The 72,089-nt window shown below is 38.8% G+C and overlaps 2 protein-coding genes across 3 annotated transcripts in view; both read left to right on the top strand.

Moving 5' to 3' along the window:
• The window catches only part of gabra4 (gamma-aminobutyric acid type A receptor subunit alpha4), a 19,975-nt gene extending 16,988 nt beyond the window's left edge, over nucleotides 1-2,987 (top strand). The window contains exon 9 of one of the 2 annotated variants that reach the window (XM_056769558.1): nucleotides 338-2,987. In XM_056769558.1, coding sequence (XP_056625536.1) covers nucleotides 338-865 — 528 coding nt within the window. In that variant the 3' untranslated portion in view covers nucleotides 866-2,987. Of the gene's footprint in view, nucleotides 1-334 lie in introns of both variants that reach the window. The other variant, XM_056769557.1, reaches the window with a different exon arrangement.
• Nucleotides 2,988-23,339: 20,352 nt separating this feature from the next.
• On the top strand, nucleotides 23,340-55,971 carry LOC130438310 (gamma-aminobutyric acid receptor subunit alpha-2). Its single transcript, XM_056770174.1, has 10 exons — nucleotides 23,340-23,627; nucleotides 24,060-24,133; nucleotides 26,594-26,709; nucleotides 32,464-32,531; nucleotides 40,847-41,067; nucleotides 41,594-41,676; nucleotides 41,780-41,923; nucleotides 47,047-47,199; nucleotides 50,835-51,037; nucleotides 52,956-55,971. The coding sequence occupies exons 2-10, from the start codon at nucleotides 24,075-24,077 to the stop codon at nucleotides 53,262-53,264; spliced, it is 1,356 nt and encodes a 451-aa protein (XP_056626152.1). The 5' UTR covers nucleotides 23,340-23,627; nucleotides 24,060-24,074; the 3' UTR covers nucleotides 53,265-55,971.
• Nucleotides 55,972-72,089: the final 16,118 nt, after the last annotated feature.

The following is a 72,089-nucleotide window of genomic DNA, read 5'->3' as shown; positions in this document are numbered from 1 at the left end:
TTCTTACTGGCCTGAGCGTTACTGTACGACTGACATCTGTTCCCAGCAACACACACCATTATTTCCAAAATGATCATTCTGTTGTGCCCGTGAGGACCTAAATTTAGGTCCCACAGTGACACGAGTCCCCATGTGCTGGTGTGTATTCAGGTTTAGGTCCCCACTAACATATAAACACCAAGTCCAAACACACGCACACACATTAACAAAGATGCACACACACACACACAAACAAACACATGCACACGCACACACACTGCAGTACACTGAAATTGGTTTTGATTAATCAATATGAATAAATGTTCATACATAATACATTTTCTTTTCTACCCAGCAGTCGAACTCGGACACCAACGGTAACCTGCGCAAGCGTGTGAACTCCAGCCTTCAGTCCCAGCCCGAGGGCAAGAAAGTCCAAAGAACGGAAGCGTCCGCCAAGAGCGGAACGGCCTCGTCCAAACCCACTCTGACCAGCCAATCATCTTCCACCTCAGAGGGTACCAGCAGCTTCTCCAGCCAATCACGTCTCAGCCCCAGTTCCGCCTGCCAATCCAATGCAGCCGCTTCCTCCTCGGCCTCCAAGACCACGCCCCCGGCCCCGCCCTCTACACCGACGGTTCCCGAAAAGTCTTCCCCCGGCACGGCTCCCGGCACTCTTCATCTCCTCGGGCCTAAATTAGAAAACATTAAAAAGAAGGAACCCAAATCCTCGCCGACCGCCCAACCCGCACCTCCCGCCACCGGAGGAGCCAGCAAGATCGACGAATACGCCCGGATTTTGTTCCCGGTGTCCTTTGGGGTGTTTAACATGGTTTATTGGGTGGTTTACTTGTCCAAAGACACCATGGAGGCCAAGAGAGGCTAACACGCTTGTTTCCATTCCTTTTTCTACAACGTTTTGCTGAAGAAATGAAAGATCCCTTCAAGGATTAAAGCAGCCCAGAAATCAAACTGTAATGTGGCGTAAAAGTGGACAGACGTCGAGTAAGCGCCTCAAGAGATTATCCGGGTGAAATTAAAGCCAAACCTTTTCTTCTTGATTGTCGAAAAAGGGCCGTGCGTGAGATTAAGCATGTGGATGTATGAAAATAAGTCATTCAAAACAAGCAATCTCACAGGAATGAATCGTAGATTTATCTGTTGTCCGTTGGAATTGCCAGATTTCTGCTCGCTCCTATTTCCCGCCGGACACGCTGAAGCAGGGACGATGCTGTTGAGTACAGAAGATCAAACCAGGGCCATTTAGTCTATTTTTCTATAGAGACACGACACCTTCTTCATTCACGAAGGATATGACGCCATCGGAAAAATGCTCTCTTTAGGTGACGATGTGGAGAGATTCCACACATATGCATGTCTTTCATTTTTTCAAGAAACTTATAAGTCGTAAAAGCACAAGTTATGATTTTCTCTCGTTGTTTTCTAAGTTGAATGGCTTTTACGGTCGTTTCATTTTGCTTTCGTTCATTTTCGTCTTATAGCTTATGCATTCTCTGCTGTTAAGAGGAAAGTGTGACATAGGGGAGGTTGTTTAAGTGCGTGTGGTCCCCGGAGACGGGCGCCGTGGCAACCGCGCAGATGCTCCAAGAGTCAATGTGAACAGCAGGCGGGTTAAGGAGACATCTGGGGTTGTCTTGCGATGATAAACTCCTCCAATCCTCACAGGGCTGTAAATTGGATCTTCCCATTGATCGGTTGAGGTGTTCAGTGTCCACCGAACATAAGTAATCTCACAAAAAGAATAGTTCACCCAAAAATAGATATTCGGGTCATCGTTTATAGAAAGTTCACAGCATAAATGTGAATGGTCTTCCAGGCATTAATGGTGATGAATAGAGACAGACACTGTTAAGATTGCGTCTGTGAATGGTGTGTGAGAAGCAGAGCGATTGAGAGTAAGGCTGTGTTCACGTTTGACTTGACAATGGCGCTTTTTTAGGAAAAATAAACTTGCAGCATTGTGGTGACAAATAGCAGCCAGAAATGTTCAGAGATAGCATTTGTGCACGAAGGCAGCTTAGAGAGACAGGCTTCATAGGCCGTGTAACGGAATTCTATTTGAATTATAAACAGACAGCGTCTTTGCCATAACCAATAAAAAAATAAAATACTAATTTCTCGCTAGAAATGAAATCAAAAGTTGTCGAAAGTGAAAATTAAACTTACATATCCACAAAACTATGCTCCAACGGGAGTTTCGGCTGCCATTTTATGTTTTTGAGCATAAGCCTTCTTGACCAATCACGTTCCTCACATGTTGATGAGGGCTGTGAAAAAGGTGCTTTTTTCAGAAAGGTGGAACTTTTTTAAACCTCAGAAGACGCTCTGAGCTGCAGGAAAGATGCCGGCGCTAGCATTTTGAACAGCGCTTCCGGTTTACTCCATAGGATTATAATGTAAATCGTACGCTAGCAGCTTCAAAAAAGAAGTCAAGAGTGAAAACGGCCTTAGTCATCTTCAAGACTTGTCATAACTTCTTAAAATCAGTCACATAAAAAGGTTGATGGAGTTAATTGAAACATGAAAAGTAATACTGACCTAACTAATAGCTAGTCAGTGAGACAAATTGTTAGCGGCTAAGTTAATGCTACTGGACTTTTTCGAAAACACGGTTTCCTCCATAGGATTCAAATGTAAAACAGACGCGAGCAGCTTCAAGTCAAATCTGAATATAGCCTTAGAGAGTGAGAGATTTAATGATGATGGAATGTTTTTTTAGGTGAACTGTCTCTTTAAGTTTGATGAATCTCACCGTCAGCTCTTCTGCTGTGTGGAAGACACAAAAAAACTGCTCTGATTTAGAGAAATGAGGTCACACCCTTCTGATTTCTCATACTGATGGCATTCATTTCACTACTCTGTTCAAATGTAACAAAAGCAGATATATATACATACGCATAGCATTTATATCACACATTTGGTTTGTTAATCAGAACTATACAATGAATTAAAGGATATCTTGATTCATTAGAAATGTGTATGTGTGTATTTTTAGACATGTTTCAACATGCGTGTATGCGTGCGAGTGTGTCTCAGGAGTGATTCAGACTCTTAATGATGGCTGATAATGAGGCAGAACAATTTATATATGAACCATTAACTTTGCTTTTCTTGCACCAGTTTGTTTCTAACATGAAGAAGACATAAATAATACCACATAAGAGAGTTCTTCAGCTATATGATTTTAGACATATCAAGCAAAAATGCAAACATCCACGATTTCAGTTTGAGATGTAAAATTGCATGTTATTTTACATGCTTACCTTAAAGTGAAGTCAAATTTTACTTTATTTTATAAAAAAGTAAGGAAGAGATGATTCTTTAAAGTAGCTTTGACTGAATGGTTCTTTGTGGAACCAAATGTGTTTTTTCTACGGTATCGCTGTGAACAACCTTAAGCACCTTAAAGGAGAAGTTCACTTTCAAAATAAATGATAGAAGATAAAAGATGGTTATGTGTTTGTTTCTTTAGTAGAAATGAAATGAAGGTTTTTGATGAAAACATATAGTGGACTTCAATGGACTATAGGAACAAACATATAAACATCTTGGATGACATGAGGGTGAGTAAATGATACTGAATATTTATTTGGAAAGTGAACTAAGAGGAAAGTGTTGTGGACACTATGTTGCCAGGACTCGATGTTCCTGTCTTTTTATGCAATGCAAAGTTTTTCAAAAGGCACACTAAATAATCAAACTTTTTTGCCTTTTAATTATTTTGTTGTTCTTTGCCAAAAAGTGCAGTGTAGAGAGACAGAAATGATACGGTCCGGGAGAGAGGGGTACAGGAGCCGGGATTTGAACTTGGGTTGTGGTGCACAGTCCACTGGACCACCAGTGCCAATGTATTATACATTTTTACCACAGTTTTTTTACACATTGTGAGTCATTTTGGGTTGATTTTGTGTTTAATAAATAAAAGGGCAGGGTGGAGTTAAAAAAACTTAGTTGATGTGGTTATTAAGAGTACAGTGCAGTACATGAGTAGATGCAGTTATTGAAGTTATAGTGCATTACATGAGTATATGCAGTTATACATTTACAGTGCAGTAGATGAGTTAGTGCAGTTATACAGTGCAGTAGATGAGTTATTGCAGTTATTGAAGTTACAGTGCAGTAGATGAGTTAGTGCAGTTATACATTTACAGTGCAGTAGATGAGTTAATGCAGATATTGAAGTTACAGTGCAGTAGATGAGTTAGTGCAGTTATTGAAGTTACAGTGCAGTAGATGAGTTAGTGCAGTTATTGAAGTTACATTGCAGTAGATGAGTTAGCGCAGTTATTGAAGTTACAGTGCAGTAGATGAGTTAATGCAGTTATTGAAGTTACAGTGCAGTAGATGAGTTAGTGCAGTTATTGAAGTTACAGTGCAGTAGATGAGTTAGTGCAGTTATTGAAGTTACAGTGCAGTAGATGAGTTAGTGCAGTTATACATTTACAGTGCAGTAGATGAGTTAGTGCAGTTATTGAAGTTACAGTGCAGTAGATGAGTTAGTGCAGTTATTGAAGTTACAGTGCAGTAGATGAGTTAGTGCAGTTATTGAAGTTACAGTGCAGTAGATGAGTTAGTGCAGTTATTGAAGTTACAGTGCAGTAGATGTGTTAGTGCAGTTATTAAAGTTACAGTGCAGTAGATGAGTTAATGCAGTTATTGAAGTTACAGTGCAGTAGATGAGTTAGTGCAGTTATACATTTACAGTGCAGTAGATGAGTTAGTGCAGTTATTGAAGTTACAGTGCAGTAGATGCGTTAATGTGGTTATTAAGGTCACAGTGCAGTAGATGAGTTAGTGCAGTTATTGAAGTTACATTGCAGTAGATGAGTTAGCGCAGTTATTGAAGTTACAGTGCAGTAGATGAGTTAATGCAGTTATTGAAGATACAGTGCAGTAGATGAGTTAGTGCAGTTATTGAAGTTACAGTGCAGTAGATGAGTTAATGCAGTTATTGAAGTTACAGTGCAGTAGATGAGTTAGTGCAGTTATACATTTACAGTGCAGTAGATGAGTTAGTGCAGTTATACAGTTACAGTGCAGTAGATGAGATAGTGCAGTTATTGAAGTTACAGTGCAGTAGATGTGTTAGTGCAGTTATTGAAGTTACAGTGCAGTAGATGAGTTAGTGCAGTTATTGAAGTTACAGTGCAGTAGATGTGTTAGTGCAGTTATTAAAGTTACAGTGCAGTAGATGTGTTAGTGCAGTTATACATTTACAGTGCAGTAGATGAGTTAGTGCAGTTATTGAAGTTACAGTGCAGTAGATGAGTTAGTGCAGTTATTGAAGTTACAGTGCAGTAGATGTGTTAGTGCAGTTATACATTTACAGTGCAGTAGATGAGTTAGTGCAGTTATTGAAGTTACAGTGCAGTAGATGTGTTAGTGCAGTTATTAAAGTTACAGTGCAGTAGATGAGTTAATGCAGTTATTGAAGTTACAGTGCAGTAGATGAGTTAGTGCAGATATTGAAGTTACAGTGCAGTAGATGAGTTAGTGCAGTTATTGAAGTTACAGTGCAGTAGATGCGTTAATGTGGTTATTAAGGTCACAGTGCAGTAGATGAGTAGATGGAGTTATTGAAGTTATAGTGCAATAGATGAGTAGATGCAGTTATTGAATGGGGGATGGGGATATTTCGCCCACCAAAGGGCCCTTCGAAGTGACAATCATGGCGGCCGTACTGAAGGGTCTTTCCAAACCCAAGTGCTCATAACTGGCCACTTCAAAGGGCCCTTCAGAATGAAGGATTTCGAAGGGTACAACTGATGTTCACTTCGGGCCCCCATGATTCCTTGCGCAGATTACTTTCGTGGTGACACCGCCTCCTTATGGGTGTGGGATGATGAAAAACAAGGGCACTTCAAGAAACTGTTGTTTGGTCCCCTACACCCTTTAACCCTTCAAAGCTCTCACTCCGGAGGGTAAACCATTGGAAGGGCTTAGGGCATTATGCCTATCGACTGTCCCCACAGAGATGGTAAACCAGATGTGTGTGTGTGAGCGTGCGTGCGTGCGTGTGTGTGTGTAATCACAATGTCTGGTTTCCATGGGAAACTCATTCTAGTGTGAAATAGATTTTGTACCTTCGTCCTCTGTCAAACACACAGACACACTTCTTGTTAACCTGTCACTTAATGTGTTTGTGCTGTATGTTGTTCTCTCTCACTGATGCTTTGACAGGCCAATTTGTAGACACATATGCAACACAGTGTTCTTACTTCTCTAGTTGAGTCTGTGCCAGCTCTAGTTCAGGTAGAAACTTCTGCCGGAGGTCATTATGTTTGTTTTTGTAGGTTTGTATCTTGGATGGAAGATGTCGTTCATGACTTTAACATATTCTTCCTGCCGGCCGTTTGACTGAACTCATCTCTTGTGGCCCAAAGCAGCTTATCATACAAACACAGATGACTAGAATCCACCAGTGAGCCATACTTCAGCATTAAACACTCGGTCAGAGCCCAGAAACAAACCGATATACTCCTGAGAACAGCAAAAAAAAAATAAGATTTGTTTTATTATTTCAGGGCAAATAACTTTTTTGCTCTCAAAGGTTGAGTTAGCTGTGTGGATTGCATTTGTTCTTGAGTCACTGCAAATGTGCTTCACAACGTTCTTCGATGCCATAGAAGAACCTTTCGCTTCCATTAAGAACCTTATAATCTGGAGAACCTTTCTGTTTCACAAAATGTTCTTTTGGGCGAAAAAACGTTCTTCAGATGACAACATTATTTTTGGAAGAACCTTTGACTGAATGGTTCTTTTTGGAACCAAAAATGCTTCTTCTATGGCATCGCTGTGAAAAACATTTTTAAGAATATATAACAAATAAATGATAAAAATCTTTTGCGATTTAACCACATGTTCAAAATTTAAAAAATACGGAGCCCCTTTAGGGACATGTTGGTGGAAAAATATGAGGGGAAGATAATTTTTTTAAAGCTTTTTTTTAAAGTATTTCTCAAACATATTTGCGTTATCTTGCATAACGTTCTGCAAATTCGGACAAACACTTGATGTTTAATGTCCCGCTGGCAGACCAATAACTCATGATTTATACGTTCTTATAACACAATGATGACACCAATCTTATGACACCTCGTTCCCATGTAACGTAAACAATGAGCTACAACTTAATTTTCCACCAACCGAGTCTTGTATTGATCTAAAGAAATAAAAAAACTTCACCCGTAATGTTTGTTATTTTTGTTGCACTAATATTCCGCATACCCAGCTTTACAAGTTTTCATTAGACATGAGATTTCACTATTGATTATTTGTTTAAGCTGCAACATATTGTATAAATACTATAAAGTATTAAACTTAATATCACATTCTCTGCATAACATTCGTGAAAATTCTGGAAATGTTATTCATTTTCTTGAAATATAAAATACATAATTCTTTCTTTTTGATTTTGGTTTGAAATATTTTCAGGTTTTATGCTGACAGTTATATGTTCTTTTCTGACCGCTTAAACACTTGTTTTACTGCAGTTCCTCTCAGATGTTTTAGTTTTAGGAGTGAATGCAGAACATGCATGTGTGTGGCATCTGAATATAAAAACGAATGTTCAGGCTTCAAACTTTTCAATTTCATTTAGTTTCTTTGTCTTTCAACAATTTGTAAATCATATCATGAAATCAATAATTTTCAAACGGTTTCTTAACATCAGATGAATAATTTCTTCTCTAATCTTTCTTGAACGTGGACTGGTGAGAAATGATTTGTATTGGTTAAAGCAGAGCGGATGAGAGTGTCCCGGGGCCGGTAGCTGTCTTCACTGATAAACTACTGCGTGAGATGGTGTTTATCATACCCCACAGACTATATCATGTTGGCGGTGATTAGAACAAATATCCATAATATGCCTTGGATTGAATTACAAAAAAAGAAAGAAGAAATGTAAATGAATTACACATTACGGTCCCGGAGAAGAAAACAAACACCGACAAACTGCTCTCCAGAGGAAAAGGATTTCCTTTGGATTTATTTGTACAACAATATACTTACATCAGTCTCTGAATGCCTTTGCTTTTTAAAACGAAGGTAAAATTCAATCAGTATTGTGTATATTTAACTCTTCCTTCACTGCCCTATAAAGAAAAGTGTTTCTGAACAGGTGCCTGAGGTCTCGATGATGTCAGCAGCGTTCATGATCCAATGAGGAAAAAATATCATTTACATTTCAACCAAAGTCTGTGTCTTCAAACAGCCTCGTCTTTTTCTCTCCTCTCAGTTTCCAAAGTTGATGCTTTAATGATACGTAACTCCATTAGGTCTCCTAAAATCTAAAAGAGCAATAACTCTTTTCCTCTAGGGGTAACGATAGGAAGAGAAGATATAAATTTGACAGATCGGAGGTGATGTTTAGAGGTCAAGCAGATAGATGACAGCAAAAGACAAAATGGAAAGCCCTCTTCACCTCCGCAGGCATCACTCAAACGATCAGCATCCATCATCATTCCTGAAGAACATTTATCACATGTTCTCAAGCAAATCTGCCCTCTTTATTACAGTCAGCCTCTCTCCCAAAATAACCACTGCTGCCATGGCAACAGCTGCTTCAAAGTAATCACAGAAGATAGCTTTTATTGTGACTGTTTTCAATGGCCAGTTTGCGGGAGGCAGTTTTAAGCCAAGCAATTATATTCTGATAATAAGATTTGGGCTCGGCCAACTGAAGAGTGGGGTTGGACACACACACACCGCGGGCTGTTGTCGATGTTGTCGCTTCTTGTTCTTTCTGAGACTCATGGGTAATTTCTTAAATAATGAAGAGTCAAACTGTGAGTGTAACAACAGCTCAGCGCTGGGGTGAAGTGATGAGATGAGCAGCTCTACGCATTTTGAGTGACTTTAAATCTGCTTCTTTTGTAGGTACAAACATCTGTTTTGCCGGTAGTTTAACCCAGCTGGGAAAAAATCATCAAATAAATTCTACTCTACAGGATTAAATGGGATTTGAATTGGCTCTAATGGAAACTATTACTGGAAATAGGTCGACCGGTGGGATGTCGTGCAGATGAGAACCAACAAACACCATTCAATCCCAGTGGAATAATAGCCACACCACATTACATAGTTGTTTAAATGGTAGTTGTAACCATTCGGATTTAGATTGTTTTTCCAGCAGGGAATCCAACATCTGCTTCAATTCTTCTGTTTTAACATGAGTTTGATGTTGCATTGACATGGCATTCCTCGTGCATGAGAGTGAGGCCTCTGCTGGTGAAAGTAGACACAACAACTACTTTAATTCTGTCAAGAAGATGAATATTCACATACTGTCGAAACAACTGTTATTCAGTGTAAACAGACACAAACCTGATGTATAAAGTGATTGGTCATATTCTGAGTACTCCATTAAACAAATGATGTTAATGGATAATTATAGATTAACAAAGTTCGGGAGAAGCCAGAGCATATAATTAAGACCGGCTGGTTCGCAATCAGCAATCATAGACTCTACCCTATCAGCTCAAGCGAACCAGCACTTAAGTAGACCAAGATTCTTACCTGAAGCCATCTCAAAGGATTACACATTCCACCACCTCCCCGGCTCCTCTACTTGAGCTCATGTCGATAGCAGAACTCCGGGGGGTGAGTTCTGGGTTCGGCCGTTTCCTAGCTCGGCGCACTCGCCCCTATTGGGGGGCGGGAGCATTCCGGGATCGGATGGAATCGGCGAGCTCGGAACCTGCCCCCCGGACAGCACGCCAAACACGCATACTTTTACTACCCCTGCTATCTTCATTATCTGCTCAGGTGAACTCGTGAACTGATATCATTAGAAACATCAACAAAATTAATAACTGAGAAAAATAAGGTTTGCAATGAAATTGATTTAAAAACTAACTATGGAGATAATTAAGTAAGCGATAATGTACATGCAGCCGGTTTCTATCAGAGATTTAATCCTTATCACACTGAAGGGGTTTATTTCACGATAACAGTCGGCTGCTTGTTCATTATCCCGCTTATTACACGGCTACTTTGCACATGAGAAAAAACTGGACACGAAATGTGAATTTGATATATTTTATTAGCGCATTTCACCGATTGCAGACCTTCCGTGAGGAGGCGTTTACTTTCGGCTTTAAGGTAAGAAACGGCATTCAAATTTCATGAACAGGCTATTTGGTTTAATCATTTTTAAAATAATCAATATAATGTCATATGTGTTATTGAAAGAAACATTTATATTTAATTTGTCCAAAAAAAACTGTCTAAATTGATTTGCTGAATCCGGGTTACCGTGTGTTATTCGCTTTGAGAGGTCGTTACCTGCAAATGTTGCGACCGGCCAATCAGAATCAAGCATTCCAACGAGGCGTGTAATAATTAATATTGTTAAAATTTTGGAAGGAATATTATTCGGATTCCGAGTTTAACTGGGCGCGACGTCAAATAGGTCTACCTGAGGTGTTACTTCCGAGTAGGTACTATTAGAGAGAGGTGGGAAAGTCGAACATTCCGAGTTGTATCCAACGCAGTAGCCCCACGCAGACAGATTGGCGTAAACATAAACGTAACGCGCGAGCATTTCTGACATACGCTGGTGATGGGCGCTTTCAACACACGATCCACAAAGCATCGGAACCTAACGATCCTCTGATTTCGAATCAACCGTGATGTCATACGCCGATAGTTTTCTGCGAACTCGAGGTGGATTGTGGGATTGATGGCGGCGCTGCTGTGGAAACGGGTAGTTCACAAATCACATGCGTGGTAGCCTCCAGTGACAGAGATATGAATCTGCACACTCACACTTCATAACTATCTATAGGCCAATTGATTGGCTGATTTCATTTGACCACCTCACATACTTTATTTCTAAACGCGAGAACAGTAAACCTGAAAGTTCCCAGTGAACGCTACTTAATGATCATATTTTTTATTTTTTTATAGTAAATATAGCGGATGGTTCGTAATGATAATTGTATCGTTTTCTTTCAACAAAGTAAAGTACCAAAATGTAAAAGTTAAATTAACTAACTTTAGTTTTTGGTTCCCAGAACGTTCCCCTAACTTTAGTTTTTGGTTCCCAGAACGTTCCCCTAACTTTAGTTTTTGGTTCCCAGAACTTTATTTTCTATGGTTTGGTTCTTCAGGAAAGTCTTCTTTACGGAAATAGGACGTTAGTTTCTGGTTCCCATGACGTCCTGAGAACGTTCTGTGTTTGCTGGGATTACACACATCTACCGAGACCTTAGAATGTGAGAAATGACTGTGTGTCCTGTGTTTCTAGATGCTAATGTGTTTGTGGGATACAGCTGTGAAAGTTATTTTTGTGCCTGAACAGCTCTTGGTTCATCTGAAGGTGGGCGTCTGCCTCTGTTAGATCATATGTTGAGCTGTCACGAGTGGGCGCAGGTTGGCTGCACTTCACATTGCGCATGAATCTCAACTCACTTACGGTAATTATGTTCTGTGCTGGAAACGTTCTCGCAAAAGTGCACGAGTTCTCATATTTTCACTCAATCTGCCCCCACATGCACACATAACCCCCCTCACCTACACAACAGACAGCTCGTGTGTTTTCCTTCATACTCATTAGATGAATTGCATTTGTTTGCTCTTTCTGAGACACAATAACGCAGATTTACCTGTTTCACTAGACAACTGAAGCGCCGTGAAAATACTAGATTCCCGATTTACGAAACATTTAGTTTTTCTGTCTGTATTTTGTGATGCAACATGTAGAAAGTCTCTCGCAACGCGGACAGTCACAGCGAGTCCATAGTAACCGTTTCCCTGGTAACCACTTTAAAGTGAATTAGCCATTAAAAGCGTTGCTAAGCCTCGATTAGCAGAGGCGTTGAGGAGCGAGAAACACGTGACTTTATTAACAAACTAAAGACGTTTATCTTTGTTTATTTCTCACTCGTAAGCGTTCATTATTAAAGGAGCAACACTTAATATATGGAACAAATTGCGTCTGTTGTATTGTAAGAAAAATAAAATTATTTTGATATGCTGTACGTTAAATGGCCAAAACAAAAGATATGATAATAACGTTCATGAATAATGCAGGTTAATGAAGCTTTACTTTCATTTTTCTTTGTTTGGATCTTTGCTTGTTATGAATCATTACCACAGTTTTAAAAAATAAATCCTGCCCATGACGGTACTAAATAATATCTCATTCACCACAAGGGGGCGCTGTTCACGTGTGAACTAAACACTAGACCACATTTACATTAATGCATTTGGCAGATGCTTTTATCCAAAGTGACTTGCATTGAATTATCCTATACATTTATACTTAGGCATATGCAACCCCCTGGGATCAAACCCACAACCTTGCGTTGTTAACATTTACATTTAGTCATTTGGCAGACACTTTTATCCAAAGCGACTTACAGTGCACTTATTACAGGGACAATCCCCCTGGAGCAACATGGAGTAAAGTGTCTTGCTCAAGGACACACTGGTGGTGGCTGCTGGGATCGAACCAGCAACCTTTTGATTTACCAGTTCAGTGGTTTGACCCACTAGACCACCATCTCCACGTGTTAACACAATGCTCTTACCCCTGAGCTACAACAAAGCTAGACCACATTGCTCTATTAATGACTGACTGGGTAGAATTTCATGTGATAATAACTATAGATTTCATAAATGAAAGTTGCATTTATTTTTTAAACCTAATTTCAGTTTCAATGTAAAAAATGCAGCATGAACTCTGTTGGACTTGTTTGTTGTGCATGTCTCCACAGATATAAACTTCAGAAATCTTTTGTGTCAATTTTGTGCTTTTATGTCTCTAAAAGTTCTCTCCCCGGGTTTAATTTTCCCATTTCTTTCTTAATTTTAATTCTAAATTTAATTCACTCAGTTAATTTGTTTAGATTCTTCAGTCACAGATGAACTATTCAGTTTTCATTAGTCTACAGAAGGTTCAAGGAAACACTGAATGTTGTCAGGTCTGTACAAACCAATGTTATTAAAAATCGTTTATGTTTTGAAAATTGTGTTATTAGAAATTCAGTTCTTTACATTTTGTTGTAAATATTATGACACTATAGTAAATATTAACCCAGTATCGTGTATGTATTGAATGATTTTATCACTACACCCCTGGTTGTTTCCCACGGTCAGAGGGATGGATCTAGTTTATTGTTTCCCATCAAAAGAACATCAAACACACAGTTTGCTTTTATGACTTCAGAATTTTGACTCAGTTAGGTTTTTCTTTTGCTCTTAATGGGGAAATTAACTTTAATCTCATGACATTTTAACAGAGTTTCTTGTTTCTCTTGAGAACGGTGTGACGTCAGGGTTCACAGGTGACTTGTGAAGTGTAATGGGAGTCACAGTTTTTATTTACATACATTTACATTCATGCATTCGGCAGACAACGCTTTTTACCAAAGCAACTAACACAGCATTATATTATACATTTGTTTTTGAGTATGTGCAATCCCTGGGATCGAACCCAAGGGCTTGGTGTAGCTAGCACAAATCCAGCTGTAGAAAGACTAAACTTTTTTATGTCCATGTTGTAAATTGTGCTTCTGTTTTTATGTCCTGTACACTTTTTGTGCTTAAATCGGGTATTTAAATGACAGCTCACATGTAACTTGAATGAACATAGTCCATTATTTCCAGTGATGATTTATAGCTTTAACTAAGTCCTTGTGCCTTTTCAAAAGTACCTTTATGACTATAGTATAGGTTGTCTAATGGAGTGATTATGGATGAGTAATTCTCTCTTTCTGGTCCTTTCCCACATTACTTTCTGAAGGATGCCGTTACTGGGGCAACAGAGCTGGAAACAGCAGCATCAGTACCCGAGATCAGCGGATTGCCATGCTGTTCATATGAGCGTGTGATGAGAGGACACACTCCAGCTTTCACAACATGATGACACCTTATGATGAAAACCTTACAACGGTACACATTTTTTTATCATCTAAAACCCTTGTTTATCATATTTAATACATCGGGAAGCGTCATTTACTTACTGTATGTAGTCCATCAATTATCTGGGAATAAAATTAACTCATGAGTATTCTGAAATGTCTCTGTGTTGTGTTTGCAGGTGGTCAGTAGGGTTGTTGTTTACTGGCTCAAGTTAAACAAACCGGCCTTGAGTCTTTATGATATTCTAGTTCTTTATACGGCTCAGGTCCGCCATTGTTAAATGTTGATATACATTAGACGTCTGCTGTGGGAAGACTTACATGCTGATCTTCTGTATTTAATGCTTATTTTAATTCTTCAGAATTTGGCCCATCTGCAGCGTGCACTTTAAAATCTGACCACTAGAGGTCGCTGCTGTCTAACCATAAATATCTGAATCTGCTGAGGCTTTGCAGCTATTGACATGAAACCTGATGAGAAATCTGTGCTGTTATTTCAGAGGTGACCCTCATACGGCCACCGTAAACGTTTCCAAAGTGTTTTGGCATGAACAGGTGTGTCACGTGGAGCAGATGGTGATGTAGTGTGCAGTAATGTAAAAAGCTGAAGGGTTGTGAGTTTATATTCAGGTGGTGTTGCAGGGGCTCAGCGGGGGCCCGGTGGGCTCTCAGAAGATGGCAGTAAACTACAGTTGTGTCAAACAGCTTGTCTCACTGTCAATGAATGTAATTGGATAAATCTGAGTCTTTCATAGCTAATTGATCATTTCATGTTCAGTGTTTGTGTATTAACATACATGCAGCGAAGCGGGAGAGGTGCTTTTCACACAGTCTTTAAGTTTTTTTTTTAAAAATAAATAAGATTCTGAGTCATCTTTCAGACCGCAAATCGAAGGCAGAATACGGGGAAGTATATTTGGCTAAATAATTTGAAAGACAAATAGCGTTTTTAAACAATGTCATATCAACACAAGTATCCTCGTGGCTGTCATACCTTATTATTCCAATAAATATATTGAAAAAACCGGAATGTACACACAGTTATCAAATAAAGAACTTGGGAGGTAGTGAACAATGTCTACATTTAAAGAGTCACCCACATGAAAATACTGTACTATACTTTAGTATTTACCAGAGATGGGAACAAGTCACATATGGTCAAGTCCAAGCAAGTCTCAAGTCTTAACCATCAAGTCTCGAGTCAAGTCTCGAGTCACAGTTTAGACAAATCAAGCAAGTCAAGTCAAGTCAAGGGTTCACCCTAAGCAAGTCAAGTCGAGTCCTGATAAGTATAAAGTCAAGTCAAGTTAAGTCGCAGTACTAAAATAAACAGAGGTTAATTTTTTAGATACATGTTTATTTTTGCACAGAAAAGATGAACTTATATACATACATTATGTATCTTATTCACATTGCTATATATGAATTATATGCATATCTGTGCAACATTAATATCTGAAAATAAAAGTGCTGCTTACACAAAAGAAATCCAGTCTGAAATGTATAATAAAATCTAATTCAATTTAATTGAAACGTCTACACAGAAATGGAAATACTTGTATCTGAGAGAATGCATTTATACAGGCTATGAAGCTTATAAACTAAGAATTGTGATTGAAAACTTGACTATTGTATGTTTTAAGTATATGATGCTGTAATACTTGTGCTGTCCATTAAAGTGCAGAGTAGGCCTATAGGGATTTGCATCTAGTTATGGGAATCCCGGATCATTTTATTGACTTCGATATTGAATCTTGTTTATCAAAATGAACGAATCTTTTTCATTTCGGTAGAATATAAATTAAATGTATGTTAATATAGCCCAGTGATGAAGTTATGATGCTTAATCGTCATCTCTGCGGTGGACGCGCAATATTGCACGTTTCATACGTAATATATAATCTGAGAATATTTGTTTTCTATTTGAACTGGTTTCATTATTTTACAGCACAAAACGTTTTGCTGTTATTGTGAGTATAAAATTTTTTTAGACATTTAACAGATTCGAACTATGAAATTATTCTCGTCAGTATGACCGAAAAGTTTTTAAAGAGGTTTTTTTAAGTTCAAGTGATCTCACCGGCGCGTCCATGTTAGCCAGTCATGCAGTATATAAGAGAGCTGCTATTCAGTTTCCACACGCAGTCAACACAAACACTTGAACATACGCACATTTAATATAGACATTCGCCTACATGTAATACAGAGAAGCCCTTCTTGATTTTAAGATGATTTTAATATTTCAAGAACATAAAAATCCGGGCTACGCCGTTATAGCCAGATTCCCCAAAGCATCTATTTATGAGATGAGATCATGTAGGCCTATCAGTGATGATCGATGATCACATTTATAATAATAAAAAAACAACCAAAGCAAAATTATGACAAACAGAAACAATTCATTCATAAAATTAGTAATCGTTTTATTACACTGACAATAAAGAAATTACTTTGTAACCTTTCCTTGTGGTTCTAGTAATGTCGGATGAAATTCGCCGTTGTGGTTGTCGTGTCAGAAATCCTCGCGTTGAATACTCTGCATATGGAAAATCTTTTTTTATTTTCACGGTCCAGTTCAAAGTCCTTATAGCCAAACGTGACTATCTGTGGAGCTCGACTGTTGTCCGCCACTGTAACGGCCACAACTGTTTCAAGCCGCCAGGCGCATGCGCAGTTTCCTCTCTATCGTAACTGCTCTACAGTAATTGGCTGTTTCACCTTGTTTGGCGCGGTTTGAGTTGAGCAGCGTTAAAGGCACAGGCGCTGTAGTGCTGCTGAGTCACAATAATTATTTTAGCTAATTTCATTATTTTACAAAGTTCAAGTCATTGTCGAGTCTTCCATTTAAAGTCAAGTCAAGTCTCAAGTCACCTGCTCTCAAGTCAAAGTCAAGTCAAGTCATTTTCTTACTTCAATCAAGCAAGTCGCAAGTCATGAAAATTGTGACTCGAGTCAGACTCGAGTCAAGTCATGTGACTCGAGTCCCCCACCTCTGGTATTTACTGTAGTAACAACATCAGTGTTTAAAAGTGTTTATAACCTTACTATAGTTCACTACAATTTAATTCAGTTGATGGGTTTACTCTTGTACAGATACTGTCACTTACTATAGTAAATACAATAGTGTGCTGAATGTGTCTCTGGTCTGTTTTTGACAGGTTCAGTCAGAATAAGAGGATGGACAGTGGTTGCTCTCTGCCGTGTGTTGATGTTTTATTTATTTGCTTGTGTTTGTTTTGTTGAACGTGTGTGTGTTCTGATGAAAGTTGGTGTAATTGTTTGTTGTAGTGGACAGACTGAACTCACACATGAAGAAGTGAAGCAGATAAACTGATTGGATGATGAATGACAGAATTTAAAATGAAGGGGTCATTGTGGCCTGTCCTGAGGATACACACACACACACACACACACACACACACACACACATTGTATGTATAAGCCATATATCCCCATTATGGAAATTGGTCATTAATCAAACTTAATTATGCACATTGGAATTGTGAGAGTTTGTGTGAGGTTTACACAAAATAATTAATATTATTCACCATTGATAATAATTAACAATGACTATAATTAAGACAGTACAAGACAGCACACGTCTATGGCAAGTCATGACAAGTGTGTGTGTGTGTGTGTGTGTTTGCGTCTGTGTCTGTTGTAATGTGTCCGTATCATTCTGTGTAGTAATTTGTCAGTATGTGTGTGTGTGTGTGTGTGTGTGTGTGTGTGTCTGTTGTAATGTGTCCGTAACATTCTGTGTAGTAATTTGTCAGTATGTGTGTGTGTGTGTGTGTGTGTCTGTTGTAATGTGTCTGTATCATTCTGTGTAGTAATTCGTCAGTATGTGTGTGTGTGTGTCTGTTGTAATGTGTCCGTATATTTCTGTGTTGTAATTAGTCAGTGTGTGTGTGTTTGTGTGTGTGTGTGTGTGTCTGTTGTAATGTGTCCGTATCATTCTGTGTAGTAATTTGTCAGTATGTGTGTGTGTGTGTGTGTGTGTGTCTGTTGTAATGTGTCCGTATCATTGTGTGTAGTAATTTGTCAGTATGTGTGTGTGTGTGTGTGTGTGTGTCTGTTGTAATGTGTCCGTAACATTCTGTGTAGTAATTTGTCAGTATGTGTGTGTGTGTGTGTGTGTCTGTTGTAATGTGTCTGTATCATTCTGTGTAGTAATTCGTCAGTATGTGTGTGTGTGTCTGTTGTAATGTGTCCGTATATTTCTGTGTTGTAATTAGTCAGTGTGTGTGTGTTTGTGTGTGTGTGTGTCTGTTGTAATGTGTCCGTATCATTCTGTGTAGTAATTTGTCAGTATGTGTGTGTGTGTGTGTGTGTGTCTGTTGTAATGTGTCCGTATCATTCTGTGTAGTAATTTGTCAGTATGTGTGTGTGTGTGTGTGTGTGTCTGTTGTAATGTGTCCGTATCATTCTGTGTAGTAATTTGTCAGTGTGTGTGTGTGTGTGCACGTGTGTGTGTGTCTGTTGATATGTGTCCTATGATTCTGTGTTGTAATTAGTCAGTGTGTGTGTGTTTGTGTGTGTGTGTGTGTGTCTGTTGTAATGTGTCCGTATCATTTTGTGTTGTAATTTGTCAGTGTGTGTGTGTGTGTGTGTGTGTTTGTGTATTGATTGAAGTGAAAGAGTTGTGGTTAATCTCAGTCTCTCTATAAGACTCTTACTCTTTCTTTTCTCTTGTTTCGATCTCTTTTTTCCCTCCAGACCTCAGATTTAATATTGTTGATATGTTTTATTGATTGTGTCCTCGCATATGCCAAACTTTTTATATTTTTCAAGGACACCTCACATCCGCTTCAGTCTTTGATTTTGTTGTGTACTGTTTGAAACAATGGCTCAGTTTAAAAACAATCTGACACAGAATTATTAAAACAACTGCATTCTGCTTTGTAAAGAGACGTTATGAGTCTGTTGTTGTGTTTGTTCCTGCTGTGCTGTTGCTAAGGTGTTCTGGTTGGTTACTAGGGTGTTGCTACAGTATTGATTCTGGTTATATGATGCCATAATGGGTTTATATAAACATGTGACCATGAGCAATAGTAATAGTGTAATATCTACAGTTATAAAGATTTCGCTTCTATATTCATGCAAACTTTCCTTCCTCACAGCAAGAACCTTTTGGCCTGAGAAATGTTTGTATGCATGCATTGATAATCTGCATTTGGAAGCATTAGATGAGGCAGAAAGCAATAAAAGAGTTCTTCCATTAGCCCTGCGATTCTGCTGATAAGAGGCACAGCGCTCACAGAGAAACCACACAATGTCATTTGGGAGAATATTACCACCGAGCTCACAGAAGCGTAAAAAAAATCGTATTTATAGGCTGTAAAGATTGTGTTTGGACGCCCACATGTTCCTCGCGGGGAGCTGAAGCACATGTGTGTTATGATTCTTTGTATGTTCTCATCAGAACATCTCCCACGGGATTGAGCTGAAATACATGTACGAAAAAAAGCCCAACACTTCTTTGTGTTCCACAGAACAACATCAAATGGATTTATAAATACATATTGCTGAGTAAATGACGAAAAATGAAATGATATTTTAGCTTGAAGTGTTTCTAAAAATAACATTTTCAATGCATGACTTAGCATGAAAACCTTGTGACTCATTTCAGACGTAATGGAAGGCGTCGAGAGGTGTTTCAGAGGTACAAATCTAAATAAAGTCTGTTCTTAAACAGCAGTGTAACTCCTAACAACCTCATTAATTCCCATTAAAACTTCTCGGCTGTGTTCCGGGTGTCATTATCTCAATAAGAGTGTCTGCGAGTGTGCGTCCGGTCTCTGCTGGAGTCCGTCTGTCTCGGCGTGCCGGCCCTCGATGCCAACGGTGACATGTGTGGAACCGTGTGACGCTGAACACCTGAGAGCACCTGCCAGATCTGACCAAACGGCCTCTTTCTAAAGAAACAGTTTGTGTTTATTTCCACACGCTCGAGAGAGCAGAAACGTGTGCTTGAGTTTCACAGAACCGTGTGATCAGGCCATTGCACATCCAGACCGTTAAAAAATAAAAACCACCTCATTAAACAATTCGGACTGGGTGTGATTTTCTGCGTTTTTTGCATCCGTAGCAAGCATTTTGAGTGACGTTTTAACAATTCAGAGACAAACCAGCGCCAAATAGGAAAGACCCACACCAAAATTTGGAACCGCATGTTCTAAGACGATTGAAGCAAAATCTCATCTGAGAAACGTCCTAGAAGCTAACCACACATCTCCAACAGTTCTTTGGGAAGGGACGTCACAGTCATGTTTTGTTTTCTGTTGTTCATTTTGAAATGTTTTTGAGGTCAGATTAATTCCGTCCCACTAACAGCCTCAGTTATGCGCCATCATCGCCCCATGGCCTTATGGGACACGTTATGAATGGAACTGACCGCGGGCGTCATGACAAAATATTGGTGTGATTATGTGAGCTGGACAAACCCTGACACTCGACAACCCCAAAGACGGTAATAACAGTATTACACTAGTCGTTACAGTTAAGTGAGACATTTTCTCAACATTGTGGTGGAGCTGAGATGACATTTCCTGGTGTTGTCTCTTGGCTTTTCTTCTGGAGAGCTGCTGTTGAATTGAGACGGGTCATCCACAGACAAGCAATTCTAGATGCTTCTTGAACCTTGCGTTTTTTACATTGCTGATGTTCAAAATTGTAAACGACACCTGGTTTACACACTAGAACACACAATGCCCCCTGTGCCTTTATGGTGTATCCCACAATGCACTGTGCTTCTCTAATGCCTGTTCTTTTATATCCATCTACATTCCAAATAACTTGTACGTAATAAAATCCTCGTAACAATTTGTAAGTAGAGTGTTCTGCTATAATTCAAGTAAAATAAATTCTACTATTGAAATACATTTAGTATTTGTTAAAATGTTAAGTAAATATTAATAAAAGTAAACAAATAAAACATGATTATATGTGTCCAACTCAAACTTCACGGTTCACTTACTTTCATATTGAAATATACGAGATGGTCAAGTGAGAAGAGACTGGTGGTCTCTGTACAGGCATTAGCACGGTTACTTCATGACTAATATTGTGCCTTCTTCAGCCAACCCACAAGCCCCACTTAAAAATAATACCAAAACTTAAGATTTCGCTTTAAAAATTGCTGGATGGAAGCGCCAAGATTAATTCTAAAATCACACATAAAACATTATGCATTCAGTTGGGTGCATCTTTTTTCATTGGATAAGAAGATATGTTCATAAACTAGGACATAAAGTGAATATTCTACACCTTCATTCTCAAATGTCAAATTCATTGGGGGGAAACGGCTATTCAATAATGCATACATTTTTACTTGAGACTGTATAGATAGCATTTCTTTCTGAACACACATGCAAACACGATGAGTACTCTATATTTGCAGAACTATGCTAGCAGACTGTTCACTGCTGTTGTCTTCACAATTAAAATTGCTGTTTTGCGTTTTTGATCCAACTTGTATGAAGTGGCGATCAAAACAAGAAACTGAAATGTCCAGTTTATCCTTCACCATACTGTAAAATTCAGATAAAGCTCATTGTATTGTAAGAAATAATATGATTCGCCTTTCCAAACAAAATCCATTGTTATTCAAGATGGTCCAAACAATCCAGTGACGGCAGAGAAGAAAGTATATTTCCATTGGTGACCATGCACTGACATTTAGCTTCACGTCGTCATTTGTCTGTTTGTGACCGCAGGCCAACACGGTTGCGTTTCTCCTTTAAATATTCATGCAGATTCTGGAGAGCTTTTACAGATTCATCATCTGGACTCAACCAATGATGAATATGGACTTCTAAATAAATTGCTTTTAAGGAAAGTTGCATATTTGCTGGCCTAGTGTGGGCAGACACGCTCGATTTGTCCCCGAGGGTCATTGAATACCACTGTTTTGCAATTCAATTACAGAACATCTGAAGTGGCGCACACAGTGAGATTCAGTTTTCAAGGGACAGTTCATTGTCTGTCTTCTGTTTTTGATTTAAGATGAAGGATCTCATTGTGTCTGACGCATTACACGAGTGCCGCCCAATCATCAATGAATATTCTGAGGAAGAGAGCGGCCATGAGACATTATTATAATGTTTATCATAGATTTCTTAGATCAAGATGAAGGTTTGTATCCACTTAATGGTGGTGTGATTCAGTGTGGGCGCACACAAACATATGCCCCCCGTTTTTGGGTGAAACCCCCTGCTATTCATATCACAGATGGACATCAAATATTCCCTGGAGAGCTTTGATAAAAAATGTTTCATGTTGAAATCTGAGCCATTAATAATGCAGGACTAAAAGACCTGATCTTGGACCAGAAAGGCGGCGTTCATTACGACCACAATTCCAAATCTTCGCTGTAAAAAAAAATATTTTGCAGAAAATTATGTTAGTTTTACAGGTTTTACAGGAAAAATGTAAAAAAAAAAATACAGATTTTTATGTATTTTTTAAAATATGGCCCAAAACTACAAAATTGCAGAAAATACAATAAATATACAAGAAAAACAAGGGAAATATAATTTTACAGTGAAAACCTGTTATTTTACTGTCTATTTCTGGCGCTCCAGCTGTTTTTTAAACAAGATTTTTTAAGTTTGTTTTTTAAATCAAAACCTATAAAATTACAGAACAAGACAGCACATTTACAAGAAAATGGTGAAAACGATTGCATGTTTATCCTCATATCCTGTGATTATACAGGAAAAAAAAAAACATATCTGTTTTCCAGTTTACAGAAAATTTTACAGAATGTTTTTCACAGATTTTTTTAAGTTGTAACAATGGAATAACCAAATCCTGTGTTGTTCACTGTTTCACATTGTTCATAGGTGATCATGCTCTTGTATTTTTTCTGAACTGCTTAGAGATTTCACACTGTGGGTTTGTGAACAACCTTAATTAGCATATTTCACGAGATGGATTTCATTGATGGGGTAAGCACAGCGCGTATCTTGTTTAAATAACTGTTTGTCTTCTTGATGTGGAAACGTCTCTCATCTCCACTGAACACATCTGGTGTCACTGTATGACATGTTTGTGTTACACAGAGAATGAAATGCAGCTTCGGAACGACATGATGGCGAGTTTCATATTTACATTTACTGATTTAGCAGATTTTATCCTCAGCGACTTTATATTATTTCTTTTGACCTCAGGTTTAAAAAGACATTAACCCGGGGTTAACCTTACCTGACCCTAGTGGCAAAGCTCAATAGTGTCAATATTTCACTGTTATGCATACACTGCCATCATCTGTGTCCATACGGCACAATAAATAATATAGAACACACTATTATACAGTATTTGTGTTTTTGTGGATGTTACAGGCAAGGCAACCCTAATATAACAGCCTTTAGGACCCAGTTCTGTGCGCGCGATCTTTTTCTTTGTAGTTATCCCCCCTTTTCTTTCTTTCAGGAGAAAAAAATATCTAGTGAGCAGTATGAGGTTGAGTAAGCAGGATTGAAGATCACAGCGGATCAGGTGCGGTAGTTAAAGAGAGGGAGAAGGGGGCGCGCACTGGAGAGGATCTGGGGACCCCCGCAAACTGATGCGCATCTCATATTATAATACATTATCATCTCTCCACGATGGGAATTTATTAACGCTCGTTCACGATCCACGTGCGCGCTATTCAGTCACGTTCGTGATCGCGTCCAGCGTCTGGGAATAAACTTTCACGTTCCGGTTTTATTTGAGCCGCTTTCGTTAATTCACAGTGAACATAGCTCTGGTGTATCACAGGTGGGTTCTCTCTTTTGAGCACAGCATCGTTGTGTGTTTATGTAAATGCTCGTGTGTGTAAATGTTCACTGATGCGCATCGTATGTGCCATATTTGTGTGTTGAAGATTTCATCAGGACGCGTTTATCCAGAGGACACTTGGTCATGTTTTTCTCTTATTTTGTGGTTTTTATTAGAGCTCGAGCGCATCGTATTGATATTCATATCATGACTGTATCGTGTCGGTGTATATTATAGGATGTATCTTCGTATACTCTTGACATCCAGTCTGAGATCCAGCAGGTGGGTCCCAAGGACCGGCGGCGTGCGCGTTTGGACTGATGACCAACTTAACCCTCCGATTGTGATCTTCGTGGTTTTGCATGAACTAATCACCGATCATTCACCTGGTTTGTATATTTAAGTCTTTTGTTTTTTTTGTTTTATCCACAGGTTCGACTTGCAGAAATGAGGGAAAGGCTGTTTCATCTTCTCTTATTCTCTCTAACGCTGTTTTGGCACACAAGGTAACTGCTTGCATTCTATATTTGTGTTATTTAACACTCTTGAGAACGTGCATTCATTTTAATACACGAAATGAATGTCTATGCTGATACATGTCGTAAAGGTAAATCCTCTTGTGTCCGTGCGTAACTGGAGACTTTTACGCGTACGACTCTCCACAAGAAATCGCTCTAATGGGCAAGACTGACAGAGACTGGGTTCATGTTTATTTAATGAGGAATACTTAATGCAAGATGTATTCATGCATAACACTCCTAGTTTGAGGAGGTTTTCTGAAAGTATTGATTATCGGACACGGTCAGGGTTGAGTCCTCTAGATGGTGCCCAACAACGTCTTGAGGAGCGCGTCCTGTTAAGGAGACAAGTTGACATTTCTGCCATCAAAACGAAAACCTTTCTGCTCAGTATCTATCAGATATAACTTTATACACTGAAAATGCTGGGTGTTTTAAAACCTGTTTGGGTAAAATATGGACAACCCTCGTGATTGTGTAGTTGGAATTGAGCAGAAATGAAGTGGCTTAACCTTCCAGCATGATTTTGTGTCTTTGCAGTAATTAAACAGTGACCACTAAAAATGTTAATTATTCTGACCGCTTCCCACATGCTCAGCTCACGTTCATTTTCAATTCAATGTGGACTTAAGGCGATTGACTGTGTGCCTTTTATTCGTCTGAAGTCATGGACTTAGACCTTCACTCTCCTGAGACAGAACATGTCACACCTTGCCAAACCAATCGATAATCCAATATAATATAAATCTATGTGATGAGCAATCCAATCCTCAGCGTGTGCCGTGATATGTGCTTTGCTGCTTTTCATGAGCAATGAATTACTCCAGACAGGTTCAGATTCTAATCTGGGTCACACTTGAATGAGTCCAGAGAATGAAACACGGGGGGAGAGGTTTGTCCTTCAACCAAAAAGAAAGAGAATGAACAGAAGAATTTGTCTGCACAAATGGGTCATTATGATTAGCAAAACTAGAAAAAAGTGGAAATTCTTTTCTTTCTTCTTGTGTTTTACATTCACTAAAAGCAGGTTTATTTGGTTTTAAAACAGACTTCAGTTTTACATGATTAAATACTTTTGATGTAAGTGTGTTTTTTGTGGAAATGAAAGCACATTTGTCCTGTAATGAGGAGTTTCCTCTTGGCGCTGCGCAGGATGATACATATGGTGCTCTGCCAGCTGAACTACTTTAGAGTGTTTCAGAACTCACACAATCACGTCCTTCCACAATCTGTGCTTCTGTTGCAGAATGAAGTCAGCTTGTGATTCTCTTAAAAGCATATGAATACATTCAGATTGGATCTTATGGAAAATTTGCATCTTAAAGGGACAGATCAGCCACAAATGAGAATCATTTATTCCTTCTCACATCATGTCAACCCGTACGAGTTTCTTTCTCCTGCGGAACACTAAACGAAGATATTTTGAAGAATGTTGATAATCAAACAACATTGATCTCCAATGACTTCCACTTACAATTCTCAAAATATCTTCTATTGTGTTTCACTGAAGAACATGTGTTGACAGTATTTTCATCCCATTCATTTATTCTTAAAACATTCTTTTGAATTCTAATTGAATTGAATTAGATAATTGATTCTTTTTTTGGTGAAGTGGTTCGTTTTAGTTAGATTGCCTGTTTCATATTAAAACAAATATCTATGAATGTCTATTAATATCACTTCACATTTTCATTTGTGCATTTGGCCGATGCTTATATCCAAAGTGACTTACATTGCACTACACTATTCATTTGTTTCTAAGTATGTACAATTGCTGGGATGGAACCCATGAACGTTGTTCATTTGGGATCTTGACTGTATTTTTCTGCTAAGCTTTTCACAATGTGTTCTGGGATTGCCTGTGAGGCATGTGATTGTGCCTTTGAATCTGTGTGTATTTGTTAAGCATAATTCCTCTCGTGTAATCTTTCTGAATAATATTTGCTCAGATAAACACGATGATGCTTCACAATTCAGTTTATGGAGTGAGCTCAGTAGATATTGGAACGGAGCTCAGTGCTTCCACATTAGAGAGGTTTAACAGTCAGCTGGCAAACCCATCAGGTCGACTCTTATAATGTATGCGTGATTGCTCATGATAATTCACACAGTGATGCTTAAGTATGTTAATTATGTTCTTTAGCAGCGTGACACATGGACTTAACCGTTACTAGAACACGAGGAACCCAACAACAGAACGTTCTAATCTCGCCAAGATGCTTACAGATAAATGAGTCTCAAATCTGTATACCAGTTATCATTGAAGTCAATCCGGTGTCCTGATTCTTTGAAAGTGTGAGATGAGTGTTTCCTTTGTGAAACTTCTTTCATCAGAGACCCATAATTCCAGTCACACTGAGCTCCCAGAAGTCTTCTTTTACTGTATGTCTTTTCCTCATGTTTGGTCTCTCAGATGAGTTATGAGACTGTGTGCTTGATGTTTTGCAGATTCGTGTGCGCAGATTCCACAACAGACGCCTTTAAAAACAACATCACGCTGTTCACACGGATCCTGGACCGTCTGCTGGACGGCTACGATAATCGCCTGAGACCCGGACTGGGAGGTGAGGAACACATTCACCTGCTGATGAAAAAAACACAAGTGCACAAATTTGACTGATAGCGTTATTAACTTGTCAATAGTGCGATGATTTTGTAATTATTTATTTATTTTATTTTATTTTGCCCTTGATAATCATACAATTAATATAAAATACTCAAATCTGATCAAAATAAACTAATACAAAAAATCTATTTGATGTAGTTTAACCTAATACTATGTGTGATGTTGTGCATTTTTAATGCGTTTTTATAGATGTTTCAATTCAGTCACCCATAAGGTGCCAGACGTCTCACATGCATCCAGCATAACCTCTGATACGAAATGACATCACCTCTTTTGTGCAGTTTTATTGCTGTATTTTATGATGTAATGAGGATAAAGTGAGAAACACATATCCTACGGCACTGAACTGTATGAAAACAGCAACTGGTTGTTATTGATTCGTATGGTCTCATTGTGTACGACACACAACTAATGTAAAAGGCGCTCTCTGTTGACTCTCATTTCTCAAACGTGATGTTGTGACTTAAGCATCACTGACGTTTTTCCATTAGGGGATTGGTTTGGCTAACAAAGCCCTTAACAAGACCCGACTGAATGAACTGCGCATGTCACGCTCGTGTGAGATTTCACCTACGAACTTTGACCTCAGGTATGACCGGAGGCTCATTAATGCTGGGGTCGTGGACCGGGTCTGTTTGGTCTTGGTAATGAAATCACATCATTACTGAGATGCGAGAGGTCATGAGCGGGCTGACAATGTTTCATCATAATGTCAATAATCAAATCAATCATCTCAGCGTATCAATGTAATCCGTCACAAAGGAACATTGCGATTACTATGGTTTTACTACAAATGAAACTGAACAGATGCTATACTGCAGTTCAGGGCTTGTCAACTGGACCCGCCAATCATCTTGAATCTGGCCGCCTGCGCTCACCTGAAGATGCAATACTAGCGTTGGGTTTCTTGCACAGATCAATTGATTTGCATTATAAGATGCCAGTTTAACGTCACAAAGGGATTACTTTTGCATTAGCGTTTTAGATTTTTATTGATTTGACTTTAATTAATTCAACCAACCATCTTCTTGAAGAAGCAATGGCACCCACATCTTGGATGTACTGGGGGACTGGGAGTAAATTAACAGCGATTTAATTTTGAGTAAACCAACGCATTAACGAATACAAAAGACAATATCCCTTTTAATTAAGTCATGAAAAGACAAAAATACTGGATGCAATATTTGTGCATGTATTCAAATATGACCTGTAAGTTACTCTGAAAACGTAATGAATTACTAGTTACTTATGACATATTCGCTAGAGTAATTAGATTACTGTACAACTGATGCGCTCCAAAAATAATTGAATTACTGATTACTTTCTATGTCATATATCAACCTTGATGAGTTCAGTAATTCAAGGATAGACACAAAAGTCTCTTAATTCATTCAAATCAATAATATAAAACTACACGAAGTACTCATATTAACTGACTTGTATTACAAATGTGAGAAGGATACATTAACGCATGCATTTTAAAGTTAGACTTCTAATGTTAGTTCCACTGTTGTGTACATTACACAGTATTTAGTTCAATTACATCTGAAGTAACTGTAATTAAACTACAGAAAAAAGAATCCCTTACTTTACTTTTTTAAAGAAAAGTTATTCAATTACTGTAACTAATTACAAAGTAATTAGATACCCCAACACTGGACGTAATGCCAACAAACAAACAAAAAACTGCATAAAACTAGCAAACGCAGTGCAGTTGGATTATGGCCCTCAAAGAAAAGTAGTTGAAGACGCAAAGACATTAATATGAACAAGATGCGTCACTGCCATTGAAATGAAAAGGGAGGAACGCATTGATCAATATGGCCGCCCTAGAGAAGCATTGCGCATGCATAGTATCTACAGCAACATGAAAAATAATGTTTTTAAATGCAATTTGATCATAGTTAACAAACGTTATGGCAGAGTTTACGTCATTTTTAAAGGTTATTTTTTAAAAATGTTGTTTAATTGGGATTTTAGAAATACAAGATTCCCATTCACGTCTTGTTTGAGTGATGTAATAACTGGTTGGAGAAGTTGGCCGCCGAGTGTCACGACTTCCCTAAACGGACTTTGGCTGTAGTTAAACCGTGTTTATGTTTAAGGGGAACCACACAGACCACGTAAAGAGAGATGTTGTGGCTTTGTGTAGGTTCAGTGTTGTTTGGTTATATTCTTTAGTTTTCTTTTCTTTTTTGGGTCTCTTTAAAAGTATATATATATATACAGTTTTCAAGAATAGAGAAAATGATCAGGAAATATTGTACAGAGAACATAACAGTCTCAGTCAGATCTAAATGAGAGAACATGATAAGCAAACATTTAGAGAGACTGTGTCAGTCCAGAGACGATGTCCATCATTAAACACATAGAAATATGAAGATGAATTTAAATACAAGCGTGTTGTTGTGATGTCCGTCAGCCTTTATTACACACAAGTGGCTTCACCTCGGTCTGCACACAACAGCGTGAATCCATCCGATCGTTTCTCCATGTAAATGCTTTATCTGTCGTCCTGCGCTCCACCTCTCCGTTCAGACGGGCAGACTCACGGGAGAGCGATCCGAGACCAGACGCCCTCGACACAATCCAGCAGTGTGTTGGTCTCAGGACGGGTTACTGTCATCCGCTCGTGTTCATGCCTGATTGACTTCTGCGGCGTCTCTCGTCCTTCATGAATGAGTTGAATGCTGGCGGAATGGAGATATAATGACCTCATAAATGGGACATTAAGAAACATAAAGCACATTGAAAAGCATTCTGCCCTCGAGAGGCCGTTTATTTCCTTCAAGGTGAAATCACAGCTGCCTTTGGGAATGTTTTCATTTGCTAGTTTCGGAATGTAGTGTTTGATCACGTCGCTTCTTCAACACACACACATTATCACGAGAAACTGTTTGTGTGTTGTTCTTAGTCACTGCACGTTTCAGTGCGTTTCAGTTAGGATGCTGTCTGGGAGGGATTTAAAGGGACAGTTCACCTGGAAAGTAAAACGTGCTTCAAAACCTGTGTGCGAGACTTTCTTCAGAGGATCTCAAAAGAAGATATTTCGAGAAATGTATGCAATGAAAGTCAATGGCGTTCGGTATTGTTTGATTATCGTCTATTATGCTTCAAAATATCTTCTTTCGTGTTCTGCAGAAAAAATAAAGTTGTGTTGATTTAAAATGACATGAGGATGAATAAACGCTGATCATTTTTATATATATTCTCTTTAAACAGAGGGCATTCCCTCAGTCCCATCCCTCTACATCACGTGTGAATAATCTAATGTCCATTAGAGTGTTTCTTTATAAAGCACCTCCGTCTGATTGTGAGCCCTGCCCCCCGCCGCCCCCTGAGACCCCACAGAGCCACTTTATATTCACTCAGACACACACACGGCTAACAAAACACCCTCCTCACCTGCAGAATAATAACACCTGATGGACACACATGGCAGCAGATGCTCTTTAAAAGCCTTTTACACTCAAACCACTGTGGTTTTTGACAGGTTTTGTATTTTAGTAACCTTTCCAGACGTCTATTGATTCTGCTAGAATGCCACATACAATCTATATCAATAATGTCTTCAATTTTCATTTTTTCGTATGTCATTCTCATTGATACACAGGTGCACAGACCAGTCGCTTGATGTCTCAGTAAATTCCTCGGGAGAAATAAAAAGAGACTCAAAGAGAGAGTCTGGAGGTGTAAATGAATTCAGAATGTAGATGTCAAATAATGTGGATTTGAGTAATTGTGTTGAGAAATGTTTGAGTTCATATTTTCGATATTCAATAATAATAACTTTTGATCGCAGACGAGACTGTTTGACACATTCATCTTTTGTCTAAAGACAGACACTTTTTCTCAAGAGAAATATCTGAGACAATAATGAGACTTGAGCAAAGCTTTCTATTCCTTTAAAAAAAAAAATATTTAATCTCATCTAGAAGAAGCAATTGAGATATTTAAAGAGATGTCATCTGTGAATTTCCTTTCTTAGGGTATTTCTAGGGGTCAGTTTCTCAAATTTTGTTTTATTTGTGTTGTTATTTTTTGTGTCGTCTCAGCAGTGTGTGTAATTTCCAGTCAGTGAATATTATTACAGTGAAATCTCTTTAATCCTCATTGGGACGGCAGCCAGATGAGCGTTTGGCCTTGTGTAATTAGAGTAATTCTGTAAAGAGAAAGAGAGAAAGAAATGGAGTTATTGTTTTAATAGCTGTCCTTATTTCTTCTTGTTAGGGACATTGTGGTTGTCGTTGTGTGAGTACGCTTGTATTTTTATCAACGTGTGTTTGTTAAACAGAAGAAAGAGAGAATGAAAAATCCTTCAAAGCGTCTGAACATCTCTCCTCCGGCTCTGAGCCCAATGAAGCAGCTCAATATTAGAGATCTATTAATATAATGTGCTGTGTCTCGAAACTGAAACATCCCCCCTCCCCATCAGTTTTAAACACCCGAGACCACCGGCGGGCTTCTGCTTTCTCTGTCTACTGATGAGTGTATTAACAGCCCTGGAAAAAATGAAGAGACCGTTTCAGAGACCATCTTCCTGATTTTAAAATGTACAATTTACTGTATATGTATATATATACTGTATATAGATTTTTGTTTCCTTCAGTGAACTACTATCAATATTTCCACCAAATTTCCAACCAAAATTTTGTTTCTTTTTGCATTTATTTGCAGAAAATGAAACCTGTAGAAACAGGTGAAAATAAAAGATGTGTGTGTTTTTCCAGACCTCAAATATGGCAAAGAAAACAAGTTCAGATTGACTTTTAAGCAACGCAACAGTCATATTTCTATACGTGTTTTAGGAAAAGTAAAAAAACTATACTTTTTAATGTGATAATCTAGCATTTGATGACAGTTTTCATGTGTCTTGTCATGCTGTCAGTCTTTCACACTGTTGTTGGATGACGTTATGTCATTCCTGTGGTTTGATTTAGTTGAAGTTCAACACACACTGAACTGGAATGATCACAATACAAATCTAGAAATAATGATTTGAAATGAACATTTGGAACGGTCTCTTCATTTTTTTCTGTGGTATGAGAATCTCATCTTTTGTAGATCCACGCAGCATGTATTTGCTATTGATTTTTTTTTCAGATTTAAAATGGATTTTTTAAGGCTCTTGTTTTGCTTTTAGCAAAGTTCTCGTGGTGGTTTTGTTATCATGATGGTGTAAGCAGTACTTTATATGTGTTTTTTTGTGTGTAACGGTACGTTTAAGTGTGTGTGTGTGTGCGTTTGTAGATGTGTGTTGAATACACATCTATCTGAATTCACTTCTGCAGGTTTGTGTTTTGAAGTAAATGGCAGAAACATCAGGAGCTCTTTTCAAGGCCGTGAAGAGATAATATGCTTCAGAAAGGAAGAATATATTGAGAATAAATTGAAAGAGGAACAGAAAATTGGAAATGTTGAAGGAGTAGGTCGATTCAAAATAAGCCCCATTGACTTTCCATGGTCAGTTATATTCCCACTATGGAAAGTCGGTGGGAGTTAATTTTAATCAGTGGAACACACAGACAGTGAATGGTTACACGTGTACATGGCGAGCTCAGGAGAGAAACATGCTCTTCTGAATAGAGTTCATTCCTCTAAACATGGTTTTAATGCACATATCAGGTTCATGTTACTTGCTGTAAAAACAACATCTGTCAAGTCTCACAATTTTTTTTTTGTGTGTCCACAGATCGAGTGACCACAGTAAAGACGGACATCTATGTCACCAGCTTCGGCCCTGTTTCAGACACAGATATGGTGAGTGGAGATTCAATGTAAACACACAGGAGAAGGATATTGCTCACAGGTTTTCTCAGTTCTCACTTGTGTTTCTTTAAAGTCTCAACTTCGATGTTTCTCCCAAAATTGCTCAGGAGAAATAAAAATAATCAAGTAAGATGTTAGGCTGTGTTCACATTTGACTTCTTTTTTGACAAGAAAAAGTTGAAAACGGTGCGTCCTACGCGCGACTATAACTTACACTTAAGGCAGCTCAGAGAGACAGGTTTCATTGCCCGCGAAACGGAATTGGTCACATATTTAATCACATATTTAAAAACTACAATACTAATTTCATGCTAGAAAAGCGATAAAATGTTAATGAAACTGGAAATTAAACATTTATACAAAACCATGCTCCAACGGGCGTTTCGCCACCATTTTTTTTAGCTTGAGCCTTGTTGACCAATCACGTTCCTCGCATGTTTTTATGGAAACGACAGGTCTCTGTCTTTGTTTAGCTGTAAAAAAGGTGCTTGACATTTAAAAAGTGTTTTTTGAAAACCCAGTTTACCCCATAGGATTTTAACGTAAAACCGACGCTAGCAGCTTCAAAAAAGAAGTCAAGTGTGAACACGGCCTAATTGTGTAAACACATGAAGAGTCTGGAGTAGTAAATAAATGTAGATTGTAGATGTCAAACAATCTGGCTTTGAGTCAATTTGATGAGAAATGTTTGAGTTTACATTGAGATCTTCATTAATATTGACTTTTGATTGCAGACGAGACAAATCTGAGCTCAGTTTGACACATTGTTGACGTCTTTTTACATTTACATTTAGTCATTTAGCAGACGCTTTTATCCAAAGCGACTTACAAGTGGGGTAGGTAATGGGGACAGCACAAGTACAACAAAAGCATAAGTGCAATCAAAAGAAGACTGGTCTCATATAGCCTAACACAGTATACCGAATCATTCATACTTTTTTTTGTGAGATTCGTGCCTGTTTCTGAGGAGAAATATCTGAGACTCTTCGTTGCTCTCCGTTAAATCTCATTTCTGCGTAGGAGAAAAGAGATCTGTGTTTTTTCTTTCTGATAGGAAGTGACCGAGAAGCGTTTGCTTGTCTTGTGAGTGGGTACATGTCACACTGACACAAAGTAGAAAATAATTTTCAGACAGTGTTCAGTAAAATAACCCTGAAGAGGTTTGTTTTGATCACGTCTGGCTGACTGTATGTTATCACTCGCTCTACTTTGCACATAAACAAATAAATAGACATCATGTGTTGAAATCAAAACATCACAGCTATGTAGAAAATCTGTTGCTTTGGACAAGAACACAATTGCAGTTTAACGCAGTCATTCTACAGAATTCCAGGTTTTGTGGTTTTTGTATGTGACGGACATGAAGTGGTCTATGATGAAGGTTGAATCACTGTGTTGATAGGATGTATTCATGTCCTCTTATCATGAATCTCTGACAGGATTTGTGTGTGACCGGTGGTCCGCTTTGCTCCGGATGAGTTTCATATCCGTCAGAAGCCGAGACGGGAAATGAAAGACGTTTTCCTCCTGACTGCGTCCGCGGCACTTTGAATTAACGCTGTTGTCTCTGATGACTCACACATTTATTTCTGCTCTTCTTGTGTTCTGAGGAGATAAATACTCAGCTTGTGTAAGCTGAATAAAACATGAGGCACATTAGCTGTGCGCTAACAATCCTGTTATCACATGATATATGTTACACGCATGTTAAACAAGCCACCCTGCTGTGAACTTAAACTAAAAACAACCTCCACTGAAGACAAAACCAATGAAGAAAAAGATGTTTGTTTGACCGTTTGTTGTAGTCTCAGTGTCTGCTGATCGTTGTGTATCCAGACTGATTGACACATTTGACGGATGCTTTAATCCAAAGCTACTTATATTGCATTCTACTGTACCTGTGTTTCTAGTTACACATGTATGAAAGCATGGCATTATTTCCGTCTCTTATGAAAATAAATAATGGTTTTACTACAGTAATAATTTATGGGAACTGTAGTGATATTTTTTGTAAACTGTGGTTACCATGACACTGGATTCTGTGTGTTGTGTGGGAATGTGTGTGCGCGTGTGTATGTGCATATATGCGTGTGTGTGTTGTGTTTGTGCGCAAATGTGTGTATGTTTGCGTGTATGTGTATATACTGTATAGGGGTGATGAGTTGTCTGTATGTGCGCGGGTGTAAATGCATATATGTGTGAGTGTATGTTCGCATGTATGTTGTGTATGTTCTATATGTGCCCGTACATGTGTATGTGTGTTTTGTGGGAATGTGCACGTGCCTGTGTGCACATATATGCGTGTGTGTGCGTGCGTGTATGTGCATAAATGCTTGAGTGTGTCTGTGCATGTATGTTGTGTGGGAATTTGTGCATATGTGTGTCTCTGTGTGTGTGTGTGTGCACGTATGTATGTTTGTGAGCACGTGAACGCGTGTTTTCTGTGTGTGCGCGCGTGTGTTTGCATAGTTCCGTGTGTGTGTTGTGTGGGAATGTGTGCATGTGCGCACGTGTTTGTGTGTGTGTGTGTGTGTGTGTATGTGTGTGCTTGTGTGTGTGTGCGTCAGTCCACTCATCAGTGTCTCAGCGTGAGCGTCTTGACCATGATCTCCTGTGTCTTTGAGATGATGTCCAGATGCTCCGCCTTCTGCTCCAAGATAAGCTCTGTTTCTTCCTCTTCTGCCCGTCCACTCCTCATTCTTTTTTCTCAACTTTCAGAGTCAGAGTCACTAAACAGCTTTTCTGTTTAAACTCTTTTCTCATCAGTGATTCCTCTCATGCATCATATTTTTCATTGTGCAGCTGCAGGTATTTGTCAGCGTGTGCAGGAGTGAGAACAGTTCTCAGAAGCACATCTGGGTCTTTGATTTGCTTTTCATTTTCAAAAACAACTTGTTCCATTTCTCTGCCTCTCCACGTCCCCTGGAGCCCGTCACTCTCCTCTCTCAGCCCTCTCTGGTCTCTTTTGACGCTCTATTTTTTTTCTTTTGAAATAGATTCTCTCTCAGTGGTGCAGCAGAAAGGACTTTCGTGATACACATGTACCATTCTTTACTATTAATAATTCAAAAGAATCCATTTCGTCTCAGTGAATCATTCTAGCTGACGTCCATTATGACTCGTACACACGACTTACTATCAGCGCTCTGTCTTTCTAGACAACATTTGATAAGCATCATCGTCCTGTTTCTTACAGTAGTCTTACAGTACTATGGTTGATCTATAGGAAGCGTGGTGTTTGATTTATTTGTCATCTTCCAAAGCTTTGATTGAGAAAGAATTAGTTGTATAGCCAAACTTTCTATTCTTTACATTCGCACAATGAATCGTTTCCATTAGGAAATAATCAAAAAATGTTGCGTTGCAGTCTGAAAGATGATAAATGTTGTTTAGCTTGGTAAACATGGTCCGCTGTGAGCCGTCACTGTTTGTGTGGTCTGTTTCAGTCCATGAGGTCATGTTGTTATGGCCTGAAGCTCTGAGCTGTTAGAGAAGCCTGTGGATTGTGTTTTCTTCACGGTGTGAATGTTTTAAATGAAGGTTTGTGTGTAACTGCCCTGTGGACATGATAGCAGTCATCATTAGAGCCGATCCTGTCATAAACACTGTGATGCTCAAGTAAACAGACGAGTGAAAGGACTCATGGGTAATGAGCGGACGACCACGTGTGTCTGCTGTCAGCAGTCTGAGGCTTTAACAGACATGATGTGATGGTGACACAAATAGCATAGACGTGTGTAGATGTTATATTGAGATTCTTACAAACATATTGTGTTGGTTTAATTCAAAGCAAAAGTCTCTATTTAAAAGGATAGTTAAGTCGAAAATGAAGATTCTTTCATCATTTACTCGTTCTCATGTTAAACCTATATGACTTCCACGGAGACATTTCTCAAAATATCTTCGGTTGTGTTCCACTGACGAAAGACACACACACAGGTTTACAAACACATGAGGGAGAACAGGCGATGACAGAATGTTTATATGATGCTGTCTATCTCTTCAATGTCATGGGTTTGTGGGAGAACGTCTCAGGAGACTAAATCTCAAATATAAAGCGCTCGTCTCTCTCTCAGAGCATCTCTTTCTTCCTCTTATATGATCTCTCTCTCTTTCTAACCGGCAGTATAGCTGCAGTGAAAGATATGAGTACCACAGGGAACCTTAAACCAGCGTCATCCTCGTGTGAGACGTCCAGACGGGACCCCGGCCGTGATGGATGAGGGTTAACCCGCTCCGCTCTGAGCCTCAGGCGCTACACAAAGCCCAGACGCACACACACACACACCAGCACATAGAAGGTCATCATGCTTATTAACGCTGACTGCCTCTGAGCCATGGAGCGCATGTAAAGAAATGGAAAACATTGTGAGAGAGAGACATAACAAGTAAAATGTAGAGAGAGGTATGGGGTCGAGCTGTATTTGTGCTGACCTGTGACCGCGGGGTCTCCAAGATTCAACCACTGTCAAATAAACCACTTTTACTCCAGTTAACAGTGTGAATCGAATAGAAATTGACAAATTTGAGTACCTCAGAATAATATAGGTACAGTTGTGGAAAATAAATAAGAGACCATTTTAAAATTATTTTCAAACTTAAAATATGACACGGTTAAATCGAATATAATTTTTTTTTGTGATGTGATGTAACGTGTATTCAGGATTTAAGGTTGAAAAACGCTGTATTTTCCACATACCATACATGTTTGTATCTCATCTTTGCCCCGCCTCTCTGAAGCTCATGACTCTGAAAAGCGAGGTGTGCTCTGATAGGCCAGTTAACCAGTTTATAGTGATTTGTCGAAATGTGACGCCTCTTACCACATTTGGAACATCAGGTTCCTCTTCAATACTGACAGGTACTCCACCTTACTTGAGTATACGTTTGGGTGGTCTTAGTCAAATCACACCACCAACTGATGTTGATTTGTGGGGGTGTGGTTACATGAGGCGTTTCATTCTCTTTAACATAGAATGCATCTTATGTTCCCACACTTTCATTTCTGCTATTTCACTTATATCACACAGAAAAGCACCTACCCGCGCTATATGGCTCTTTCATTTACGGTTTCTAAGTACTGTATGTCTTGAGGTAAAATTGTCACTTTTGTTTCGTTCTGTGAACTACTCACAACATTTCCACCAAATTCCAAATAAAAATATGGTTTCTATTTGCACTTATTCACAGAAAATGAAAACTGGGGAAACAGGTGTAAATAACAGAACAGATGCTCTGGATCTTTTCAGACCTCAAATACGGCAAAGAAAACAAGTTCAGATTCACTTTCAAGCACCACAACGGTCATATCTATACATGTGTTTAGGAAATATAATATTACAATCGTGTGTTAATCTGGATTTGGATGACAGTTTTCATGTGTCTTGTCATGCTGTCGGTCTTTCACATTGCTGTTGGATGAGAACGGTCACATTTAGAACGGTCTCGTCATTTTTTTGCTTGTACTTTATATATCTAGTCAGGACAACACAACAGATATCAGTACATCGCTGTCATTCAGCGTGATGAAACTCATGAATAATTAATTCATTACGACAGGCAGGCGATGATCATAAATGATGTGTCTATAAATAATCGATGTGAATGCACACTTAACACTTGTGAAGCAATCTCATCAACGCTTAATGACCTCACCGCCCTGATGTGTGTGTTTGTGTGTTTGTGTGTGAGGCAATGAGGGGGGTTCTCTGTTCATTAATATATATTCCGTCCTCATCCGGGATCATAAGATCCATCATGTGCTGTAGTGCTGACGGGACACAATCCAGTCTAAAGATGTGCCAGAGACATCAAGATCAAAACAAGATCACATGCTTTCAGTTCATCTCACTCTAGATTTATTTTATTATTGAAGAGCTTGTGTTTCACACCTGATCCCTGTCCAGAACTGCTTGAACACTTAGGCCACATCCACACGAAGCCAGAGCTTTCGCTATCCAATCTTTTTTTTCTCCTTTTCACAGCGTCGTCTCAAGAAATATCTGCGTAGACACCAAACCGCTTTCCGACCCAATAAACCTGCATAAACTTGCATGCTGGGGTGATGATGTCATTGTTGTAGAAAATATACAGATAGGCTGTACTCATGAAAACGCAAGGGTGGGGTTTTCAGATTTGTCCACTCTGGTACCCGGTTTCAAAAAATAGTGGTTTAAGGTTCCAAAAAATCAGGATTCGATACAAAATCTTTAGCTAACCTCTTCTCCATGTGGATGACCTCTTACAAATAAACGGTCCTATAACATACTTTGTCGAGTTGTTTGGCTCCATTAATAACCTTCAACAACTATAGAAGCTTACTGTTGAACATAAGACTCTCTGTCTATAGTTCCTACAGACAATAAAAAGATAATTAAGAAGTTTATATTTGAGAAACTTTTGACTGAAAGATTCTTTAGGAAACCAAAAATGGTCCCGTGGCACCATGCATAGAACATTTAGACCACATATTTTTAAAAAGTGTATTCAAGAAGAATTTGATTCTGAATCTGCTTTCACATTAGAACTGTCTTTACTCTCGAAGTGCCTTGGGTTGAGATCTGTGTGTGTTTTCACTCCCATTTCAGCAGGAGTTGATGGTTTTTCAGAACCGTTTACACGCCTAAAAATAAAGGTGCCTACGGTTGTTCACAGCGATGCCATAGAAGAACCATTTTTGGTTCCACAAAGAATCGTTTAGCCAATGGCTCTTTAAATGGCTCTTTTTTATCATCTGACGAACCTTTTCCGCCACTATGGACCTTCGTGTTTCTACAGATGTTAAAAGTTCTTCATGGAACCAAAAGGTTCTTCTAAGGTAACAAAGAAACATTTGAAGCACCTTTTTTTGTAACAGCGTTCCAGACATGAAAATTCTCCTCAATTCAGTCATTTTACTCCAACTCTTGCTTTGATTGAATTCCTTCAATAATCTTTTAGGCAGAACTGTTCTGGGTCTAGATCTTGTTGTCATCTAATCCTTGTGCACGTCTTGATGTTGAGTCGCAACCGCATCGGCAAATCAAATTAAACTTTGTTTATGTTTTACGACAGATGAATAAATAATCAAATCAAATGAGATGAGGAGTGAGGATTAACCTGAACTTGGAACACAAAGCCTCTTTCTCAGATGTAGTAAACTTTTATAAGGTCATTCGCTTGGTGGGATTCATTCAGATGGGAACATGGCTGCAAATCTACTGCCAGCCAATCACTGTGAGAGGATCTAGATGTTTCTCATGAAGAAAAACGTTCTGACGTCTCCACACAGAGGAACATGTTATTCCACAGAGGTTTCTCTTACACGGCTCTCTTGTTTCCTTTAAAGGAGTAGATCACTTTCAAAATAAATGTTGATGATCATTTATTCAGCCTCATGTCATCAAGATGTTTATGTGTTTGTATCTTTAGTGGAAAATAAATGAAGGTTTTTGATGAAAACATTGCAGAATTTTTCTCCATACAGCGGACTTCAATGAATAAAGGTCTTATCTAGAGAAACCATCGCTCATTTAAAAAAAAAAAATAGAAATGTATATGCTTTATAAACACAAATGCTCACCTTGCTCTGTTCTGCGATGCGTTACCTTTTCAACGTAATTACGTCTTTTGTGATGTCATGAACGCTCATCACAGAACAGAGCAAGTTGAGCATTTGTGTTATAAAGCATATACGTATTTTCTTTTTAAATGAGAGTAGTCTCTAGATAAGACATTTATTCATGGTCTGGTGGTTTAAAGTCCTTTGAAGCTGCACTGAAACTGTCATCTTGACCTTCAAGCGTTTGGAGTCCATTGAAGTCACTATAAGTCTTCATCAAAAACGTTCATTTCTTTTCTATTTAAGAAACAAACACATAAACATCTTGGATGACAACAGGGTGAGTAAATGATCATCAACATTTATTTTGAGAGTGAACTACTCCTTTAAATCTCTAATTCGTCTCAGATGTTTCTCAGGAGAAATAAAAGACAATTAAGAGTGTTTTTGTTGAAGCACATTAAGGAGGTGTACATGAATGTAGATAGTAGATGTCAAATGATCTGGATTTGTGTGCAATTGATGAGAAATGTTTGAGTTGATGTTGAGATCGTCAATAATATTGACTTGTGATCGCAGACAAGACAAAACTGAGCTTAGTTTGAAATGTTGTTGACGTCTCTTCTCAAACTCTAATGACAGACACATCTGTGACATTTCTCAGGAGAATCATGACGAGAAGATTTCATTTGTTCTCCTTGCAATCCCATTAAAGTCACGAAGAGATCATTGAGATATTAAAGAGATGTGATGTGTGATCTTTCAGGAGTACACCATCGATGTGTTCTTCAGGCAGAGCTGGAAGGATGAGAGGCTGAGGTTTGAGGGACCGATGAACATTCTCCGTCTGAACAACCTGATGGCCAGTAAGATCTGGACTCCAGACACATTCTTCCACAACGGCAAGAAATCCGTCGCACACAACATGACAATGCCCAACAAACTGCTGCGGATCCAAGACGACGGCACTCTTCTTTACACCATGAGGTAACCGCATACACAACTTCACTGCCTCGATATAACACATACTGCATGACAATCTCTCTTATAGTCCTCATCGTCAGAAAATATCAAGTGAATCCATCCTCTCAGGCTCTCACCGCGTGACAGTCATTGTGCCCGCAGGCTTATTGACTCAACAGTTAATTAAAATCATCTCATTTAAGATAATTGACAATCGCTGTAGTAAAATCTCACTTCATTTCGATCAGACTGCAGGATTCCTCTTTAAGTTCAGCCGTCTGCGTGATAACCCAGAAGACAAATCACACATGACATCCATCCTAGACATCAATGTGATTAAACGGAGAGCAAATGAAAATGTCTCATATGCGTCTCAGAGATTTCTCCTGAGAAGATGAGTCCGAGAATGTCGACAATGTGTCAAACTGAGCTCAGATATGTCTCGTCTGCGATCACAGATCAATATTATTGATGATCTGGACATCAACTCAAATCCTGATGATTTCACCTCTGGTTTGTATTTCGGTGTGTGTTCGTGTGTGAATGTCAGGTTGACCGTTCATGCCGAGTGTCCGATGCATCTTGAAGATTTTCCCATGGATTTCCACTCGTGTCCGCTGAAGTTTGGCAGCTGTGAGTCCGCAGACATATTTTGTCTCTAGTTCACGATGTTCTTGCTAATAAACTGCTTGAAACGCTTGGCGGGTTTTTAACGTCTCTGGCCTCGTCTCCGCAGACGCTTACACCACTTCAGAAGTCACGTATACGTGGACGAAGAACGCATCTAATTCGGTGGTGGTGGAGGAGGAGAGTTCCAGACTCAACCAGTATGATCTACTGGGACAAACTGTGGGAAATGAAACCATCAGATCCAGCACTGGTGAGTCACACACTTAAACCCGGCCTGACACTACGGGACTGTGAGATTTCTTGAGTTGCTTTGGCGCTTCCACTACACAACACGGTTTCTTGTCATCCTTCATCTTCAAGTTGTAGCAGCATGCACACTACACTACACAACACAACGCAGATTAAGTGCGCTAACGACAAGACCGTCGACTAGGAACAGATGTCACCAGCAGCGAAAAAACCCACATTGCGCTAACTTCTAGTTTGGTGGATCCACTGGAATGATGTTAGTTAAAACATTTTGAGCTTGGTTTGTTGGTATTGAAGTCACATAAAGTTTAGCCGCTCGTTACGGCTTGACATTATCATTTTGCACTTTAAAGCACCGAGCGAGTTGATGGCGGTTTGATCCGTGGCCCATTCAAGTCGTTCAGGCTTTGTTTTCCTAATCGAGAAGGCGGCTTCCAGCGACCGTAAGAGCATTTAATCACGTTTTGTGATCTTGCCATTACTTCACCCCCCAGAAAAGTGTTTTACAAATCTTGCATTTTCACTCTTTGTACACCAGCTGTGAAGCACCAAATATACTGGAGGTGTGTCAAACAGATGTAACGCTTTGAAATATCACAAGACAAAAACATACAGATATTTCTGATAAAGTGGTAAATCATTAATGTGTAAAGTTATTACAGATATTTTACTGTGTGATGTTTATGTCTGTTGTTGTGTTGTACTCGAGACCGGTGTTGGTCTTGTCTCGGTCTCCGCAGTCTTCATTCTCGGTCTTGTCTTGGTCTCAGACTTGGTGGTCTGGGGATTTTATTTCAAGACCACAACACTGAATGACACTAAATTGCTGGTGCATTCTGTGATTTATGTGTTTGGATGTGAAACGTCTGGCTTTAAAAGCAATCTCTGACTTATTTCTTATTTGATTTCTTTTGTTACTGTCGTGCCATTAAGAGATGAATGGGGTATTGTCCTAAAAGAAATCTGTTAGAAACCTGTCAACAAAATGAACACAAAGATCCACAATGAGATCTTGTTTAAATATGATAACATCTTAGGTGATCTGAAAATATGATGTTGATTTTATACAATAATTAAATTAACCAGGAGTGAATAAAATACTTCAATTTTAGACACAATTTGTGTTCTATTTGGTCTCAATCAAATCTAGAACAAATCAGAACTTTTGTGCGTTTATGAGCAACACACATCTACTGTGTAGATGAGAACGCTTGGAGCACACGATTCTGTAATTATGACCTTTTAGTGTCATGTGGATCTTATAGATGAGTTTTAGGAGCGCTGGTCTTGATCTTGTCTTGGTCTCGCCCTTACACAAAATACACACGAAATTAACATGTGCAAAAACCACATCTAATTGCAATTTTTGTGTAAGTCCCACGTGAATTCCTATGTTAACCCCAAGGGATTCACGTGTGCAACATGTGTTGATACATCTCCACATCTTCACATGTCACCACATTTTGCAATGAGTTTTTACATGTGATCTAATGGGTTTCATATTGGAATTTCACGTGAGATTCACACAATTTTTTCCAACAACACACATTTCACTTCATGTGTTTTTTCTGTAAGGGCGGTTTAGGTGGTCTCGATGACAACACTAGTCTGTAGGTTAAGCTTCCAACAATGTTGAAATGTTTTTTTTTTAGGTCTCCGGGTTTAACTGTCTTATCTTTCATAATTTTACATGTATAAACTCACATTTTCAGTGACAGTCCTACTATGAACGTTCATTTTTACACCTGGATGTTGTCAAGTCTTTAATAAAATAGCCGGAACTGTGTTTTTTCAATGTCATATTTGTTTTCGTGGATCAGAGCAAGTGGAATCCTAAATAAAATGTTGAGTTGTCACAGATCTGGAAGTAAGTGATGAGACTGAAGAGACCTGTGAGGGACATGAGGAGGATCAGGTGATGGTTTCTCTCCATCATACATCATGAAGCACATGTTCTTTCTGTCAGCTGACTCTCCTGTGTGTTTTAACACCACATCTCTCAACACACATGGACTGACACACTCTCTCTCCTTCACACACACACACATCTGTGTCTCGCTCTGACATTTGTTGCGTGTTGGCATTCAGTAGCTCAGTAAAGCGTGGGGTAAGAAGCAGAGGAGCGAAGGCGATATTCCACTTCAGTTGAGCGCAGAAAAACCTCAGAAGAGCTTCAGGGACTTTACCACAAACACACGGAGGATGTGCAGACACCACATGCTCTCAGTTACTTACAGACACACTTCAGCCATCATTTACTTACACTGTATGAGTATCTTTCTCCTGCAGAACACAAAAGAAGATATTTTAAAGAACGCTGAAAATGAAACAACACTGAATCCCACTGACTTTTTTTTATGAACACAAAACAGATGAGACGTTTCTAAAAATATCTTCTTTTGTGTTCCATTGAAGAAAGACTTATTATCCTATGAGAGAGAATAAATATCAGAGATTTTAAACACTTCCAAAAATGAAAATTCTGTCATCGTTTACTCTCTTTCGAGTTGTTCCAAATGTGTATAAATGTCTTTATTCTGATGAACACAGAGAAAGATATTTGGAAGAATGCGAATAACCAGACAGATCTCAACACCCATTGACTCCCATAGTAGGAAAAAATGTTGAACACAAAAGAAGATATTTTGAAGAATGTAGGACAGCAAACAGTTCTGGGGCACTTTTGACTAACATTGTTTCTACTATGGGAGTCAATGGGGGGCGAAATCTGTCTGGTTATGAACATTCTTTCAAATATCTTTCTCTGTGTCCATCAGAACAAAGACATTTATACACATTTGGAACAACTCGAAGGTGTGTAAACGGTGACAGAACTTTCATTTTGGGGTGAAGTAGCCCTTTAAGGGACTTTTACATCAACAGAACGTGTATTCGGTACCCTATGATCTCTCTCTCTTACACACACACACACACACACACACACACAGGAGGCGTGGTCTGTTTCTCTTGTTTGTCTTGTGTGTGGTCTCTGTCTGCTGATGTGAGATGAATCATTCTTTATAACAGTGTGAAGAGAAATTAGGTCATGTGGCACACTTGAGAGTGCACTACATTTACACACTCCAGTGAATGAATTATCTCAAGGATTTTTAAGACCTTCATTTCACAGGCACGACTATCACTTCACGTGTGTGTGTGTGTGTGTGTGAGCTGCAGAAGACGTGAGGTGCTGATGATACTTTATCAAAGAGATCAGATCTAGAACAGAGGAGAAACAGAGATCAGGAGAGATGAAATGATGCTCACGTACCATCAGTGCAATCGTGCTTACAAGTTAAGATGTATGAATCTACGGCTGCCGTCACCATGGCGATCAGCATCACGGCTGCGGTGGGAGATATACATTCTCACTCGAAGTAATTAACAGCGCAGATCTGTCATGATTTATAACATGCTAGAGCTTAAGTGTGGGCGAATGCGTGTGTCTGTGTGGAAACTTGAGTGTTTGGAGTGTGTATGTGTGCGAGTGTGCGTGAATTAGTGCGTTTTTGTGTGCTTGTGTGTGTGATTGCAAGTTATTGTGTTTATGCTTGTGTGTGCATGCGTATGTGCTGGTGTGTGTGTACATGTGTGGTTACGTGAGTGCTAGCGTGTGTGTGTGTGTGTGTGCGTGTCCGCATGTGTGTGCGTGCGTGTCCGCATGTGTGTGCGTTTACTGCTTTGTGACGCCTCCTTCTGAAGTGCGTTCCTATGGTTGTGTCTCAGAGGGGCCGGTTGTTTGTCATGGTCTAATAAAAAAGCGATTGTGTTGTGTTTTGTCCAGCAGTGCCCTTCAGGTCAGGGTGAGGTCAGACTGTCTAATGACCATCTTGCTGTCAAGAGTTGTGTGGCTGTTATAGAACATCTCTATTAAAAACCCTAGAGAGCAGCCCACCCTCATACAACAGTGTGTAGTCATTACAGGAACACACACATACATGTACACATCTCTTTCTTTCTCTCTCTCTCTCTATCTCTATCTATCTCTATCTATCTCTCTCTCACACACACACACACACACACACAGTCACACACACACATGTTTATGTATTGTGTTCTAATCTTTTAGGATGCTCCTTTAGAAGTAAACTGGACAGCAGGGCCACATGATGTGTTTTTATGTGTATTATGTTTTTTTTTCATGTTTTAATATGTGTATTATCACATTCATGAACACATTTAAGCACTCTCTCCCCCCCCCCACTCTATCTCTCTTTCTCTCTCAATTTCAAGGTACTTCCTTGGCATGATTGCTTGTTTTTACAATATAGCCAAAGCATTGAACATATAACAAAAGACACACAATAAGTTCAAACATTAGAGTCAAATTAAAATAAGGTGCTGAGTAAGGCATAAATCTAGAATGAAATAAAGCAGACGGGCCGCTCACAAACACAGGAGACAAGCGCAGTCACTGTGTGTTTTACAGGATTACAGGCGTCCTCTGCAGAAAGGAAGAGGAGATCCCCCTTACTCTGCCAACACCAACAGATTTCTCTCTCTTCTGTTGCCATGGGCAACCTGTCTTCCTCCATCACTCGCTCTAACCCTCTCTCTCTCTCTCTCTCTCTCTGTCTGTCTGTCTTCATTGTGTCATGGTTTTGTGTGTGTGTGAGTGTGTGATTGTTATAATAGAGTGTGATAATGAGGTTAAAATCCTCATGCTAATGTCCAGGAGGTCTTTCCTCATTGAGTTCAGTAACAGACGGATCTTATCGTCCGGCTCGTCCTCAGATCAGGTGGAATGTGTTTCATAATCCTGCTTTCTGATGTTGTGTTTACCGTCTCACAGCTTCACCTGATCTCACTTTACTCGCTAACATTTTTATTTGTCATCAAAATGAGCTACTTCACACCTTCCAGTGACGGCTGAATCAAAGAATTGTATTGTGTTGCCTGAATTACTGAATACTAAATCGGCCGACTCCAAGCAAACGATGAAATCAATAAACTTGAAACATTTTACAAAATTTTACAATCGCTTTACTATAACTATAGTTTAATTGTGATGGTGAAACTATGGTTTTAAAAATGCATTTCTTCACTAAGCCACAGTTAATATCTGGTGTTCTGTGTTTGTTGCTTTGTGTTGGTCAATCCAACGCTCCTGCGTGTTTTTTTCAGGTGAATACACAGTCATGACGGCACACTTTCACCTGAAGAGAAAGATCGGTTATTTTGTGATTCAGACGTATCTGCCGTGCATTATGACCGTCATACTGTCGCAGGTGTCCTTCTGGCTAAACCGGGAGTCTGTGCCGGCCCGGACCGTGTTCGGTGAGTATAAACAAACATCACACACACTCACTCAAACACATTTCATTCAACACAAAACTGCATGCAACACTAATCCAAATGTGTTTACATGCAGTGGTTCTGTTTTAAGATGCTTCCTGTCCACACGTGAGCATTGTTTGCCAGACGTTGAATTGCTGTATTTTTCTTTTCTGTTTTGGTGATCAAGCTGGATAGTCGTCTGTAGCTCTTCGGAACCCTTCTGGTTTCTTATAAATGTGTAATGTGTCATTGAAGGGGTGAAATATGGACACGGAAAATTATAATATTTCTCTTTTGGGTGCAATAGCATTAACCTTTCCTAACACAGCAGCGTGTGTGTCGCTGTATCAGCGTTCTGTAGCGTGACATGTTGGTACGGGAATGATGGTGAATGACCTTCACAAAGACCCGGGAGGCCTGTGGTCCAGATTAGAGACATCAGCAGGAAAGCCGGGCGTCTCTGTGAGGATTTACTGAGCTCAGGTTGGGAAGAGTTCGGTTACCGTGGAGATTCCCTGAGCTCGGTGTTGCTAAGCAGGTGATGTTCAGAAAATGAGTCTTCCTGGCACAGCTTCTCTCGTCTTCTGTCTTTGAATCTCTGCGTCTGCTCTGCTGTCAGCGTCCTCTCTAATCATCGATCATGCAAGTGTTTCAGTAATAATGATAATTGTAAGCATCACAAGAAATAAACGCATGGTTGGATTATCCTGAATATATTGAAGAGTGACACGTGGACGCTTGGCGTAAAGATATCAAAGTTCAAACGGAGAGAATGGCATCGATCTCAGATGTGTGTTGAGTTCACTCAAACGCTGCATTATTGAAACGTGTCTTCAGGCTGAACATCTCGACGGTGTCGTGTGATGTATACTTCACGACGTTCTTTCTGTTACGTGTGTTTTATCATCATCCATCTGATGTAAGTCGTTCTTCATGTATTGCGTGATGTCTCTCAGCATCCGTGGAGGAAAGACAGTCACGTGGTTTGGAGGAAGAATATTCTTAACATCTTCAGTTGGGTTTATTTGCTGCTCAGTTCACGATGGAGCTTAAATAGAAATCAGAAGAAAGCAAATGAAAATGGATTTCTTCTGATGAGCACCTGCTGGTCATCTTATAACCTGAGTGCAGGATGAGAGCTTTTCAGACGCTCTTTTGCTGTGAATTGGAAGAGCAAATTGTAAAAACACGAGGCTTCTGAAGTTCAGTGTGCTTTAATCTTAATCTTCGATTACATTTCTCCTCATCTCTTCACTGGGACTAATGAAAGAATCACCTGCTACGCACACAAACAAACACACACACACATAATACACATTTATTCTGACTACTGACCTCCACTTCCTGTTTCCCAAAGCACTTCCTTCTAATTTTCATTTTTAAATATGTATGATTTCTTTTCAGATGTTTAGTGTTGGCTCTAGCTTTTTAAACTGAACGTGTGCGTCAAAGCAACCGTTTCAAATCACGCTTAAGTGCTTTAAAAGCCTTTACATGAATAAGAGCGTGATTATAAAACGTAACACTAGACAAAGGATGACATAACAAACTGTGTTAATTGCATTAAATATTTAAACGCCTTAATCTGAAAAAAAAAGAATGGCATGCATTAATGTGTTGACAGCATTAATTATACTCTGTGTCGTGTTTTATTTATTTTATTTGTGCTGTTATTGTTGATTTATTTTTCTTCAGTGTACATGTATTTGTGTTGATCGTTGATCTATATATGAGGAGTTTGGTTCCAAAATGAGATAACTGAGATAAATTGTGAATTCAAGCTGCAGTTGGTTTGTTTTCATTTAAGCCAATATAAATACAGCTCAACTAACACAATAAAAACATAATTACTTAATTAAAAACATGATTTTTAAAAGATTTTCTCATTTTGGAACCAAGCTCTTGATATTTTTCTGACTGGTTTCACTGGTGATCATATATGACTGTGGAGGTCAGTCAGCACCATATTGACGTGAAATACAGGAATTCATTTCAAAATCAAACACCAAAACAAGTTTAAGCAAGTGAAATACAAGATTTTAGTTAATAATTCAGTTGGTTTTCGTGGGTGTTTATTTGAGATATTTTTATTTTGAAAGACATGTTTGTTATGATCAGATGACTTGAATATATGAGCTACTTTGATTATATGTTGATGTAAATAACTTTGACGCAGTAAACCGACGCGTTCGCTTGCTTTTAGTTGTAATGAAATGGGTTTTCTCTTCTGCATGAAGTCAGCTGACAGACTCTTTATGACATGTTTAGCTCTTGACCGATGTCTCCCTGATGTCATTACATTGATTTCTGGATTTGGCGGTCAGTGTGAGTCATCCATCACACGCTCCCAGCGGTGGTCAATCCCCTTTTCAACAAACAATCTTCTGCCGCTGTCACTTCTGTCTCACCCGCACGAAACACTGAAGAGTTTGACGACAGTGAGAATGAATTAAAAGCGGTCAGACGGGAATCAGACTCTCTTTACGAGCCCCAACTCCGAACATTTGAAGTATAAGCACTGGAGGAATATTATTCTCTTGTTCAAAAAACGATTCACCACCAGGGGCTGTGTAAAAATAACTTTATTTTCCAGTAAACACGTCAGAGGGAAAGAAAAGAATTGATTAAGGATATTGTCACATTTATGAAATTTTGGAGAGTATGTGTTGTGAGATGATGTACAGAAACAGCACGGACGTCCCGACAGATTTCATCTTTCAGAATGTTGAAATACTTTCAATTCTTTGAAACACAGAGAGAGATACACGTAAACCATCTGTTAATTGATTTTCATGAATGGTGTGAATACAACATCAATCCATTGAGGTCATTCTGTGTCATATCAGCCATGTTTTTGAAAATAAATATTTGAAATATAAAAAGTGCAATGGATGAATGTTTAAAAATATCAAAGGATGGCTTCAAAATATAATTGGGAATGATTCAAATCTACATTGTTAAGTGTTGACCTCTGTTTAGGTTGACAGTGAATCACCCATCGATGTATTTAGTCCAGTGATCATCCCCTATGATGACTATCCAAACTGTATCAAGTGTTTTGGGATGTTGGATCAAATTTACAAGTTCAGATTTGTGACCCTGGTTCACAAAACCAGTCTTAAGTAGCACGGGAACATTTTTCAGTAAAAGCCAATAATACATTGTATGGGTCAAAATTATCGATTTTTCTTTTATGCCAAAAATCATTAGGATATTAAGTAAAGATCATGTTCCATGAAGATATTTTGTAAATTTCCTACCTTAAATATATAAAAACTTTATAATATTTAGATTTTTTGCACCCTCAGATTTACAAACGTCTGTATCTCCGCCATATATTGTCCCATCCTTAACAACTCATACATCAATAGAAATCTTAATTCTTCAGCTTTCAGATGATGTAAACATCTCAATTTGGATAAATTGACCCATAAGACTGGTTTTGTTGTCCAGGGTGACATCTGTTGAACCAACCCAACATTTACTACGGTCTCACTCAATAACCATATATTTACCTTGAAATTTGTAGGAGAGCTTTGTTAAAACACGGTTACTTCACTTTTACTATAGTAAAACCATGGTTCACATGCTCTGCTGATGCATGCTGTGTGTTGTCTGTTGTCTGTCTCTGTCAGGTGTGACTACTGTACTGACGATGACCACACTGAGTATCAGCGCTCGTAACTCACTGCCTAAAGTCGCCTACGCCACCGCCATGGACTGGTTCATCGCCGTGTGTTACGCTTTCGTCTTCTCCGCCCTCATCGAGTTTGCCACCGTCAACTACTTCACCAAACGCGGCTGGGCGTGGGACGGCAAGAGTGTGGTCAGCGAAAAGGTACTCGTCTCCCAGCATGCTTTGTGTTGGTGGATTGATCAGTGGTGACGGTTGGTTGACGTTGACTGTGATCGGGAGATAAATGAGAGCGCTCATGAAGATTCAGATGTTTAGTATGTGCAAAACAACCATTTGACTCCTTTAACTAAACATTCTAAAGATGTTCACGTTACTTATTTATCTTTGTAGGAAGAGCATTTTGCCAAATTTTGTACTTTTTGTAGAGTGTGTTTTAAGAGAAACATCTTTTGATGTTAAAATGAAAGCGCAGGACTATTAAAGAGCAATGTTTGGTTGTGTGTTTTTGAGGTTCTGAATTGTTGTTTGGTTTGTTGTGTAATCGTGTTGTTTGAGTTGTGTTTGTCTTTACAGAAACAATAAACACTGATTTCGGTTTTCTACTCTAGAAAAGTCCAGATCAGATGTAAATCACACTGAGATTATCTGCAAAAGTTCAGCTCCAGCGATTCCTCAGTGAAATCTCAATTTTTCCGGCCAAATGATGTTAAAAACTCTTGATATATGAACAGTGTAGTGAGGTCAAGCCTCTTTCTTCATCTGTCTGTCATAAATGTGGAGTTTGATTTGTGTTGAGTGTTGTTTTTATGAGGCTCTCTGTCTCTAGAACAGGATCATTATGTATTCATGAGTCTGTCTCCTCCACAAATCACATTCCTCCAGATAAAGGTCAGTCGGCCAATCAGAAATGACAGAACATATCAAATGTTTATGCAGATCAGCACACTTTCATTTCTTGTGACTCAGAGAAAAGTTCTTGCGTCCGATACATCAGAAATCACCCAGAAATGTCTTGTCCAGACGGATGGTGCTCTTGTTTCTGGGTTACTTTAATAAGAAAAATAAAATCTTTAGCTCGACTTTGTATAGTATCATCACACGCTCACGTGCTCCAGTCTGCGTGTGTTAAACATTTAATAAAATGACAGATGTGTCGAGTCAGTTGTGTTGTAATGAGCCGGCCCTGTCATTTTCAGCTTTGGTCTCTGATGGACATGAAAGAGTGTTTCAGACCCTACGGCGTTTGAGAATTAAATGCAAAGGATTATGGGTCTCATCGGATGTCCAACCTTTGATCCCTCCGTCTGCTCACAGAGGAAAGTTCAGGTGTCAGAAGACAAAAGCCAGAATCATTCAGACTCTTCTCCTCTGGGAGACTCATAGATCTCTGAATCACTGGCCATCATGATGTGCTCATGAAGTCGTGACATCATTCTCATGACAATTAAACACATCTCTTCACATGACGTTTGTCATATTTTTCTCACAAAATTCTTTCAAGACCAAAAGTATCTGATCAATTCTCTTAACAATATACTGTACAGTATATATATATATGTGTATATTTATATTATATTTTACAGTACTGTATGTCTGGAGTCTCAGTTTGTTCAATTTGAAGACAAAGTTGATTTTCCATGATATTTATCCCAGAACTTCATTTAGTTTTCAGGGTTATGTAGGAGCAACCTGTGTGTGTGTGTATAAATGCATGTGTGTGTGTGGGATGTTGTTGTTTATCTTCACACTGCTGTTATGAATCATGAATGTTGGGCTCTGTTCTTCATCATGTGTCAACAATCCCTGTTGTTCCTCCTACTCTTCATCATAATATCACTCATGTTGTGTGTCTTCAGTGTTCTCATCCGGCACGTGAATGATTGATGTTCAAATGACGGGAAGATAACTTCCTCCAGAAACAGTTTTTCTAGTAATAATAGTTCCAGTAGCTGATAGTTATCTGTAACTTTATATGGAAAACAAGAGTCATGTGATCCGTCAGACGATCAGCTGTCACATCAGTGTCATTTCTTTTCTCTTTTTGTCTGGAAGTAACGTTTAGAATGACTTATGGGTGCATGTACGATGATGTTTACATTGAATCCTCTCGTTCCTTTAGAAAAAAGAAAAAGCTTCAGTCATCAAGAAGAACAACGCATACGCCGTCGCCGTGGCGAACTACGCCCCCAACATCACCAAGGACACTGTGCTCCCCACTATTGCCAAGGGCAGCACACCGGATCTAGGCAAAGGCAAAACAGATGCCATCAAACAAGCCGAGGCCAAGAAAACCTTCAACAGCGTGAGTAAAATTGACCGAATGTCTCGCATCATGTTTCCCGTTCTCTTCGGATCATTTAATCTGGTTTACTGGGCGACATACTTAAACAGAGAACCTGTGATCAAAGACATGGTGCCGTCCAACTAGAGTCTGGGATTACAGAACTAAAGACTCGGCCAAAATCACCCAGGGACTCTCTCTCTCTCTCTCTCCATCTGCTCCAGACACACGTGCTCTGGATTGATGCCTTTCCATCTCTTTCTCTCTCATCCGTCGTCTCTCTTTTCTACAGCATTTATCAGCAGTGCTTTTGCGAGCGACGTTTGCCTTTGTACATACAGTATGGTACCTGGTGAAAATGCCGTCTCGTATCTTTACATTGCAGTATTTGGATTCATGTGAGAATTTGTATTTTCGAGCTCTTTTGAAATCTGACCTCTCTCTGTGATATAGATTAGCAAATTATGCTCATTTATTTATGGGGTGTAAATGTGTTTTGTTTGTTTTCGTGGCGGTGCTTGGTGTTAAATAGCCTGTTGTTTTTTTCTAAGATCAAACTCTTTTGTGGTTTGTTCTGATGTTTCGTGCCGGGCCCATACACAAAAAAGACATGAAAACTGTTTACACACATCTGTGCTTTTTACTGTTGCTTTGTGATGTTGTTTTCAAGTCCAAACTATAAACCAACTTTTAGAAACAAAAAAAATCTGTGTTTAAAACTGTAGAGTATAAAAACAGACAGAAAGTGTGTGTGCTGACCGCACGTACAGTGTTTTACACGACAGGACTGAGATGTTCACATGGTTTCTGTTTGTTTTTATGAAACCAGGATGAAGTCCGAATGCTGTCGATAAAGTTTAAATTGTACAGAATCCAGAATATTCCTAGATGAAATCTTCAAATGGTTCTGGATGTGTTTACTGTCAGTTTTTGACCCTTCTAACAGAAGATGTTGGAGGGGGGTGTTTGAAGCTCATACAACATGAACATCTCCGTCCACACTATTATTCAGTCTTTCTCCATCAGTGTGCACATATAAATCACTAAGACAGTAGATCAGTAGATATTTCATTTTCTCCTGAAATGTGAAATGAAAATCGCCGAAAAAAACCCATCAAGTGCCTGAAACGAAGACGGCAACGATGTGATCGATGTGAAGCTGGAGCTGCTCGGCAGGAGAACAGAAACATTCTTCGTCCAGATTCAAGAACCATCAGCTCTTAAGTTTTCGTTTTGAATAAAATCCAGAATAAATAAAACAGTTCAGGTTGAATAGAGATTTCTTTGATAAAGCTGCGATCATAACGTTCGTCTTTCTTTGGGGAAAACCGCTGTTAACTGGCGTGTCGGAATAACTGAGTTTTCGCACGAAATCCGACTCCAAAGCTCAAGTTATAAATCATTATTATAAGCTTACCGTTGTGAATCTCATTTTTCTAATTTTTGTTGTCTTTATTTGACCCACATAATTTTACAGATAAATATAATGTGGACCAAACTTCACTTCAGGTAGACCTCCACAACAATAAAATATGAATAGAAATGATCAATGTATATTAATTGTATTATTATAACCAAACACAGACGCGTGCGTCCGATGAAACCATTCACAGATTGCAGCTTTTAAATTCCTTTTTGACCTCCTGAACACTGTGGTTTCTCCCTAAAATGTGACCGATGTTTAGACAATTTGATTGGTTGATATTTGTGGCATCGTGTTCGGTGTCATCAGTGTTGTTTCGATGAGGAAACTAGTGAACACATGAAAAACAAACAAGGCATTTAAAATACACACGTGATGTTTTCATGAGTTTCTGTGGCACTGTGCACTCCTCTCGCTGAGCGTGTTTCACTGAACATGAGTTTTGGACCAAAAGACCAACAAGTGCTTCAAATACTGCATGTTTACTTCACATGTTTACCCTTCAAAATAATAAATAAGTATTTTTGCTCTTCTACTATGAAAACCTGTCGCGTTACACACTAAACACACACAGTAAATATTGTTCACATCTAATTTGTATATAATGTAAAGAATATTTGTCCAGATTGGTATTGTTGCTGTAACACGACCTCGAGCCTGTTTTCCGTCATCAGTTTGTACAGTTTTATACTCTGAAGTTTTGAGTTGATATTTTCTGATGTATGATGTTGATTTTTCAGCATGCTGTTGTCTCTCCGGTACACACGGCGTTCTAATGATTTGTTTGGTTCGACTCATTCTAAGGATGTTATACTTTCTGAAGATTTATTCCAACATTATTTATTGTAATATATACTTCTCTTCTTGATTTCTGGGTTAATCTGTGTGATACATGTATAATATCGCTCTGCTTTCCTTTATGAATTGCTTTGATTGTATTGGCCGATGGTTGCATCTTTGTTATGCAGAAACTGTTTGAGCAATAAGTAAAACAGGTGATATTAAACCGTCCTGCATGGAAAGAGCTTTCCACACACAGATGTCCTGCTCGCACACATTCTCCTGCTAAAGACAATGTGAAATACTGCATTCCATAATGAATGTTACCATAAGAATGTGAATATTACAGGGTTTTTTGTGCGTTTTTGCTGAACTGTCCATCAGCTTTTATTGACGTTGGAACAATTTCTGAAATTGAATACGTTAGGAATAATTTACAAATTGTATATCTTTGCAAACGTATCACCAAGACCTGCTGTCTGTTATTCTTCTGTACAATGACGTGAATATTTTGTTTTCTGATGTTAATGTGAATTTGGCCACAATAGCAGAACTGAAGTGCTGCTGGGACTCATTTTCTACAGTATATATATATATATTGTTACTCTCTTTCAAACACCATTTAACTTCAACTTTCAACAGCCAATTGCTAAATAAATGACTACGACAAGTCTTAATTCACGTCTGAATTATTTATATTGTTTGATGGTTTTATTCTTTTCTAGAACTAAATGATTGCTTATTGAAATGGGACAAAGCTCCAATGAAGGTGTAAATAAATCTGTTGTTTAGTGTTGGACATCAAGTAATGGACATTTATTTCATGTTGACCATCTTTGCATTATGACAAATGAAATGACAAAACCCATGACGGTAAAATATCAAATAATACGGTCAGATAAGTGGAAAGAAATATTACTATATTTATATTGTCTTTGGTTTGAAATAACTGATGTGGTGTGTTGTGTTTTGTTATGCAATACAGTATTTGTAAGGGATAATGTACCAGCAGCTATGTTATGTTAATTTAGGTTATGTTATGTTATGCATTAGGTTAAGTTAAGTTATGCGAATCGATGTGATGCGATTGCTTTGAGATGCCATGTCATGTCATGTTATATAACATAACATATATAACATTACTGATGTTAATTGTTGCTGTATTTCAACTTGTTAACCGAGGGACACAAATTATTTAACATTGATTTATTCTATCATAATCCTTGAACATTATGATGCTGTAAGAATCAAGTCTGTGAGGTGCGGAAGGATTCATGTCGTCTTCACTTGAGAATCTAGTAATTGAAAGTGAGTTTTGTCCTTCCTGCAAGAAACATGCGACTGTCTTGAATTTCACAAGGTCAGATGGGTCACAAAAAGCAATTACGTAACTTGTCTTGTGGATGATTTCTTCACCCTTGAGACGAAGCAGAAGGCTGTTATTGCTGTGCGCTGTGATTCTCTTCTGTTCATCAGTGACATTTGTAAAATGACGAGGAGGCCAAAGGTAAAATTTCACATTCCGCACGATCCAAAATTCATGTTTAAAGGACAGTTCAACCGAAAATAGGCATTCAATCATTATTTATTCATCCTCATGTGTGTACATCTGTGAGTGTTTTTTCAGTGGAACACAAAAGAAGATATTTTGAGAGATGTCTCAGTGGTTTTGTGTTCGTACAATGGAAGTCAGTGGTGTCCAACAGATACAGGTACAAGTTTGGTAAAGACAGAAGAATCACTGTAAGTACATCATTTCTTTTAATTTCTTTCCGATTTGACCTCAGCAACCACTGCTGTCTATATTAAATCTATTTCTAAACCTGAAATGTAAATTGAATTTTATGAAATGTACTTTAACACATAAAGATGTCTCTTGTTGAATATTTTAGCCCAACACAATGATATGAAGTGACGACCAGCTCCCTCTTCCTCATTACACACATATTGAGCACAGCGGAGGTCTGGCGTTCACCCCGATGTGCTCAGTGAGAGTCGCCCTAAACAGATTGTTGTCTTTGCGTGTCAGCTGGCAAGCTTTTTCTACTCTTGTGATAGATGTGTGATGTTTAGAATGTCTGAGGCAAATAAATCCAGCCGCTCCAATGTTTCTGTAAACTGCTCTCCACTTTCCAAGTAAACCGTTGCTTTTCTTCTGTCTTTTCTTGGCTTTGACACCAGGAGCGGGTTTTGTAATTGAGCTTTTTTTGAGATTTAATCGCCAAGGCGACCGGCCATCTATTTTTAGATCTTAAGATTTGATCAAAGAAGTGGGAACGCATTTTAACAAAGAGTTACAAGCTTTAAGATGTAAAAGGTGCAGGGCAATTCCAGCGTTATGGACGTGACATAAAAATGCTCAGAGAATGAATTTATTAAGATTATATTCAACCGTCTGTTTATATTTTACTGAACACTTGTTGACAGAGTCTAAACATAAAAAAAATTCATCAAATATATTTAAAAAAGGGAAATAAACATGCGTTATGGATGTGACAAAAAAAGGACGCGTTTTTTGGGAGACGATAAACTATATTTTTGTTTCTGTGAAATAAAATGCACAATTCTGAAGCAATAATACCCAATGAGGTTTAGTGATGCCTCCTTATAGAACATAAAATAGTTTCTTTATATTCATTTTCATGAGTCCATTTATGAGGAATATGTAGTGTTATGGATGTGACAATCCTGAAAATGACTCTAATCTAACTATGAAAAATCATGAACTAAAAATAAAACAAATGCTTTACAGGTTTGAAGAGAGATCTCACATGAGTATCTAAACCACCAAATGTTAATCTCTGTGCTGTTACCAGAGTAAAAAGCCGCTGGTAAAAAACTTACTTTTTTCCTAGTAATTTTCACGGAATTGCCCTGCAGTTACTGCCTTTGTTTCTGGTTCCACATTAAATGAGGATTAATGTTCTAACAGATGAAATATGTCTGCTTTGTTTGATGAAGTTCTGTTGAGTTTCTACAGGCCCGAGTCAAATGCTTGTCAACCGAGCGTGAATGTAAATATTTATAGTAATTATGAAGGTTGGTCTGCGCATCCTGAATCACGCCTCCCAACTCATCCAACCACACCTTACCAGAATCCTCATCAGAAAGTAAATTTGATGAACGCAGACATGCAAAAACAACAACACCGCTTCACAGCCTCAGAATTATCATCTTTGTTTTGGCCTCATTTTACCCCTCATATTGAGATATTTAAATCAGACCTGCGAATGGAGAGATTAATAATAAACAGTAAAGAAAAAATGCCACATCATTTGCATGCAAATTGTCCAGATGAGCTCTTCAAATCTAGGTCGTGATTCACGAGTGCCGCGTGTGCGTGTGTATTCGTGCGCGTCACGAAATGCAAAATCAATCTCGTTCCTTGTTAATTATTTGTTCAGCTGTGAAAAGTGAAGTGAAACAGAAACACACACACACATCACAGCTGCTTGAAAGGCTCTAACATGCTTTTATCAGCATTGTTAAAGAATTGAGACGGATGCTCCTCCAGTGTTATTAAACTTTCTCTTTTGATACTAAAGACTTTTATTCAGATCGCTTTTGATTTCAGAAAACACTGCAGGTGCACAGATCTGATCCCTGTACAGCAAATACAGGAACACACTGACATCACTGACATCTGACTCAGGTTGTGTGTTTGAATATATAACCCTTATGTGGTCTGGGGTTGACACTCATGGTCTACAAAATGTAAATTCGTAACTAAATAATTGTTTTCTTTTTAACAAAAAATATTTAGTAATATAGTATAATGATATGAACTCATTTAACTCTGTGAGTGTTTTCAGTTTACTTCTTCAACAGACACTGAGCGTCATGTTCTGGAGGAGGATTGTGGGATTGATGTGATGCTCTAATATTTGTAAGCGTCTGGTGGATTTCTTCTGCTGTAGTCACACAGGTAAGACCTGTTATGATTTCGGTGTCTGTGTGAATTGTCTGGTGATCGTCGCTTTGAAACGTTAGGGGTTAATGAGAGCTAAAGTCCTGTGTTAAAGGCCCTCATTGTTAGTCTTGAATCCAGAGAGATAATCCTCATCTGAACCCACAAATGACATTTTCCCATCAACCCATGTATAGTGTCTGATCTGACGGACCATAAACCCGTCGTCTCTGTAAAACACACGACACCACCAGACCTGATGCCCGGCTGACAGACAATCTATTTCAGTGTCTATGAACTCTCTCTATTACACACTTGGTCTTCTCTCTCATCCTCACATTGGGCAGATAAATGATTCCATCCATCCCATCCACTGCGTGTCATAACTCATGTGTGTATCATGTACAGTTCTCCTGTGTGCGTGATGGCGTGACTGATGGATTATTGTGTGAGCGCGCTCGTAAAAACACAGCACAGACTGCAGAGCTGTCAGCCGTACGTGAAGCTGAGGAATAAATGCTGATGTCTCAGCGCTCATAACTCCTGCAGCTCAACGCTTGTTGTGTCCGTGATTTCTGTTCTGCGTCTTGACAGCATGTGGACGTCAGCTTGGGCGCTCTGCACCGCTCTCTTGTGTTTCTTCCAGCACAACATTTCTTTGGTGTCACTGACACAGATTTCACAGCATTTCCGTGTGCATTTAGTTTTTTCCTGTGGTTGTTGACATTGCATTCCCCTTGAAGAAACTTCTCTTGAAGACCTTGAAGATTTGTTCTCTAGATATAAAACCAATGCAAATCCTGTCAATGTCAATACTGTTTCGTTCTGAAATACTGCAGCTTACTGAGATGTTGACTTGACACGGACTGCACTCACAAACAGCAAAGTCAAGCTTACGCTATATTTTAGAAATACACATTTTACATGACTTTCCACTGACATACACATGACAATTTCACATTCTGTGTGTGTTTCCGTGTTTGTCCCTGTGTGTATGTGTGTCCGTGTTTGTCTGTGTGAAAGTCCGTGTGTGTGTTTTTAATTCCAGCCACCGCCCACAGCATCTCCATATGTCATTACATCGAGTCTGAAATAACACTGCTGAACTTCTGGTGCTGAGAGAGGAATATATTCCCTGATGACTCCTCGACATGCCTCAGGTGAACATAAGGCATAATCATGAAGTTAATTTCACAATTATCAAAGCTTACAGTGTATATGTGAGAGACTGCCATGATGAGATAGAGAGAGAGAGAGAGAGACAGAGAGAAGAGACATTAATGTCACTGCTAGATTTGCCACCGGCATCATTATTCACTCCAGTGAAAGTATTTTAACATCACTGAGATCATCTGGAGACGTTTGATTGAAAGTTTCTCCAGAACACATTTATAAACTGATGAAGTATAACCAGCGCTGGGAATGAAGCAGCTGACCTGAGGGCTGACCGGGGAATGTTTCATCACAATACATGTTCAGTTCTACATCTTCAATAAAGGACCATTTAATGTATATTTTTACTAATGTAAAAAAGAAACGTTTCAGTACAAATCAAGATTTAATTTTCCCATTCACAGACAATCTAATGCTCGATCATATAAGGTCATTTAAACAAGAAAGAAAATGGTGTCTGTGTCTCTTTATCTCAAAACCCTTAGTATAGTTTCTTCATAGAGCTCCGGCAGTCACGTGACCGTTTCTGTTACACCGACATCCTGGCAGGCGAGGACAGCCGTGAGCCAATATGAAATGAATGACGCCAGCTCGAGTTTCAAAGTAACAGAGGTCACTGCTCACTTTCATTCAAAAGACGAAGACATGTGCATAGCAAAATTTAATAGATTAAACATAGTCTCTTGTAGCAGACGCTTTCTTTGGAAAGGGCAGTCCAAGAGGTCATATAACTGACAGGTAAAGCGACCAATCACATTTCGTTTTGTGCCACAGCATGTTTAGAGGCGTTTTAATGTCCCTGCAGTAATATTCACAAACATGTCAAAAGTTAACAAAATGATCATAAAAGTTTATGCCGTGAACGCTGTTGGGTAAGTTACTCTGAAAAGTTGAAGAAAGGGTAAAGGCGACGAGGAAGGCACAGTCCATGGAGCGGCCTTAAAGTCAGCACAGACAGAAAACAAACAGAAGGGAGAGGGAAAAGGACTTCAATTTTACAGTATGTCTAAGATCTGTTTCAGGCGATGACACTGAATCCTTCTACTGGTCCAGTCGTGTCAAAAGTTGTTCATCTAAATAGAAAGCTGTATCCAATACGTTTGACTCGTGTGCAGTAATTTTATTCCAAGTACTATAGATTCTGGTACGATAGTTGGACTTTTTCAATCTGGCAACACTGGCCTTATGCATCAGACGCTTACATAACAGTCTGTGACGTCTGAGACTAGATTAAACATCACAGATCCCTATAATGCCCCCGGGGTGCTTATCTATCAATGAGTTTCTTGTCAGAAGAATGACTGGTGGTCAAAAATATCAAAATATGAATAACAGACTAAATGACAAATCTGACAAATTATTACTGACAAAACTGTATTCAACGTTTGCTTTATTTACTCTCAGCATTCTTTTGTGATATTCCGATGTAAATGGCGATTTGATTGATGTTATTTCAACATATAATCTGTTTGTGTCTTTTTTCATTCCAGTAGTTGTGTTTGCATGACTATAAAGAATAAAGATTTGTGCGTGTGTAAGTGTAGGCCTATGATATTTCGCGTTATGTCATCATTTCTCATGGGTTGATGATTTATCACGCCTTTCACCAAACCCACTTTGGAGCCGTTAGCTCTGGCGAAACAGAACCTGTACGTCTTGTTATCACATTAGTGAAACGGAGCAGGACGGTGAGAGGCAGATGAGTTGAGTCCAGAAATTCTCATCGCTTGAGTTGAGTTCAGCTGGGACAGCGTTCAGATGTAAAGGAGACGTTGTCTTTAGGTTGCTCAGTCGATTGCAGGCATTAGCTGGAGAGAGGCAGATGTAAAGCCTGTCAGGGGCCCTGCAGGGGATTGTGGGATCTCTGAGGCCTTTTCTAGCAGAACAGAGTAAGCTCATTTACCTTTATGTAACCCCCACAAACACACACACATACATGTGCATCAACTCTCATTGGCACACGCAAGTTCATCCCAAATTAAATGTGTGTGATTTTTACACACCGACGTTCAAAATGTTTTGAGACCTCCCGAGCACAAATAAAGATATTTAGGAGACATCCCAGACATTCCCAGGCCTCCTCATAGACATCATGGTTATAGTTGTTGTCAAGGTCCAGAAAAGTAGACATGATTAAATTTGTCCATCCGCTCATAGTGTATTTTTTTGAAGCGAGAATGCTTTATGTGTGAAAAACAAAAGAACAACTTTAGTTGATATATTCTTCTCTGTCTTATAAGTCTATGGTGCTCGTTCACAAGAGCACTTCCATGCATGCGCATTAGATAGGTGCGGTTGGGCAAAAAATGCAAGTCTTCCTGAATATCTAAAGCATCGAATCTTTTGCGAAGATAAGCATATATACAGTGTGTGTCTGCTTGTAAACACAAAGTTGCGCTACCGAATGTACATGAGTCAAAGTGCTCAAAGTGCATGTTAAACATGTTTTAAGGGCTACAGCGTAGGTTCAACGCAGAACTAAAAATCGAGCTTAAGACCGCCCAAATATATACACAAGTAAGATGTAGTACCTGTCAGTAAGATTGAAGAGGAACCTGATGTTCCAAATATGGTCAGAGGCGTTACATTTCCCTCACACGCTTGCAGTATTCCACCAATCACTGAACACTGGTGAACTGGCCAATCAGACTTCACTTTGTTAAGAATCTGCACGTTTCAGAGAGGCGGAGCAAAGAGGAGATACACACATGCACTGTATGTCGGAAATACAGTGTTTTTAAACCTTAAATTGAATTGAAATTACATCTACAACAAACCATAATATTCATTTTAGCCACGTCATATCACCCCTTTAATGTCATGGGAGTATAAAATCCCACAAAAAATTGATTTGGTGATGAACTTCCCCTTATTGACAGCCTACACAAACTCTTGATTATTTGTGTTGTATCAGCCTGATCTGAGATCTGTTCTAAAAAGCTGCCTTTTATTTCTCAAAATTACAAACTTTCTTTTAGATTTAACCTTCAACTTTTGGATCTCGCTGTATGTTTACAGTTAATTGTTTGCATTACTATGAAACAACACAGAGCAGTGTTCTCAAGCCATTTGTTTTTGCGATGTGACATGATTATGGATTCAATTGTTTCCAATGAAAAATAAAATAAAATGGAATCATGAAGGAAGATTTTGATGTCACGTTATCTACAGTCATTTAGTGTTTCTTTGTGTTTCAGTAAATATGTCATTTCTCAGTTTTATCTCACTGGCACAAAGGATCTAGACGTATGCCCCTGAGGTTCTGTCAGATGTCTCCTGACCCATTTTCTCTCATTTCAATGTTGACCCAGACTGAGAGAACGCTCACGCTCATGAATGTTGATGTGCTACAAGCTTCTGCATTGTTGGTGAATTATTCCTCTCCACAAAACCCCTTTAAACCTTTTCAACCCGTGACAGACTTCAAAACCAGATTTGTACCCTAAATCTCTCATTACGGTTAATTCAGCACTTTGAGAAATAAACCAATAAGAACGGTGTCAGTTTGTCAGGCGTCCTCGCGTGATGATGATGTGACAGCGGGTCAAAAATCACATTGTGTTGATGAGAGTCTTAATATGCACGGAAGGGAGATGGAGACATTGCTGTGAGTCTTTTCTTCACTCTCCAAAACCAAGAATAAATGCAGGCCAAATAGTTTCCTTGGTAACGGTAGAAAGGGGATTTTCTAGCACGAGGCGCTAAGCTTACCGTGACAGACGCAAAGCAAAGAATAAAAAAGCTGTAAAGGGACATCGCTTTTAGACCACCATCTTCTTGATATATTGGTAGCAGACGGAGATCGGTGATGTGAGTCTGGTGTTTAGTCATGGACATAACATGAAAGTACTGTAATTGTTGTTGCTAGGAAACCTGGCGCTCAAACTGTTATTCACATACTGTCTTGGTTTATTTTTGGTGGTGTCACATTCATAAGGACAAATACTTGGCTTGGATGGGCTTGGAAATTCCTAGAGAAGACTCTGGCACCATAATAATGGAGTGTTAATGGGATATCTTATGCGTGTTTGTTCACTGTCATGATTCTGATTCATCATGTCATGTCTTTCTTGATCTTGTGGCAGAATCATGGCAGGATCCCTGGTTTTATGTGGAGAGAGACATTTTGACCCTTCTGGTCCTCCATATGCTCTCTCTGGTCCTGTCTCTTTTCCCGCCCTTTCGTGTTCCCTCTTGATTTGCTCCCCTTTAAATAGCCCTTGTGTTTCATTGTCCTGCGCTCATTGTATTTTGTCCTTTCAGGGTACTAATGTGCTTACCTGCGTTCTGACCTGTGTTCTTACCTGATATCTTACCTGCGTTTTTACCTGTGTTCTTACCTGTGTTCTTCACTGCATTCTTACCTGATTTCTTACCTGCGTTCTTACCTCAATGCTTACCTGTGTTCTTACCTGAGTTCATAGCTGTGTTCTGACCTGTGTTCTTACCTGATATCTTACCTGCGTTTTTACCTGTGTTCTTACCTGTGTTCTTCACTGCATTCTTACCTGATTTCTTACCTGCGTTCTTACCTCAATGCTTACCTGTGTTCTTACCTGAGTTCATAGCTGTGTTCTTACCTGTGTTCTTACCTGTGTTACCAGTATGTTGTTGAATCATGAGCTGAGCGCACCCGTTGACATGCATTAGTTTTGTGTCCATACAACATCAAATCAATCTGTTATATTGGCTATTTCGCAATGGTTCTGCCTGTGCAACGTTGCATTTTCAAGATATCCTTGTAATAAATATTCCCGTGTCATATGGATGTCTGAAATCCCATCTGCCACATTTTAATTTGAAATATTACCAAGTTTGTTATGATGCCGTCACCTTAAAGGGCATCCCCATCTCATTCCTGTCACACCTCACTACTTCCGGAATTGAAATGTTGGCACTTTAGTTCTGTTGTTGGCATGGCAACGGGCAGCCCTGTCACATAGATGACAAGCTTTTTATAACCATGAGTTTGCCAACCGGTGTCTTTATGTGTCTGGAGACCTTTGTGAGGCGACGGCTTACACACGGACAAATCAATTGGAGTGGACGTTAAACCTGGAGTGCTTTTCAAGTCAAGAGTGTTTGTATTGTCCTCAAGTTTAAAAGCTGTTGAGATAAAGTGCTGCACTTCTGTTTGAGCATGCTATCAAATGTTATCTTTAAAAAAGACGAGTATGTTTTTGTGTGAAATCTGTGTACGAACACATTCACGAACAAATCATAAATAAAAAAAATTACTAAAAAAAGTATTGTAAATTTAGCCAATAAACTTAGGAAGACACATGTAAATATAGATATTTTAACTACACTGAACAAAATTATAAACGAAACATCCCATCTCATTTTTCATGAGCTCCACTTAAGGCACACCTGTGCATCATTTTGAGTTCAGCTCATGGAAAATGGGGCCAAAACCGAAAGTGTTGCGTTAATAATTTTGGTCAGTTTATAGTTGCATGCAGAGTATTCTATATCTCTATACCATAATGCTTCAATGTTTGTTTATAAGACAAGCTCATTACAGCTCACAAACAGGGAGCGTTTTTCTTGTTCTTTCACAACACCTTTTTCTTCCAGACCCGTCGGGCTTGGAGAGTGTCATGGAGCCGTGGGCATCCGTTGTGCCAGTCCCCATGATACAGGTCCATATGCCACTGCACCAGATGCCAAGACCGAAGCCATGGCAGCTCTCGAATGCCCCGCAAAACAAATCACAAACAACGGCTGAGACTAAACAGAGTCAACGGTGAGTGTCATGATGAGAGAAACCTGGACTCTCGCTTGCTTTATGCAGTTCACAAGACAAACATGATTTCACTCTTCAAACATACTGAATGCTATTTTTTTAGAAGCTTGCAATAAATTAAATGCAATGAACAACATATCAATAAACATATCAATAGAAAATATGACCTCCCCGACAGGTAAAGGACATTCATACATATTTATGACATTCTTTTAAATTGAAACAGTGATTATTTGCTCCTGTAATTTCTCCATATGATTGTATAAGGCCTTTATTTTAGTTTGAGAGTCTTCTTTGATTCTTGAATGGGATGAACCTGAAACTAAAGCTCATAAAGTGGAACACCCGACCAACAACGGCTCGTTCTCAATGAGTTTGTCATGTCGCGCCGCATCCGTTGTGGACACAATTTGGGTTTATAAAGGATTCTAATGCATTCTATTGTCCTTATCGTGTCCCATACTGTGTTTGTAAACTGTCATCTGTAAATGTGAGAAATGTGTTTGGGGTTCCTCTTAGATTGTAGTGTAACCTGTGCAGGGTGTCCCAAAAACAAGAACAGATGTTCAGCTCACGGATGAGGGAATCCTCTCTCTCTCTCTCTCTCTCTGTAAAACTGTCAGCTCAGAGCGAGACAAGATGAAGACAGAATCCCATGAGTAAGAAAACTAAATGAAAAGAGACGGAGACAACACACACACACACACACAATAGATGAACACACGCACACGTCAGGCGTGATATGAAACTAAAGGTAATGACAATTAAACAGATTAGTTAGATCGACTGAAAATAAATTTGAGATTAACTACTAGTCAAGCCAATATTAACTACACATCATACACAAACAGATGAGTTATTCCATATTAAACTCAACCCACTCCAGAGATAGTTTGTGCATGTGTACACAGACACACACAGACACACAAACACAGTGTTGAGATTGTGTTTGTCAGGAGGAGCGGGATTACTTCATGCTCCGGTTGGTAGGGATGAAATGGAACGCCTGTGTAGTTTTAAGAGATCACAGCAGGTGCACGGGACGTTTACTTTATCTGTGGCCTTTTCACAACAGCAGAAAATATCAGTCAAATTAATCCATCACGATGCAGCAAAATATTGAGAAGAACATATTGAGAAAATCTTACAAAATTGTGGCACAATTGTGGATCAATATTTTGATCATGGAACAAAAGATTTCTATATCTGTGAATCCTGCGTCACTTTATAAAATGTACTTTCTTTCAAATTTATACGATTATTTCTTTGTCCATTATAGTGAGAATGCATGTGTTTTTTTTAGTTTTGGACAGATTATAGATATGTACTGGACAGATTTAAAATTATACATCTTTTACATCTTTTATGTTTATCAGTGTCTGATGTCAAACATCATTTTTTTACAGTCTGACTTTGTTATTTGTACTATCTCATCTAACCGTTTGTGGCAAGGGGGCGTGGTCTAGCGGAGTCTGGAGAGAGAGAGACAGGAAATCGGCAGGAAATAAGTAGGTCAAACACCGATAGTAAACACCTGTCTGTATTTACAGTGATTGGCCAGAAGAGGATAAAAGCCAACACGAGGGGAGAGTCGAGGGCGAGTGGAGGCGAGTAAAGAACCCGGAAGAAACCACGAGGATTACGAGTGGGTCGAAAGGACACCTTTAAAATATTATTTCCATTTGCTTTATGTTTTGTTTTGTGATAATAAAATCACTTGCCAGCCACGCAGACCCTGTCTTCCGTTACACTGAACCCTACTACACCGTTATTCCATGTCAAATGTGGATTATTCAGACATCTCAGGACATATAAATGTGGATCTCATCACCATCCAGAATTCAACATCCTGCTGGCTCGTAGGTGTGTGTTCACTTCAGGACGGAGTTGAATGATGAAAATGTGCCGTTTTAATAACAACGGGTGCACAATTAAGTTCATTATTACTTTCATCCTTCAAATGAAACGTCTAATTTTATCTTGGCTCAAAATACACCATCGGATATCTTTCCTTGTTCTGTCCAATCAAAACACTTTTTCTCTTACGATGAAAATCACTTTGGCATCCAGTATTTTTCAAAACAGCTCTGAATATAAATAGACACTTGTGATGAGGATTGTTTCAGGAATTCTTCATGCGCTGTTAGATTGACAAGTACTCAAGGCCACCATGTTAATGATGCTACACTGCCAGAAATCAACATCCGCCTCATTCTCTTTCTCATCGCACATCACAGATACGTCACAAAAACATGCCACACACCCAATATCAGCAAATGTGAAGCGTTTGTGAGAGAGACTGAGAAAGAGAAAAAGTGAGAGAGAGAGAGAGAGAGAGAGACAGAGAGCCAGATAGCCAGAGAGAGAGAAGAGAGAGAGAGAGAGAGAGAGAGAGAAGACAGAGAGCCAGAGACAGAGAGTGAGAGAGAGAGAGAGAGAGAGAGAGACAGAGAGACAGAGAGCCAGAGAGAGAGAGTGAGAGAGAGAGAGAGAGAGAGAGAGAGAGAGAGAGAGAGAGACAGAGAGCCAGAGAGAGAGAGTGAGAGAGAGAGAGAGAGAGAGAGAGAGACAGAGAGCCAGAGAGAGTGAGAGAGAGAGAGAGAGAGAGAGAGAGAGAGAGAGACAGACAGACAGAGAGCTAGAGAGAGAGAGTGAGAGAGAGAGAGAGACAGAGAGCCAGAGAGAGAGAGTGAGAGAGAGAGAGAGAGAGAGAGCATGTGTCTTTGAGCATGCATGTGTGATGTGTGATGTGTGATGTTTTCTGTTGTGTGTGCATGTGTTGTGTTCTGCATGTTTTGTGTGAGTGATGCGGTCGGTGTGTGAGTGATGTCCTCTCTGTTGCTCTTATGACTCATGCTGTTGAATGCTGTAAAGGGAATTGGGAGTAAAAGCAGGAAAGAGAAAAGCCTCTTTAAAGCGTCGAGCACCTTTTTTAAATTGACTGATTTGATTACAAATTCAATTTGACAAAGTCCTCTCTGTCTGCCTGTTGTGTAATTGCCCCGGGGACGACGGAGCGGCAGAAATAAAGCATTCCTTTAGCTTTCCTACCTCAGCTGAATGAGGAAAAGATGCACGCTGGAAGAAAACACTCTCACGCTAAAGAAAAGTGCCGTCCATCAACTCTGGCAGGTTGACAATATGAGGGTTTTTAGGTAATTAACTGGCAAAGGTTGTGCAAGCGTTGCTTGTTTAGCATTGCAAATGAATTTATGTTTACAATCACACTCCTGACAGATGCATTTTTACTCAAGTGATTTACAAAACAGAGCAAACAGTTAGCTTAAGACCATTACATCGAGGACACATCCCCCAAAACATGTTATTACTCAGACGTTGCTCTATCATAACTCAGGAGATTTGGGGAAGTCTTCGTCTGAGGTGTTTCTCCTTCAACTGGTCAGGAGAAATATAAAAGAGGATGATCTTCAAACTCTTCATATTGTGATCTTCAATATTGACTTTTGATTCCAGACTTAAGTCTCACACTGAGCTCTTGTCATCCCTTTTGAGATTTCAGTCTCTTTTTCTCAGGAGAAATATCTGAGATGCAGATGAGACATAAGCGGCTCTCTGTTATATTATATGATATGATTTTTTTAGATGTGATTAATCTGGGGGGGTTCAGAAGAGCCGTGTCTTGCAGGTCTGTCAGAACACAAGTGTTTTATAAGAGGACTCGATCTCAAGCGGGGCCGGTGTAGCCCTCACAGAAACATCATGTTAAACCCCCCGCGGCCATCGTCTGGCCAGCAGATTGACCACAAATGAACTTCACATTTACTGTAAACACATTTCCTGCAGCGCAGAAGCATATTCTACAGTTTATTTCTACAAGACTCATCATTTCACTGGATGTGTTCACAGATCAGTGCTCTGTGATTCATACACATGATGTTTCTCGTGATTCAGAGCTTCTGCGGTGGATGACTTGACCGCTGATGTCAGAATACTTGTTGTGATGTTTACAGCGCTGTATCCTGTAATGCACATTATTTACAGTACACACTGCTCCAGGTGTACGTATAGAAATGTAAATGTACACAGCAGAATTATATAATTTAATTAATTTAGTCATTTGGCAGACGCTTTTATCCAAAGCGACTTACAGTGCACTTATTACAGGGACAATCCCCCTGGAGCAACATGGAGTAAAGTGTCTTGCTCAAGGACACACTGGTGGTGGCTGCTGGGATCGAACCAGCAACCTTTGATTTACCAGTTCAGTGGTTTAACCCACTAGACCACCATCTCACAAAGAATTCCCAGTGTAAAAAAATGACTCTCACAGTGTTTATATATTCCACATTTTGAGAGTGTGGATTATATATATATAGACTGTGAGTGTTAATTTGAAATTTTTAACACTGGTGATTTCTATACTGTGTATAGTAGCACAAAAATGACTTTTAGGATAAATTATTTGTACAAATGTAAACTAGCTTTCGTTCTCCTCTATTTGTTCTTATATTTTTCCTAATATCTCCTTTATTGTTTTATTTTCCATGTGTATTTTATTGTTAGTTGCCACTGTACCCTCTCCTAATGATAAGAAAAAAAAAAAAAAATTAACTATACAATTATACACTGTAAAACTTTGCTGTAATTTGTCAGCAGGTTTGTCAGTAACTTACTGCATATTTAATGTACAATTTGTTTTAAACTTACCTAGTTTACATGTTTTCTTTCATAAAACAAGATTTAATATCTTGGGTCACTTTTCTTGTTATGTAATTGTATCGTAATTTAAGTAGTTTTAAATATTTTACAGACAACAAGAGAAAAATGCTCAATCTCAAAATCTCAAAAGTCAAAGTGTTTTATCTTGATTAAAGTAATTGAAAAAAGTGCTAATTGGAAAAACTACAGCAAAGTTTTACAGTGCACATATGAATTTATCACTATAAATGTGATTATTGAGGTTAAGCATATATGTGACCCCGGACAACAAAACCAGTCTTATCGGTAAATTTTTCGAAATCGAGATTTTTACATCATCTGAAAGCTGAATAAATATGATTTCTGTTGACGTATGAGTTGTAAGACTATGACAATATCTGGCTGAGATACACTTTATAATAACTGCACGCTATGAATCATTAGTTAAGCATCAGTACATAGTTAATTAATCATTTATGAAGCATTGGCCCCACATTAATAGACATTAGTAAGCAGTTTATTAATACAGCTATAAATGCTTTGTTCTTGATTTATGAGCATGTATATAATATGCTTAATAATCAAATTTTCATAATTTATTAAGGATGAATTCATCATTTCTAAATTAAGGATTACATTACTTACAAACCAGTTAGTTAGGAGATGTCAGTGGTTCATGAGATCATTTAGAAAGTGTAAGTAAATGATTAATAAACTCTTTGAATGCACATTTATAAATCTTATTATTCTGACATATAGTAACAGTTACTTAATTTGTTAATAAATGCTTTTTAACACACATTCCTGCTGTAATACATGATTAATTAAGGTAGTTATAAAATATTACTAGTTGTCAGTTAACTATTTTTGTGAGCTCATCTAAAGTGAGGACTATGTATGCCTTGTAAAGCATTTACAAATGAAAGTTGCAGATCACTTCACAGTTATATTTTTTCTGGAGGTGTGCAGGAATTAATTTTTTTTCAGAAGTTTATTTTTCATTTTATATCAATTCATTTAATGTTAATTTATATGTTCGGTTGTACAATTTTAATTTTGCAGAGGTTTATTTTTTATTTTTATTAAATGGTTTTATATTCATTCATATGTACAGTTGTACAGTTTAATTTCTTTTGCATCTTGAAATAAATATTTATATGTTCTGTATCCCTCTCTGTTGTGTTTTTCCTATTTCTGTTTAGAAGATAACTGAGCCTTTAACTCTCATTTGTAGATGCTTTACAAGGCATACATAGTCCTCACTTTAGATGAGCTCACAAAAAT

Source organism: Triplophysa dalaica, chromosome 16 (assembly GCF_015846415.1).
Source record: "Triplophysa dalaica isolate WHDGS20190420 chromosome 16, ASM1584641v1, whole genome shotgun sequence".
NCBI classification, from domain to species: Eukaryota; Metazoa; Chordata; class Actinopteri; order Cypriniformes; family Nemacheilidae; genus Triplophysa; species Triplophysa dalaica.
The sequence above is the reverse complement of the archived record's forward strand: the minus strand, read 5'-3'. Positions and strand labels throughout refer to the sequence as shown.

Bases quoted from the DNA above. Each gene is read 5' to 3' on its own strand.
- LOC130438310 (XM_056770174.1), top strand. From the start codon at position 24,075: ATGAGGGAAAGGCTGTTTCATCTTCTCTTATTCTCTCTAACGCTGTTT. The intron at 26,710-32,463 runs GTGAGGAACACA...GTGTGTCCACAG, and splicing joins CCTGAGACCCGGACTGGGAG to ATCGAGTGACCACAGTAAAG. The intron at 32,532-40,846 runs GTGAGTGGAGAT...GTGATCTTTCAG, and splicing joins CTGTTTCAGACACAGATATG to GAGTACACCATCGATGTGTT.